This window comes from Bacidia gigantensis (genome assembly GCF_019456465.1).
Source record: "Bacidia gigantensis strain McMullin 20006 chromosome Unknown contig_253, whole genome shotgun sequence".
NCBI classification, from domain to species: Eukaryota; Fungi; Ascomycota; class Lecanoromycetes; order Lecanorales; family Ramalinaceae; genus Bacidia; species Bacidia gigantensis.
This window is the reverse complement of record NW_025408604.1, coordinates 1-63,813: the sequence shown is the minus strand read 5'-3', so window position 1 is coordinate 63,813 and position 63,813 is coordinate 1. Positions and strand designations below refer to the sequence as shown.

General features: G+C 41.3%; 8 protein-coding genes across 8 annotated transcripts; 3 read left to right on the top strand and 5 right to left on the bottom strand.

Annotated features, from left to right (window-relative positions):
• Window positions 1-566: 566 nt before the first annotated feature.
• Window positions 567-6,175, top strand: KY384_006731 (NRPS; the record flags this gene model as incomplete). Its single annotated transcript, XM_044815224.1, has 4 exons — window positions 567-1,427; window positions 1,517-1,824; window positions 1,878-4,896; window positions 4,952-6,175. The coding sequence occupies 4 exons, from the start codon at window positions 567-569 to the stop codon at window positions 6,173-6,175; spliced, it is 5,412 nt and encodes a 1,803-aa protein (XP_044667842.1).
• Window positions 6,176-6,330: 155 nt separating this feature from the next.
• Window positions 6,331-8,751, bottom strand: KY384_006730 (uncharacterized protein; the record flags this gene model as incomplete). Its single annotated transcript, XM_044815223.1, has 1 exon — window positions 6,331-8,751. One exon carries the CDS (start codon window positions 8,749-8,751, stop codon window positions 6,331-6,333), a length of 2,421 nt encoding a protein of 806 aa, XP_044667841.1.
• A 7,035-nt stretch (window positions 8,752-15,786) lies between these two features.
• Window positions 15,787-17,002, bottom strand: KY384_006729 (uncharacterized protein; the record flags this gene model as incomplete). The annotated part of the gene is made up of 3 exons (XM_044815222.1): window positions 15,787-16,035; window positions 16,108-16,256; window positions 16,483-17,002. 3 exons carry the CDS (start codon window positions 17,000-17,002, stop codon window positions 15,787-15,789), a joined length of 918 nt encoding a protein of 305 aa, XP_044667840.1.
• A 1,989-nt stretch (window positions 17,003-18,991) lies between these two features.
• On the bottom strand, window positions 18,992-21,121 carry KY384_006728 (uncharacterized protein; the record flags this gene model as incomplete). The annotated part of the gene is given in 8 exon segments (XM_044815221.1): window positions 18,992-19,006; window positions 19,035-19,562; window positions 19,577-19,636; window positions 19,773-19,966; window positions 20,078-20,287; window positions 20,356-20,529; window positions 20,583-20,690; window positions 20,764-21,121. 8 exon segments carry the CDS (start codon window positions 21,119-21,121, stop codon window positions 18,992-18,994), a joined length of 1,647 nt encoding a protein of 548 aa, XP_044667839.1.
• A 1,471-nt stretch (window positions 21,122-22,592) lies between these two features.
• On the top strand, window positions 22,593-26,338 carry KY384_006727 (uncharacterized protein; the record flags this gene model as incomplete). The annotated part of the gene is made up of 5 exons (XM_044815220.1): window positions 22,593-22,994; window positions 23,105-23,366; window positions 23,420-24,520; window positions 24,574-25,784; window positions 25,847-26,338. 5 exons carry the CDS (start codon window positions 22,593-22,595, stop codon window positions 26,336-26,338), a joined length of 3,468 nt encoding a protein of 1,155 aa, XP_044667838.1.
• A 5,586-nt stretch (window positions 26,339-31,924) lies between these two features.
• Window positions 31,925-34,315, bottom strand: KY384_006726 (uncharacterized protein; the record flags this gene model as incomplete). The annotated part of the gene is made up of 1 exon (XM_044815219.1): window positions 31,925-34,315. One exon carries the CDS (start codon window positions 34,313-34,315, stop codon window positions 31,925-31,927), a length of 2,391 nt encoding a protein of 796 aa, XP_044667837.1.
• An 8,205-nt stretch (window positions 34,316-42,520) lies between these two features.
• KY384_006725 (uncharacterized protein) lies at window positions 42,521-44,794 on the bottom strand (the record flags this gene model as incomplete). The annotated part of the gene is made up of 7 exons (XM_044815218.1): window positions 42,521-42,991; window positions 43,061-43,448; window positions 43,718-43,883; window positions 43,937-43,944; window positions 44,066-44,400; window positions 44,447-44,487; window positions 44,686-44,794. 7 exons carry the CDS (start codon window positions 44,792-44,794, stop codon window positions 42,521-42,523), a joined length of 1,518 nt encoding a protein of 505 aa, XP_044667836.1.
• Window positions 44,795-50,486: 5,692 nt separating this feature from the next.
• On the top strand, window positions 50,487-51,420 carry KY384_006724 (uncharacterized protein; the record flags this gene model as incomplete). The annotated part of the gene is made up of 2 exons (XM_044815217.1): window positions 50,487-50,608; window positions 50,664-51,420. 2 exons carry the CDS (start codon window positions 50,487-50,489, stop codon window positions 51,418-51,420), a joined length of 879 nt encoding a protein of 292 aa, XP_044667835.1.
• Window positions 51,421-63,813: the final 12,393 nt, after the last annotated feature.

Below are 63,813 nucleotides of genomic sequence, written 5' to 3'. Positions count from 1 at the left end.
TGAGGTGTTTCTAGGCATTTCCCCATGATTTGGTATTTTCATGAAAGCTCGAGTTGCTGTATCGATTACGATGAAACGCAATATCATCCAAAAACGATTGAGTTCATTTCTCTTAGCTACAAGGATGTTCTTTCGGCGGTGTTGACCCAACCATCGACTTCCATAAGCACCATAGTATTCCCACACGCTCAGAAACAATTACGGTGCCTTGACGGACCTCTCCATCCTCCAGCAAAAGCCAATTGTCCCGCAAGCCTCGTCGACGGCTTCAGGAATGTGGTCGCAAACTATGGCTCCAATCTAGCAATCGTTCAAGGCCAATTCTTAGCTAAGTTCGACGAGTTTGACAATTTGTCGTCCAACCTTGCTCGGAAAATATTGGCTGAAGCCGGCTCGGGGTTCGTACCCGGGGGCTGATCGCTTTTTGCATTCCCCCTTCAGCCCTGGCAATTGTCACAATCCTCGCGATAGTAAAGACTGGGTGCGCTTACATCCCTATCGACGTGAGACACCCTCTTGATCGCGTGCACGATATCATGAAGCTTTCGGACTGTCACTGCCTCGTAATGTCGGCTGACTCACCCCATTTCCTCCGGTACGACATTCCTACGGTAAAAAAGGTTGATATAACAAGCTTCTTGAACAACTCGACGGCTAGGATTACTCCTGTACCAGTAGATGAAATGAAAATCTCTGCCCATAACAAGGTGGCGTGTCTTTTGTATACCTCTGGAACTACAGGTCATCCTAAGGGCGTTAGAGTGACACAAGAAAGCATCTCTGCTTTCGTGTGTCATGGAGACGCTGTGACCTTTGGACCTGGTGATCGAGTATCTCAAATTACCAATTTGGCGTGGGATGCCCACATTCTAGAGACTTGGGGTCCATTACTGCGAGGTGCAACGATTTGCAGCTTTGATCGTTTCGATGTACTCGACCCACTGGTCCTTACTACGCTCTTCAATGCAATCGAGGTATCGCATAGCTTTATGACATGTGCTATGCTCCGACACGTACTAGGGAAGAGTCCTGGAATGCTCCAATCGCTGAAATTACTGGTCACAGGAGGGGACTCAATCCGATACGACGACTACCTTGCAGTCAGGGATGTCAATCCCGAGCTGATTATTCAGCACGTTTATGGGCCGAGTGAATGCTGCGTCTTCACGGTTTTCAATACCACTCAACTATCATCTCAATTCCCTACTACAGGTACAGTACCGATAGGGAAGCCGTTAGTCACGACTCAAGTTGTACTACTTGATCCAAATGGCCGCTTAGTCCCACCTCTTATCTGTGGAGAAATACACATTCGAGGCTCCTGCATCGCAGATGGTTACGAAGGCCAGGAACAAGAAACAAAAGCTGCTTTCATACCTAAGCAAATCACGAGTATCAATGATAACCCATCCCTGTTCTATCGCACCGTGAGCATTCCAACCCTACCCTCTTCAACCTTTTTTGCAATATTTACAATGATATCGGGTCAATGTTTACTTTACTGACATCGATGTAGAATGATAAAGCGACATGGACATCCAGTGGCCAGCTTGAGTTCTTGGGCCGCCTCGTCTACAACCAAGTCAAAGTACGTGGTCAACGACTCGAAGTCGACGAAGTTGAAGCCAATATAGTCAAAGCTACACAAATAGGCAATGTAGCTGTCGCGTACTACAGAGGCGAGTATCAGCGCAACGGAGCTTTACTAGGCTATTTGGTCCCCGGGTCAAATTCTCCGTATTGGCAGCATTTGGAACGGGATGAGTCAGTTGTGGTTGAGACGTGGGAGGAATATTATGATGTCGCATACACAACTGACGACATGTAAGTAATTCAAATGTGCCAAACATGAACAAGGAGCTCATACTTGCCAACAGAGTCAGTTACCGCAAAGCGTTCATCGGCTGGGATAGCATGATCACAGGTCAGCCAATTCCTCAGGATGAGATGGAATGTGAGTTGTCTATACTTGTCCCTGTCATCTCGCGTGACGATGCTGACACTGCCCGACCGCAAGCCTGGCTCATGGATACGCTACGTCCTTTCTTTGCACACAAGCCGCAACAAACCTTCGAGGTGGGTTGCGGTATCGGAATCATTATTAACGAGACAGTCCAACTGGCAAAACATTCCTTTGGGATCGAACCATCCACGGCAGGTCTGCAGAAGCTACAAGCGCAGCTTTCGCGCGATGGATTGGCGGAGAAAGCATCGTTGTGGCATGCAAGTGTTGACCAGATACAGACCCTGCCTGACTTCGAGACTGACTTCATCTTGATCAACTCAGTGGCCCAATACTTCCCGTCACTGCAGTATCTGGAAAATGCAATCCGTATATGCATCGACAGATGTGGGCCTGGAGGCCACATCATGCTCGGGGATCTTCGAAGTGCGCCACTCAACGACCTCTTAGTCATAGATATCTTGCTTCATCAGTGGAAAGATTGCCTTGATAGGAAGAACATTCGAGATCTTCGACAGGAGGTCCACAGAAAGCAACAGTATGCGACAGAGCTCTTGGTGGACCCAATGTTCTTCTTCCAGCTACAACAACGTGACTCGCGGATTACGCACGTGGAGGTCCTCCCAAAGATCATGGGTCAGAACAACGAATTGAGCCGCTATCGGTACCAAGTTGTCCTGCACATTCAAGCCCAGGTGTCTTTTGTCTACCCCAACGTGTGGGAGTCTCCTAAAGATAATGATCCCACCTTGATGTCTCTAACCCAATTAGTCCGGCAATTTGTATTCAGTGACCACGCCATCCTCGCTATTGAGCGCATACCAAATCGATTTCTCACCGGGCACGTGCAAAGGCTTCAGGTACTTCGCGCACCATCCACACACCAGCTCACCAGCCTCACTGAAATTATAAGTTCTCCTCCGCAAGCTGTGGGATGGTCTGCTTCAGATCTAAGCGACTTGGCAACGCTCCATGGGCTTTCTCTGCAACTGAGCTATGCCCGTCAGCAAGAAGGCGGTATTCTAGACGCGGTTTTCACAAAAGTTTCAACAACTGAGCAAAGATTTATATTCCCGCAGTCTCCCACGGCCGATTCGTCAGTTTCTCTGAATCCAGAAGAGGAAGCATCATTCAGACGCAAGAAGCTAGACGATAGTGCTTTCGAGACTATCACCAAGATGTTGAAGGCTATGATTCCAGACTTTATGATTCCAGAACTCTTGTACATCATCGATCATATTCCTCTCACCAAAAACGGTAAAATCGACCGGAAGGTGCTAGCGAACATTGCAGCTTCCGATTATGGAATTGCTCTGCGGAAGGAAGCAGAAGTATACGGCTATAGTAACGAGACTGAACGTGAAGTATGTGATGTGTTCACTAATCTCTTGGGTTCTGCGACGGCAGTCTCGCCGGCAACAGACTTTTTCAGAGCAGGGGGACATAGTCTTCTTGCTACGCAACTACGTTCCAAACTACAAGAAATATTTCAGGTCAGCCTCTCGATCCGGCAGATATTCGATGCACCTACGGCAGCAGAATTGTCTGCTGTAATCACGAAGTCTGAGAAGATCCTTCGTCAAGAGCCACTGTATATCAACAATGATATTCAACATGGAGCGCTTACTGAACTCTCGAACGCTCAATTTCGCGTCTGGTTCCAGACCTTGTTGAACCCAAAGGATCCTTGGTACAACTCTGGGTTTACCCTCCGATTCGCAAGGTGTCTCCATGAAGAGGTTTTGGAGAGAACTTTGAATGAGATTGTGATGCGTCATGAAATCCTTCGGACTCTTATCGTGGAACAAAATGGTGTACCGATGCAGTTGCTCACAGATCAGATACCTCATCTGGAAAAAATCGATCTGCTTAGCTTGGACGACATAGAACACGCCAAAGCAAGTGTACGTGAACATCTGCTGCGACCTTTCGATCTCGATCGCGAAATACCTATCCGCCCTGTGCTATTTCGCAGAGGCGAACAGCATATTTTGTTGATATCAATACATCATATTGCTACCGACGGCTTCTCCCACGACATTTGGAGAAGGGAATTGACAACTATCTATCCAGCTATGCTAGCTGGTGAATCATCGCCTCTGCGAGCTCTACACTTGCAATATAATGATTTTGCAATGTGGCAGCGTTCTGAGGAAAACCGTCGACTCGTGGATTCCGAGCTCGATTACTGGATTCCATATCTGAAAGGCAGCCGACCGGCAAGACTGCCTGTTGACTTCACCCGTAGCTCGGCTCATAGTGAGGCTGGCACCTCGACCTTTGAATGTGATCAAGAGTTGAAAGATCGTCTTCAAATAATTTGCAAAAACGAGCGCGTAACGTGGTTCATGCTGCTCATCGCTGCATTCCGCGCTCTACAGTTCCAATGGACAGGCCAGTCTGACGCCTCACTGGGAAATCCAATTGCCAATCGCCATCACTCGGAGTTCGAATCTCTACTGGGTTTCTTCGTCAACACACAAGTCGTTCGACTGAAATGTCAGAATCATATGCCATTTTTGGATCTTCTTCGCCAAACACGCGACTTGACTCTGAAAGCCTTCGATCATCAACATGCGCCCTTTGAAAAGATCGTCGAGACATTGAACCCTTCTCGTTATGCTCTGCAAAATCCTTTGGTCGAAATCATGTTTGCTTTCCAGACGACGAGCACAGCGCCATTCAATCTAGCTGGTATACCGGTCTCATACTTTGGCATCAACAACTTGACTACTCGTTTTGACCTAGAAGTTCATTGGGAGGACAGACCAGACCATTTACGATGTGTCATGTTCTATCGGCTCGATGTTTTCAAGGCCTCAACAATTGAAAAATTTGGACATGAGCTCGTCGTATTACTCGAAACCATAGCGGACAACGCGGATACACTGCTCATGACTGACCACTTGGAGTCAGAAACCATCGAACTAGAGGTAAATAAGTCTTCGTGTCGCAAGTTATTGAGTCCGTCGGCTGACTTCACAATAGTCTTATGCTCCGTTGCCTGAGTTTCTAGCCTCCGTTCAGGGCCCAGATGGACCCCCACAGAACGCGACCGAGCGAACAATCATCTCTGTTTTTGAGATCGTTTTGGGACAAGAAGAACTCACGCGCCAATCTCATTTCTTTGAGCTCGGAGGCCACTCACTCCTTGTGACACTAGCTTGCTCCAAGCTGAAGAAGGCATTGCTCAAGGAGGTCAAGATTGTCGATATTTTCTCATACCCAACGCCTGCAGCACTCGCTATCAGAGCTCATGAGTTGTCAGATACTCGAGTCGTTCAGATGCCCACCCCAATCAATTCCGAGGACAAAGCGGATCGCGATGTTACCTCCCCGACACTACAAGAAATGCCTCCTTACTATAGATTCCGAACATTGCCCGGTAAACCCTTGCTCTTCTGCCTTCCCATGGCGACGGGAATAGGCTCGGTCTTCGCAAGGCTTGCACTCAAGACCGACGAGTTCTGCACCGTGGCAATGAACGACCCATTCCTCAACAAAGCAGAAGCCGGCACCAAAAGTAACGGATCCAGCTCGAGCATGGAAGACCTCGCCGCATCATACTATAAAGAGATCCTCAATATCGAGGAAAATCTCAATCGCAGCCATCCGAGCGAAGACCACACCAACAAGCCTCCACCACTGAGTCTCCTTGGCTACTCCTTCGGAGGCAATGTCGCCATCGAGGTCGCCCGCCTCGCACAACGCGACCACCGCGCCGTAAACCTCTTCCTCATCGACTCCGCCGTCGCGAAAATCCCCTCTACTCAACAAGTCATCCAGCAGAGCGCTGATCTAGGCTTCAAGGACATTGGCTCCGCATCCGACATCGAAGCGAAGATCCAATCGACCATTGCGCAGACCGTTGCTGCTGCTACTGAACGAGCGCTCTCTTCCCTGATACCCCGCGACACGTCTGTAGGAGGGGAGACAGAGAAGGGAGAGGGTGGCTTGGAGAAGTTCCGCGAGTGTGCAGAGATCAATGTTAGACGTCTGCTTGGTCATGAGATGGGATTTTATGAGGGGAATGTCACGTTGTTCCGCTCGGAGTCAAATGTGTTTCATGGGCTAGGGGAGAAGGTGAGACGTTTAGAAGAGGTTGCGTTGCAGGGGGGACATTATGAGTTGCTAGACTATTCGAAGGAGCAGAGAGAGGCTATTGCTGACAGGATTTCTTCGGTTCTAAATGGGCGGCGCGTAGTGGGGTGACACTGTCGAGATTCATAGGCACATTTAAGAACGTGGGTACGTAGCTGAGGATTATATCGGCTTGAATCGTGGGACTAACTTGTATATTAGTATGATTTCCTTTACATCCTTGTTAGTTGTGAAGAAATAACGAGAAGAAGCCTATTTCAATCGCTCTAAACTTCAGGTCTATTCATCTCCCTAGACACTGACGACGTATTATCTTTGACGAGACGGGCGAAGCCCAGCTCCATGCTCTCCACTTTGACTTTCCAATCTTTGGCATCTGACTCTAACTCCGCAATGCTAGAATGGCTTCCACCGCCCTCGGGAAGTGTGGCATCGGGATCCTGCCTGATTCGCAACAAGAATGGTAGCGGTGACGATTTCCAGAGAGGTACGTGCTGTACTGCACTGGATCTCGTACGAACAATGGTACAAATGAAGAAGATCAGCGCCATTGCTGCGACGAGCGCGGGGAAGATCAGCCAGTTCCATCGCACAGCTAAACATGTTTGATCATGCATTACTATTCCTACAGCCGGCTTGTTGTACGGAGGCTTTGCGCTACTTTGTCGTATGTAAGCGGTGATTGAGTCGGAGATGTTTTTGAAGATGCTGTCGATGCGTTCGAAACTCGTGTTGCCATAGTTGTAGATGTGTTGTAACAACGGCGGGCCGCTCAGGGCCTCGATGTTAGCAAAATAATTATCAAGTGAAACTGTGCCGATCACTGAGCCGGTAAAGAATTGTCCCAAAAATTCTAGCCAAAACTGACTGTCAAACAAAGCAAGCATGACGTACACACAACCGTGGACCATCATTGACTCAGGAAAAGGAGAACTAGATGAAAAGTTGGTATAAGAAGGGTTAAATGTTGCGTTGTATGCTAGCCACCGCTGGTTCATATCGTGAGCATGACCACTTTCTGAAAGGTTTTGGCGCTCTTCATCAGAGAGGCAATGTAGGTCGAGTATTGCTTGGAATTGGATGTATGCCTTATCTGAAGGGTGATTAGGATCGAGAGGTGGCCCACTCGAGTCAACGGGAAATTCCTGCGTCCAACCCCATTGTCTTCGGGAAGGATCATCCATCCCAACAAGTTGCTCTTGCAATACGCCTCCTTCAACTTTGGTCTCATAGGTTCGTATACATGGCTCGATCGTACAAGTAGTTGAGCCAAATCCTCTGCAGTAAAAATCACTGTTTTTATGATTCTCGCAGTCGACTGGGCCATTTCCTGTCTTTGGGTCAAACAACTTGAATTGTTGTGCCACAATCATCTCAACGCCGCGAGGGGTATCCCAACGGTCCTGTGAGAACACTCCGTAAGTTCTCATGGCTGTTATATTAAAATCAGTGCCTGGTCCAGAGCTTATGGTGAACGTCGAATTGGAAGTTGTTGTAGTCCTCGTCATGCGATTGAGAAGTGATGAGGACGACGATATATTTTGGGTGAAATTGACCATTGCCCCATTTAATACGACCGAGTCAAGCCCTCTGATCCCTGAATCGTTGGCAGGTACTACTGATTGATATGTGGATAATAGATCACTTGTGTCGGTACAGCTACTGCAGTATGCAACTGTGCTATATTGCTCCGGGAATGTACAATTTGTTGATGGACACAAGGCGTTCATGTTGATACCAGAACCGAGCGCACCATCAGGGACGGCGGCTTGCAGAGCTGGCTCGACTGTGAACCCTGACGCTCCACCAGGGCCATTGAAGACTTCTGGGAGGAAAACATTGGTTCGAGGGACCTCAGCCTGCAAATGATCTATGGCGACTGAGCAAGTATAGTAATGGATAATTTGCTGCCCAAAAGGGTCCACAATTAGGATGAGGAGCGCAATCACGGCACCAGTCGAAGATAGCAAGTTACGTGTTCGTAAATGCCACAATAGCGTAAGGGCCCCAAGAGGACCTCGCGTCGCTGCATCATATCGTGTGATATCCATTATTGGTCTTTCTTCTTTTAGCCAGCTCCACTTCAGCTGGCCGAGCCCTTCGGTGGCAATCGTGACCACCACACCCCTGAGCACGGTCATATAGATAGACAAAAGTGTGTTTACCGTAAGATGATACGGCCACTGGGGTAAAGGCTTCCCTTGATGAGGCCGAAGAGTAGCGACTACGCCAGAAATTGCTAGGATTGCAATAACGCACGCGGCAAGCTCTAACCACCAAGTGCGCAAAGATTGATTAAAAGGATTCACGTGTGAGAGCCTCCTGCCTTCGGGGTGTAGGGACTCTGTTGGCCTGTTATGCGTTCCATTTTCGGACCCCTCTCCTAGAGACATAGTAGATTGAGCAACTTCAGCACTGGTCTCTCGACTGAGGGAGCTAGACGAGTTGACTGATATATTTGTTGTTGCCTGTTGTTCGGTCTCAATATGTAGGGGTTGTGTTGGCTCGACAAGGGGTCCGATATTAGATCGCTCTCCTAAAGACATGGCAGACTGCGGAGGTGGAATAACAGCAGCTTCCTCGTTCGTCCTGACAACAGGTAAAGTGTGCGTGTCAGTTGAGGTCTTAGGCAAGATTTGGCGCTCGCCCTCAATGTTGTCTCTCGACGATACTCGATCTCTGTTCATCTTTGCTAGAAAATAATTGATGTTGACTTGTTCGCGTTTCGAGAAGTTTAAAGAGGGGGACAGCTAATTCATAGTAAATAGATACATAGGTACCCTCGGTGGAGTACTTCGCCTCGTCCAGAATGCGCCCCTCCTAAGGTGCCTTCGACTTGCATATGCACGTTATAGCCGCCCCGTCCAGGAGTCGTCGACTGTCATGAACGCCGCATTCGAGCTTCAAGGATTTCTGCCTACAGCTGCCTTTCATAATCCTGCAGACAATCTTCAATCGAGCTAAGCCGTAGCCTGCCTTGTTCGGAATCGAAAAGCGCGTAAACGTTGCTATTAAGGCTGAGTTGACCGTTGACTTTTGTCCTTCGCCCGATGCAAACTCATAAGCATATCTTTTGACTCTCTGCTATAGTCTCTGGAAAGCTGCGATTGGGCTCAGCAGATCACAACACTAGGTCTGACAATGTAATAACACCGCTAAATCCGTGTGAATGGGAGAGACGTGATCCAGATCGTGACACGTTGCAAGAGGCGTGAACACTTGTTGATATCTTCAACGTGGCAAATCTCGTCTTACTGTTCACACTTATCATTATGCAGGGAACTTGTGCCGTCTTCAGGCTTCATGATCATTTTTCTCGCTCTTCATTCCACATCCCTGAAGAGTTCTTTTTCAATCGTGTAGCTGGAGGGCTGCATAAGCTCACATCTTCCTCAAGACAGAAAGCGTCCCTTTGATGACGACGCACCAAAGTCAGAAAGATTACGGGAAAGTCCAAGATCCGACACGAACGCAGCTCTCTTGTCTTTTCCTTGGTTTTACAATCGGTATCTTAGTCGCCGTCCTCATCATCTCAGCAGCACTGGTGCGTATCCAGATCTACGCATTCGGTATGCATTTACCACACCAAGTTGCAGTTTGGGGCCAGCCCGCATTGTTCGTATGTTGAACCTTTCACCCCTCTCTTGACTTATTATTAGCTGATGTCGAAAGTATCTCCAAAGGGCAGTAAAATGGATTCTTGCCCTGATGGCAGCATATCTGAAAAGTATCGCATGGAAAGAACTCGATCGAAGGTTTGGCTTTGGGCAGCGCGTCGCGGATACCTTGATGCACGCACAGAGCTGGGGCGAAAGCAAGCTCTCCATTACTGTCAGCATGCTTAATGTTTGGTGTAAGATTTGCGCTGACCTGATATAAGGATTACGCTGATTTACCTAGATTTGATAGGAGTTTTGCTCCTCGTTGTCTTGTTGACGATTTCTCCGTTCTTGCCACATCACACGACATGGAGACGGGCCAAAACGATGATCTGTTTCTGGGTAAGGAACATCGCGCGATCGATTAGATCATTGTACATGAAGCTGACCAGGGAACCGCGTAAAACCATCATCTGTTGCTTGCTCTTGACGCTGATTCTTGGCGGGGTCAGATTTCTTTTCGGGTTTAATAGATCACCAAGTAAAGATTTGAACCCATTTTTAAGACCAGAGCACGATGGACACGGGTCTTACAGCATGGACGAAAGCCGTCGTAATCCGGGATGGGGTCCAGTCTCGCTTGAGTGAACTATAATCACAAGATCAAGTTCTTATACCAAGGGTCAAGCTATCGAGCGAAACATAGATGGACTTGTGAATGGACCGCAAGGGATATGTGGGCCGAGACAGTCAAAGGTGGTGCTATGAGTAAATTAGACGTGGAATATATAGCTGTTCAATCCGCGGTTTTACGTCGCTTTGCAGTCAGAAAGGGCAGTAGAGACAGATCTGCTGAGACGAGGACGGGGGCAAAAGTGCACTGAAGTTGCTTGACGTATCATTAATGTTTGGCACCAAGAGCGCACTGAAAGGTCAAAAGGTTAAAAATAGGGATCGTGAGCCATCTGTACCTCGACAGGGAACGGAGATCTAGCCCAAATGACAGGCTTTGAATCTCAAAAAATGCTGCCTCCTTGGGAAAGGTTAATTATCATATCTCGGAGCAGACAACTAGGACAAAGATACTGGAAAGAGATGAGAGCAGGATAATGAGTAGTAAATAATCTCTAGTCTGTGTGAAATTGAAATTTGATATGCGGTTCCTTCCTCAACACAAGCTACTCTTAATGGCCACTACTTACCTACTCACTCACTCACTCAAGGCCATATCCGCCCCGCCCAACTCTCCTTCCTCAAGCACAATCGCATCGCAGTATTCCTCATGATCATACAATCTCAACTTCTCTCTCATCTCCTCTCCCATTCTTCTAGCACAAACACCATGGCAAATCGTGCACTCTCACCCTCTGAGCAGAATCTGGCCCCAAACCTCATCTTTATGCTGGGTCACAAAAGCTAGATTCCATTGCACTTCAACCGCGGGCTCAACATCATTCGCCGACTCTAAAGCGACAGGCAATCTATCAGCCATAAAGAACGTCTCAGTCAATTCTCTCAGCCCGTATCCGAAGACGGCGTAATTGACGAGACAGTTTTGCGCTAATTTCGTATAAGAAGTCTCGTCCATGTCGCAATCTCGGTGGAGCATGTAAACGCTGTCAAATCCGTATCGTAGCCCCAAGGGCTCGAGAACACGGTAGGCTTGTCGTGGTTTTGGTGGAAGGAGTGATGAAAGTGGATTGTGTTTAGGCTAGAAGGAGGAAGTCGACGAAGGAGATACAGTCCTCGAAGGTTGTGAAGGGTGGGGATGGGTCATTGGGGAGTGACGCATAGTAGATTGATTTCGACTCGGTATAGGTGGAGGATGAGGGGCGGAGTAGCATGGATAGGTACATGTTGCGGATGAGCTCGAGAACCATGTTTGAGGCGCTGGAGGAGTTAGACATCTTGCATCCGGTGTGACTTCGACGCTCTTTTGGAATCAATCGGTAAGTGGAACTTGCTCTTGTGATTGCTAGTATACATAGAGTATGAGTTGGATTGAGGATTGATAGGCTAAGGTCTTCGGAAGTAGACAATGCTAGGTCTCCACGTTCTCGAACAAGCCTATTAGTAGGAACGCGCTTCTGCGGAAGAAAATAAATGAACAACGCAATTGTATGGCTCGAACGGCCAAATAACGGAACCAGTAAGTGAGGTGAACAGTCGCATTGTGCTCACCTTTTAGCCTAATCATTGAGACAGGACAAACAAGTGGAAGTCTAAGGAACAATAAAAAAACTGTACTGTAGTAACGGAGCTTATCTGAATGTAGACTCAGCTCGGTTCGATAAAGGCTTTCTATGTATAGTTCCTACCTTGTTTTATATCCTATAAGCCTCAATTCTATAGCTCTCACGCAAATCCATAGTACTTTCTCGCCCATTCCATTAATCCACCAACTGTCCTGCCACGGCGCCAGCAGTTAAGCCTAAGAGCGCAGCGTTATAGGAATGGCAGGGCTTAATCTTCCTCTTGTCTTTCAACACAGCCGATTAGGCCTTCTCCTGGCAGATCTTGCATTCTTTGAAAGGCTCTGATGGTGGCGACATCGTGGAGGATTCCAACGAACCTCAGAAGTAGCCTAGTTGCTTCGATATGAGAATGAGAGAGCGACGGCTGAGATTAGGCCGTGTGGATGATAACTCGATGATGATGACACTACTTGCCGGAGGAGAAGAAAAGCAGGCTATAAAATGAGGATGTATGGAGCTTTAAACCATTGACGGACAAGATGCTTTCATTTTTGTCCCCTCACAAGGCTGATTCTGCTTTACTCCTATGACTATGTTGCTGTGCCGGAGCCTAACAGCCTGCCTACAGCTGGCTTACACTAATGCAGTTTGCCATAATTAGCTTAAGGACCGAGGCTATTCAGCAGCAATTAGAGCCAGTCATCGGGTCATGACCTTGGCGTACGTTGATCACGTTATGACATCGAGGCAAGGCTGAAATGCTGTTGTCTAATAATATTAATAATGTTAATTGAGAAGTAGTCTACAAGATCCCATGCAGAGGCTAAAGTATGTAGAGTGCGAAAGCCTAGCAATGTTGAATAACATATGCTCCGCTTGTTCATAGCTATCCATCGATATATGTACCTGAATATGGCAAAATGCCCTTAGTCAGTGGAGAAACTTCTTATGTATGCTATGATTCGTAGAGCACAAGGTGTCTTCCCTTTATACTCCTTCTCGACGAATACTAAAGAACCCCTAGGCATTTAGAATAAGCTTATAGTTTCATTTACCTGGGTGCAAAAAGCCTAAAATCATTCGCCTTCGGATTCTCAGCCGTCCCTCTAGCTCCCTAATCCGGCGATGGAGGTCTCTCAACTGCAGCGTTAGTCGACTGGGGCCCCCGGGTTCAGCGCTTAGATTGTGACACTAGCCCTCGCGCCACCATTTCTTGATTGTGGTTTTGATCCTCAGCAACAAAAGGATAGAAAGAACCGATAAACCCACCAGGAGGAAGAATGTCTCTACAATTAAGTCTCGACCTCGACCGGTATATAATGTTAAAATCGATGCAGAGTACTAAGCCAAGACGGTTAACATGGCCACATTAGCGCTATCCCCTCGGCTGCTAGGTGCCTTATTTCAGGGGTAAATTTAATTTCATAGTATTTTCGTTTTAACTAAGTCTATATAGTCCTTCCAATACTCCTTATAATTACAAATGCTTACTCTATATATACTATAGCCTTTAATAGTTTTTAGTATTCGTCCTCGTTATTACTAATTTATAGGAGTAATTAAAATATTTAACTATAGTTTATTTAAAACTTTCTAGTTTAGTTGTTTTTAACGAGTATTACGTCTTTTTATAAATCTATATATAAAACACGTTTTTAAAAAGTTTAGCTTAATTATTTAATATTTTTATAGCGAAGTAGAATAAAGTTAAAATACTAAAAAAGCTAAAGTAATAACTTATAGTTCTAACTATTTAATAAGATCGTTTAAAGTAGAAATTATTTATATAAGTTTTAAGTCTTTATACTATAATATAGGTTCTAAAAGGAAATAATATTAATAATATAGCTATTAGTTGCTATTAAGTTAATTAAAAAATAAAAAAAAACTATTTAAGTTTTTTAATAAATTTTTTATATAGTATAATAAGCTCGTAGTTAATTAATATAATTAATATTATTTATATAATAATTATATATATTAATAAATATAAAAATAAACAGTTTTTTAATAGCGCTTTTTTTAAAAAGTACTCTTAATATCTTTATATTAATAGCTATTTTTATAAATTGTTGTTGCTATTGTTTTACTATTTATTTACTACTTTTAATAGTAGTTATAAAAAATATAGTTTTTTAATCTTTCTATACTAGTTATAAGATTTATTTGTTATCGCTAAAAGCCTTATATAATCTCTTCTATAGAAGCTAGGTCTTATACTTTATTCTTATTTTAACGATTTTTAGCTTAAGCCTATTGTTCTTTTCCTTTAAGAGGCGTTTCCTTTACAAAGCAGTTCCCGATTTTGCTTCTTATACTTTACGATTAGTTTTTTAAGTTTTTATAATATTAGCTATACTAAAGCTATTGTATCTAAGCTGTCTAAAAAGCTACACTAATATAAAAAAATTATTTATCTAGATAATATACTTATTAAAAGTATAATAAAAGTATTACTTTATAAGAAACTCTAAAATAATAGTTTAAGTATTAAAATAACCCTATTCCTTTATTTATTTAGAGTTTATATCTTTTAGTCTATTTATTTTTAAATACTATATTTAATTTAGAATAAAATCTTTATTTATTAGATATTATATTTTATATTTTATTAATATTAATTTATTTAGAATATTAATAATATACTTAAACTTCCTAGTAAATTTTATTATTATTTTATTAATAGTAAGGTATATACTAATATAAAAAAAACGTCTAAAAACTATTTTTAAATACTTACTAAAGGGTTTTAATTTATTAAAAACTAAGTTTAACTTCTAAGTCTTACCCTCTAAAATATATAAGAATTGGGTAAGCTATTTAAACTAATTTAAGCTTATTTGCATTATAATATAAATATAAATAAAACCTAGATGTTATTTTTAGTTTTAAAAATTCTTAGCCTTAGTTTTTTAATAGATACTAAGTTAAATTACGATTTTTATATATATTTGAAGCTTATATAGCAATATTAGTTTTTAAGCTTTTATATACAAGGTAGTTTCTAAAGCTTAAATTAAAAATAACTTTTTAGCAGTATATATATTTATAGTATTAACTATAAAGCTAAGTATTTTATTGTTAAAAAATAGGTTAAAAATATTATAAAATTTATTAGCTTTTATATCTCTTAGAATATATCCTTTTCCTTAGGTATATAGTTTTTAAATTTTTATTAGCTAAAAGCGCAGTATCGGCTGGGGAGGAGGGGTTTACGCCTTCAAATTAGTTACTAATAAAAGTAATAGGTCTACTGGTATATAATCTATGTCGTCGGATATTCTATTATAAGGTATAGTTGTTGTAATAGTGATAATAAGGTAAAAAAGCGTGGCTGGAAAATGCGTATAATTAGGGCCGGATTTAAGGCACCTAGCAGCCGAGGGGATAGAGTATCCAATTCAGCAGACGGATAATCTGGTGCGAGATGCTAATGTTATCGCTTGCGCTTAGATCGCTCTAATGTGGGTTCTTTTTCTTTGAGAAGGACCACCACTGAATCATCTAAAGAGTGAAGACTACCGTGCGCCCAAAAGCCTCGAGTAAGAGGCAAAAGCAGAAGATTGTTCCTGCTGAAAGTAATGGATTCTTGGCATAAGTCGCTGCTAGAGATATCTGTAGAGGGATGACCAAGACTAAGACATTGGCAATGGGAAGCCATATTGGAAGTGCTTCAAAGCGTTTAAAATAAATGTAGAGCTGTCAGCGTAGTCACAAAGACGGCCGCGCTTAAAGCGAAAGCTTTGATTGCAAATACTAGGATCCTAGCCACTTGGATCGATTTGTTGAAAATCGCCCATATGACAAGGGACCTAATCTTAAAACCCGATTTTCTCAAGAAAAGAGCGTCGGAACGCGAGACAAGACAAAGACTGTCCACGTCAATTCGAGATTCTAGGGTCACTAAGACCCGCATATGGACCAAACCCTAAACTGGAACATTAATGTCCTCAGTCCTGATCTTGGTCAGCTCTTTACCAGCTTCAATGAGCTCCTTGTCGACGCTGTCTACAATACCTTCGTAGATCTTACTAACGAATCTAGCCTGATACTGCCCAAAGGAGAGGTCGAATTTCACCGACTCGTAGCTCGACTTACCCACGACGTATTTTGCGGTCTCGGCGGTCGTACGGAAGGAAATGACGCGCACTACCGGAGAAATGCGTCTGCTGAGGGCCTAGTATTCGTAATGCGTCATCATGATCCAGAATTGTTGGCCGTCAGCCGCATTCTCTTGGCTTGCCCTAACAATGCCATCGACGATGCCGTAGAGGACTACCTCTAGAGACTGGAAGACCGAGGTTGGGATCATGAAGCCTTTCAAAACAGCTGTGAGAATCTTGGTATGGAGCTCGACTTTCTTGCACTCAATGTGTTTGCCAGACGCGAGTTCAGTCTCTCTGGTTTTGAGGCAGAGTCAGCTCACGCTGTCACGTAGCAGCAAATCATACGAGGGAATAGCTCCCGCTGTCTGGGGGTGGAAGGGCATATGGAGCATATATTTACTCACTTAGAGAACCTTTCAATCCGTTAGCGAAGCCAAATGGGAGTATGGGAGAACAAGCTTTGATTTACTATGTTGCTCCTCTAAACAAGTAATCGAAAACCTTGGACCGATATGTACCTCTTTCCGACATGGCTGCAAACGTATCCTTATCGGATAAATGGCCTCCGTTGATTATCTCCTGGACCTTCCCCTCACAAAGCGAGCTTGTCCATGCTTGCCAGCTTTCTACCAGCTCTTGGGTATGCACAAGCGTTGCGCGGGCCTCCGGGTTTTGCGAAAAGTCATCAGGGAAGTTGATGAAGTGAATGGTTTCGATGTCTTCTTTGGCGCGGGGATTGTGGGTAGCCTCGACAATCTCCTCATTTGTCAAGGACTCTCCCGGAGCCGTTACTTTGTATGGGATAGGAAAGTCTAAAAGTTTTCCGGAGAAAGTCTTCCCGACAGTGTGCTTGTCTTTGCTGAGACTTGCATCATGCTTGCGGAAGCGCCAAAAAGGCTGGCATAGCTGTAGTCTGCCGTGCTTTGATCTATCTCGTGTTAGGCTCTGATCCTGGAATTCTCGATGTGAGTTTGGATTCATGAGTCGGACCTCTTTGTACATCTTCGTCTTCATCTTCGCGATCAAGCCCGTTGGCATAGTGACTCTTGCCAGCATCCAGGACTTCGAAGTTGCCGTTGAAACGGAGGATCATGCTTCTTTCCGCCTTAGTATTTTTTTAAGCGTATTGTTGTCCCAAAGGCTTGCTAGGTCTCTGTACACAAACGTTAGTGGCGTTGAATAAGAACTTGACAATGAAGAGTATGCCTATCATTGCCTTTGGATTTGTTGAACGAACGCTGCGCGGATCTTGAAGCCATTTCAATTTGTTTCAAATGCCAGAGAATACCAAAGCTTCGAGATGGTTTTCAGGTGTAAAGATGTTGTTTAAGTAAGTTTCAGTTTGCGACTTAGAGATATCGATGATCCTGAGATTGAAAGAGAGATATGCAAACTATTTATGGTGTAATTTCACCGCCAGGATTACACCGTGATTTTGCGAATCCTGTCAATTCAACTAGCAGCTGCATGGCTTCGACGGTAGCAAGAACTCTTCAACCAGTCAGAGTAGTTCAGTGAATCATAGACATCTCAAGAGCCACATAGTTCAGCTGGCTTGGAGCTGTGACATTTCTTTGCGAGCCAGTTGATGTGTAGGCTTAGGTTGCGTGAGAATTCAGGCAAGCTAACAGTATGTATTCAGGCAAGCTACCCATAAGTATTTAGGCAAACTATAGTCAGGAGTATCTTGATGGCGCCAGATAATGAAGAAGGCATTGATGCATTGCATACGTGTGTTCCGAAGACGGACTAGTAAGAAATCTCCCTCTTAGGGTGTCTACCGACACTACATTACTGCCCGTCTAGTCCATATATCGCCGAGTATGTTGAACAAAATAAGTCCGCCATACACGAGGATCACTTCCGTAAAGGTTTGCCTATATTGTCCACGTAATAGCTGCAATGTTCCGCGGTCACTCCCGTTGTCTTGCATGAATAGCGACTGTCCGTCAGCGACGATGGCGGAGCCCGCCGATCGCTTATGCAAGTAAGACATTGTGGGGGAAGGGCCGAAAGGAAAGGCCTCCGTCCATGTCCGGACCATTTGTAGCTTGGTAAGAATCAGGCAGGAGAAGAGAATGCTGCACATTCGAGACGACTCTAGATCCTGTCGAGAAAGTTGTAGGTCGCCTATATATCCTGCATTCCAAAGGCACCGAATACTTGGGGCCTGCAATTTCCCGACAAAAGGTCGGTGAAGAATAACAAGCCCACCGCTCCCTTGAGCACTTGAGCATTGTCTTCAAGACATGTTCACAATGTAAAGCACAAGGCGCGCGGCAAGTCCAAACATCGTCCGAAACATCGTCCGATAGATGTCATTCTACATTAAATCAATGTGCTAGAAGCCTCGCTACCAAACACGGAGTTCATGGAAAGCATTCACATCCGCTAAATGCATATATGCTCCGGAGACTAGGGAACGACATCCATTTATATGTTGTGCCGCCTAAAAGTAATAACTTACTGAATCGGGTAATTTCTTACCAAAATCAGGTGTGGCATACATGGCTTGAACAACTCCCCACCAAAGTTCGATTACATCTGACTTTCCAGCCTTACAGGAGCAGGAATGCTAACTATTCCCTTGATTAGAATCCCTACATACCGTGAAATTGATCAGGTAAAACATTTCATTTAGGCGGCATGATGTACCCCACACTGTCAAAAGAAGATGATGGTACAAATAGGCGCTGCGGCCTCACTAGCGAAAAAAGTTCTAGCATAGATCTGCTTTCAATCAAGCCCGACACACCCTTAATATCTCCCTTTTATGACTTCGGCTCATAGCACGCGAGGGGCTAATCAAACAGTCGCCAGATTAACAAATCTCCTCCGCTGTTATTGATAACAAGACTCATCCTTCAAGTTCGTGTAACGAGTGTAGGAAAAGTCTCTCTAGACGCTCATCTAGGTACACTTCAACCATTGCCATCCATTCGCAATCTCAATAGAGCCTTAAATAGGCCTTTTCTTTCGCCCTATATCGCAGGTTTCACATACCCCTGCCCTTGCCTCCTTTTTTAATCAATGGACCCGTAACTTCTCGAGGTCTACTAGCAGGAAGTACCTGATTCAGAGCTTTGCGTGGAGGCAATTTTCGTATATGCTCTGGGAAGCGAACGTCTTCGCCAGGCGCAGGTGCACTACACAGGCTCTCGTCAGCACGTCCTCTGTCACTCGATTCGCTCGACACGAACCCATTATAAGTCATTCCAGCAAGCAGATCTCCACGGTCATTAAAGCATGCATTCATCATCAAGAAAGTGCCGCTAGCTGGCAAGAACAACTGATGCTGGTGGGCCAGAGCATCGATCAGATTGTTTTCCACACTCCCGAGATCGCTGGAGAACCATGAATCAATGTATGAAGATATCATGGTCGTGTAGGTGCCCCAATCGATGTCCCAGTCCATGCCGGAATTGGAGTTCTCGGTCGTGATCGTACATGGGCTCTGTCCAGAGGTTGGCGAGATTACGGAGATCTGTAGTCCCCCATCGTTGACGGCCGCAAGGGCAAGCTTCAGCGTCCAATTGACGTTGATGGTAAAGCTGACGGGTTGGTCAGGCGCGAGTGAGAGGAAGGCCCCACGTGGGATCTGTTTGCACTCACCTCGACTCCGTCTTGAAAGGTCCGGACATCATTCCCGTTTGGTGAACGGAGAAGACGAAGCTGTTGGACCCAGTCATGGTCATCCCCTGTCCACCGGCGTCAAACACTAATTTGGAAGACGCTTGGCCTGTGATTCAGGATCAGTATGAGTTGCCAGCATGTCAAGTCCGGGCAGTGCCTTACTGGTTTGTCCAACCGTCAGGTCACTCAGCGCTCCATTGACACCGGCTTTGTCCTCACCATTGCATGTTAGCTGGTCGCCTGACCAAGTCCATACAGGCGGATCAGAACCCGATGGCTTGAAATTGAAATATGCGTCACCTGAGTTTGGGTGCGAATTGTTGAGCCCGACGGTAAGGCGAGGAGCAACCTTACAATCCCCAGATTTGTCTGTCGAACATACTGGCGCTGTTGGTTGGATCTCTGTGATCCGATTCAGATCTGTAAGTAGAGGCAAAAGCCAGCCTGCCCAGAATTGAGAGGTTTCCATGCACAGCATACCGTCTTGACCTGGCGTGTCGTTCACCCAGGTCCCTGTAGTAGGTAGCAAAGCAGGGTTGGGGGGTGCAGCGTTACCCGTCATCATGAGATAGCATAGAGCGTTCTGATCGAGACCATCTGCGGCTTGCGGCGACGTGACTGAGGGGTCGAACCATGGATAATTGGCAAGATCCAGTGAGGTTGGCGGGAATGTGGGTGCAATCTCATTCACTGCATGTATAAAGTCCCGGTCAGTATGAAGTATACCAGAGACTTTGGGCTTTGGCCTGTGTTCGTACCGGTAGTTGGCTGGGTCGTCTGCAGCGTAATTCCCATCACAGTCTTCCCCTCGGCACTCATCAGGTTTACCCAGTTATTGACGAAGTCCTCAAAGCCTGCTTGTATTGCTGGCGTTTCATTCGCCCACACCGTAGTGCCAAACTTGCTCAACTGTTTATCCCAAGCTGCCGCAGCTTCGTTCCTTGATAAGCATGCTGCAACGCAATGATGATCTAAGTCAACTCACAAGAGACATCGATAAGAAGTTGTGCGAGTGTGAACTCGCCAGCTGGATCACCCATCCTATCCTTGTAGGATTGATATTTTGGATCCGAATCCGCGACCGGAACGTTACCTGAATTCAAAATTGTCGGTTTCAGTGAATGGCGGAAGTTGATATTAGGCAAATACTTCCCGGGAAGACTCACCTAGACTCACCGGGAACACAAACACCCAGCCGGTCATGTCAAAATCCTTCATTGTTTTATCATTGGGATCAGTGCTCTCGTACAATGACATCGTGCCCGAAGAGAAGTTCAGGGAAAAGTACAGCTGCGGAAATAAGGTCGTAACATGGAGCTGTATGGAGGGGGCGTTGAGTTGCCCGATCATAGACTGTCCATCGCGCGTTGTTTGGCTGAAAGAGCGGATGCTTGAAGTAGGAGGCGCGAGTAGCCACATGTTCTTGAAACTGTTGTCGATACATGACTGACTCAGTACCAGGAGTTGATGGTAGGGCTCCGGACTGGTCTTTTGGATCAAGCTCTTTGTAAAGGCGTCTCCCATAGTGACAGCTGCAATTATAGTATGTGAGATCAGAGTAGTGCTTGGAAACTTGGATCTAGAAGGCTGATTAGAATGAGCAAGAGGGTCGTGAGCATGAAGTTACAACAAGGAGATACCTTTTATATCTCTTTGGAGGCACCAAGCACCATCACGAACGGTCCAATATCGCCGATCATCGTACACTCTCATGATAAGTAAAGTGCGAGGACATGTCTACTTCTCAAGCCTTTGAGTCACGGATTGTCCAAACCAGGATATCCATTTGGATTAGGGCATACTATCAGCTCTGTTCTGAACCGCCACTTGGTGTGGTTGATCCTCACCATGGCTGGCTGGGTCTAGGACATGAACGCCAACTTTACTTCGTATCTGTGTAAGGTACATAGGTCGGCAGAGCCGATGTCTCTAAGTCCCGCGGAGCTCTTTCTTGATCGGGCTCTTACTAGGTGGCACGTTAGTACTACTTTGTGATTCAGCCGATAAAGCGACAGCATGGCTTGACGTGGGAGTAGGTCTCGACACTGATTTGTAGCATCGATAGTGGAACCAGCATGCCACCAGAAAGTAGACCATTTGGTGCCTGCTGGACGAACGAGAACTTGACCCCCTTTTCTTCGGGCTTCGAACATGTCGGCTAGGTATCAAGTGGCGTTTGAGACAGAGCTGATGATAGACTAGGCGTCTCTCAAATAAGTTGTTGGGTTGGAGACATGCGTAAGCCAGACGTCGCAACTGGTGTTAGTGCGCTCGCTTCGTCGGCACCGGTCCTCGTTGGGTACTGCACGTCCTGCTCATCGAGGCGGTAGGGTTGTCTTTTTTGTGCAAGGAGACATTCTCGGCTAGCGCTAGCAAAGGGCTTTTGGTAATCTAGTCAAGTTCATGAATGTGAAATCGAAGTGGCGCTGTCATGTCGAGCTGGCAGATTGTGACAAGATGCATGTAGGCGTACAATGAGTGGCTTGCTGCAGTTAGCACGTGATAGTGATACACGTGCATGATCCTGAAGGAGAACACGAGGGCAGAATCCGTCAGCTGCCGGAAAACAATCTGACGTGGCACCGGAGAATGGTGGGAGTGGCGTTGTCGGCTTGAGCTGAGGCGACGGACTTATACCCGTCTCGGAAGATCTTCTAACCGTCTTGAGGAAGGTACAGATAAATTTACCCGTGGGCTACACCGCATTTGTATTAGTACATTCAAAAGAGGACTCTGAGTCGGTCATAGTGCATATCCTCAGCTGAGCCATTGTCATTTGCTGGAAGCTCCAATGCAGTTCAGCCATGTCCTCGGTGGAAGGCTGCTGATCGAACGCAAGGAAAGATAGGCCGATAGCTACCGTACCCACTGCTGAAATGAGTATTTCATCGGCAGTGCTGCCCCGTCTTGTGGATAGACAATCGGTCAGTTGAAATCAAGAATCAAGATATCTACTCACAAGTATTGAGGTCCTCACCTACCACAGGTCACCACAATGATCACTATCCAGCAAGATGCGGAGATGATGACCAACCTCATCTCTGCCAACCCTGTCCCCGCCGGTAGCAGATTTGTCGCCATCAAGGACGAGAACAGCATGCCAGCAGTCTTTGCGCTCGGCCAAGATAAGAAGCTGAACCTCATTGTAAACATCGCAGGCGTACCGACCCTTGTGGACTTCGGCAGTGCATGCAATATAGCCGGCACTATCTCTGCTTTCGATGTTCGCCAGGATACCAACCTACGAATTCATGTTGCCGTAGCTTCTGTACTTGATAACGGAAACAATCAGCTCACGGTAGCCTTTGATCTTGACCCTAGTCAGCTCGGCAGTACTGCGGACGTCCCGTTGGTCAAATCTACGGTCACGATTCCAACCGTTCATGCCATATTCATGGTGAGCATCTCGTGCCAAGTATACAGCATTGGATGCTGATCTGATCCGAGAGCGATTTCAGTACGACCATAGGAACACATCAGATTCCGCTCATCTTCCTGGCTTTTCAGCCTACCGATAGAATTGCTCAAGAGGACCAGCTCGGTTTCGTTGACGTCAGCGCCAATGACGATGGCTCGCTCGCGATAGCTCTCGATACGCAATGGCGATTGTCAACTAATCCTCTTCGGATCCTGGATGTTGCCTTCATCTCTGCGCCAATCGGCGCTGGTGCTGCAATACTATACCAGAGCGATGCCGAAGGCGACCTCAAGTTGCAATTCAAAACTTTCAGGGACAATGTCTTTACTGTCCAGACCAACGCCCCACCTGGTAAGCGTTCGCGGATTGACGAGGTCCTTCTTGTTACTGACACAGTCCTGTAGACTCAACCTGTCTGGCGTCTTACTTTGATGTTAATGCGGGGAGCTCCGTGCTGGTGGTGGGAGGACAAGGCGTCACGACTTTCGCATATGCCGACTATACGTCTTCAACTTCGCATGGCAGCCCACTTCCCGGTTCTTTTCCACCAGGATTGCTTCTCAAGGATGTACATGTTGCACAGACCCCTACCGACTTCACAATGTGGTTCACATCTTCGGCTGATGGCGTATACTACTTCTCGGCTTCCCTTGGAAACATCGCGTCAGGTACGTTGACGAGACTACTTCCGGATGGTGCTGGCGGCCAAATCTCCGGTATCCTCAGCGCCACTGAAACGCTTGGAGGGGCACTACTCAACACGCTTGTGTCCGTCAACGAAACAGGTGATCTGTCGCTTCTGCAGCAAGGTTCTGACACTGGAATGTGGGAAGTGCAGCCCTTCTACGCGCCCTCGAATACGAACAATATCTCCGTGCAGTCTTTCACGGTCCGTCTTCAAGCTAAAACGGACGCTACGACAAAAGATGAATCCGTAATGAAATGCCAGCTCTTCTTGCAGAGCTCAGGTGCCGTTCAAATCACAGCTAACGGGGTGGTCACGCTCCTCAGCCAGGCTGGCGGGTGGTACACGACGGATGCGAACGGCACACTGACAATTGTCATCTCGACGGCTGACATGTCGTGCCATACCGTACAAGTGCAGCAGTTTCAATCAGTTAGCGGCGCAACCCAATCCATCAATTCACCGATTCTCAATCCTGCAAGCAAAGTGCTCCAGAATCTCAAGTCCGTGACAAGCGGTGATGACTTGCTCAATGCTCATATGCAGGATGGGAAGCAGCTTATACCACCTGGAACAGTACAGAAGGGTGATGCAGACAACGTTGCAACGTATATGCAACAATTGGTCCGCACTCAGACCCAAGCGCAGTTGTCTGTTGGCCCGTCGGCGGCTCGAAACAAGAAGACGACGACGGCGGGTAAAGTTGGTGCGCTCTCGGGTACACAAGCCGCCGTAGGCCAGGACGGCGATGAATGGGGCTGTTTCCACTTCCTTTACGTGATGGCTGAGGACGTGAAAGACTGGGTTGTATCAACAGTCGGTATGTAAAAACTATAACGCAACAGTGCTGCAGCTACTAATGATCTCGCCCAGACGGCGTTTGGCAAATGGTTCTGACCTTCGCCGGTGAAGTCAAGACTTTTGTTCTCGATACAGTCGAAAAAGTCGGCAAAGCAGTGAGTTGGCTTATGCAAAAGATCAAAGTCGGTATTGAGGATTTTATCACCTGGATCGGCATGTTTTTCGATTGGGGCGACATTTTGCAGACCTCGAAGAGTATCGCAACCTTTATGGATGTCGGGCTCCAATATGGCGCGTCTCAGGTGGCTTCAGTCCAACAGCAGGCCGATGCGTGGATGAGTAACCTTCGCACTGCGGTGCAGAATAAATTACAGCCAAGTAACATGGCCACCAGCTCGAACAACGTTGACACTCAGAGCACGACGACCTCGCAGCAGCTGCAGCACGGAGTTGGCTTTAATTGGAGCATGTATCAAATGCATCATGGTGGCTTTGCCACGCAAGGCACGGTCGGTGCAGTCTCTGATAAGGCAGATGCCACCCCGAAAAAATCCAGCAGCCCCATCACCCTAGAGGACATCTGGGCCTCGTTGCAGGTTGAGATCAGCAAGATTGAGTCGGATGTCCAGAACATTGCTAATGACATTCAAAACCTGCTGACCACCAAGACTGATACTGATCAGATCTACACCAAGTTGGGGAGTGATTTGATCACGACAGCTTTGGACACAATGCAGGCCGTTGTTGATACCATCCTAGAGGCTCTCGAGCTCATTCTTCAGAAATTGGGCGATGTCAGCAGCAGTGGGATACAGGTACCTGTGTTCTCCGCTCTGTGGAGTCTCATTACTGATGGGGAGCAATTTTCCGTCATAAATTGTCTCTCTCTCATCTTAGCGGTTCCCACGACCCTTCTATTCAAGACAGTCACAGGTTCACCACCGCCCAATCTGGCGAACCGACTGACCGTGGAAACGTTCGACGACTACATCAACGGCAAACCGCTGACAGATGCCACACTTGCTCGAGATATCGCTGATTTTGCGGGAGCCACAGTCGTCGGTTTGACGTACGTGTCGATGGAGCTCACGGTCATCACGTTCGTAATAGACTCTGTCGATCCTGTGTCCGACTTCAAGACACAAGCTCTGGTAGATGCCAAGCTGGGTGTTGGTCCTGTTGCGGGAAACGTTATTGACTCGGCAACACTAATTTTGGAATCTCTGGGGCTTTTCTTTTCCTGGCCTTTGAAGTTTGGTGACGACCAAAATCTTCGCTGGGGTGTGAGTAGCTTTTCACTCTAATGCCCTCCTGTGTAAAAAGCACATTGCTGATATTTCACCAGTCATGGGGGTTGGACTGCAGCAACGCCGCCGTCTTGGCCGTCAGCAGACTCGTAGGCCAAATTACGGGTATCCCACGGATTGAAACGAAGCGGATCGTGGGCTCCTACGAGGCTATCAGCTCGATCCCTACCTACATCCTTGAGATCATTGTCGACGTCCACGAGCTTGACTTACCGGACGGGAACCCGGAAAAGGATGATGGTCTTGTCGACCGTCACATCGTGGAAGAGACATTCACCATGATATCTGCCTGGTCCTTTGGCGCTGCGGCGCTTAGTGACGGCAATCAGGACGAAGTGACTGCCGTTGCGCTGGTGGTCATGGGGTTGAGCATGACTATCACCTACGCGATGAAATTCACGGATTTCTGGATATCCCAAACTGACAAGACGACTGCGGTCAAGAGGGTGGTGGAGGGTACTAAGAAGGTCGTTCAGCAGAAGGAGACTAAGCATTCAATGAATGGAGCGGTGGAGAAGTCTCCCAAGTAGAAGGCATCTGATCTAGTAATAGGGAAAAAATACCTTCAGGTGGGGAAAAGAGGCGTTTGTAAACGAAGTCTCCGAGCTTAACTCGGAAATTGTTCTCAGCAAAACTTGCGTGATGATTGAAAGCTCGGCCACTGGGCTGCTCTTTTATGACCTAATCGGGCGTAGCGCAGCTGCCCTGCTTCTATATTATAGATTAATCCATTCGAAACGCAATACAATCAAGCGCATATGAGCAGGCAGAGTATGTTATCATTATATCTGAGCAAGTGAAAGCCGACTACAACAAAGCCTCAGCTGGCTACAACGACTACAGCACCCTCCCTGGCGGAACGCGCAGCTACGAGAAGCTTGAGGGTCTGCATAGTGATATCGTCTCCGCAGATCTTGCCCTGCCAAGATAGGATAGTGCATGAAGTAAAGCAACTGACACGCAGACTTGCGAGGAGATATAACACGTACAAGATCTAAGCAGCGAAGGAGACCTTGATGCTGCCGACGACATATACTTACGTCAGTATATCTGAGTTTGGAACCGGCACAGCGTCTTGGTGTTTCACCCCTGGCTTGACGTAGTCGTATGACGGAGCGCACATTATCCGATGATTTAAACTGGCTGCTCAAGCTTGATGATTGTCACAAATGAGCATTGTTGTAGAAGCCAGCGTGGACGAGAAGGGCTCACAGCCTCCTAGGGCGTAGGATGGGAAGAAGCCATACTTGTTCAGGCATCCTCTCACGATTTGGATCCTGCTGGCATTGAATCTCATCTTCGCACATTTAGTTCACAGTCGCGACAAGAATCTTCAGCATTTCCGAGCACATGGACGAGTGAAGCCAGACTCTGGAGCAGGAAGCACCTTGCCGAATTAGTCGTGGAACGAGGTTCATTATAAGCTGAGGAGTTGGCTTTGCGAATTGCTAACAAGAATCCTCTTGAAATAGGCTAACATGTTTTCTATAGATCACTCTAGAAGAGCGGCTGCTTTATTATAAATGCTTTGATCTTTGCAATGTACATGCCTTAAAGTTCCCACGGACTAGTAGAGCACTAACGCGGACGCACCTGTTGGGAGCTTGGCAGTCGCAAGACATCCGAGCAAGATAACTGTCACCTATCCTAATTATAGTGGAGCGTTTTAGCTCCAAGTCAGCGGGCTAGGGGCAAGCGGTATCGAGTTCATTCGGAAACATAGGAAGGCGGTCTAAGACTTTTTCGACTCTAATGTATCTCCATCTAATGCCCTCAACTTTACTGGCCTAAAGTATTTTGATATCCTTACTATTAATGCCTGCGGCATTAGTAATACAACCCCCAATGCTGACAAACTTTCCAACACCCTTAGATAGGGAGGCTTGGCTACTTGAAGAGACGGCTGAACGCAATTTAGAAGCTTCTTCCGCGTCTTTGTCGAAGCTATGGGCTAGGGCATATGCGCTTGGCCAAGGTTGTTCAGATAGGCTTAAGAATAGTACTGAGGATGTGGACGGATTGGCTTTCTACATGAACACGATGCCATTGGTCACCGATATTGTCGCTGTCATTGAGAGGCATAGGCAATCGCGAGACGAAGAGGCTCGGCGACTAATTAAAAAGCAAAAGCTAAGTCTGACTGAAAAACAGAGCTCGGCGATACTTCGAAGAACAGTATGGAAAAGGAACAAAGAGCAGCTTCATATGTGGGGTTTCTTATACGGGACAATCGTTAGAGCAGGAAAAGGTCAAGAGCGTATATTAGTCCCTCGTCGAGAGTAATACTCGGTAGCATATATAAAGTCGACTTCAAGAGTGAAAGAGCCGATTATCGCGTGGGTAAAGACCTCCTTCGCTGTCAGCAACACGCACTGCTTCAACTGGTATTGCGGAATCGATAAGAAGGCCACTATATATTTTCAACGTGAACGAAACTTTCAAAGAATGCCATACACTCGGACCCCTTTTTTGAGGGATAAGGTCACGTATGCTATCAAGAAATTGAGACTCTAAAGCGATGAGGCACATGGCTGTTAAGATCTAACGATAGGACAATAGGCTGGGAGAACGAAGGGGACATATATTACAGTACGTTGGGTGAGCGCAGTGCGGTGATATGCGAGCAATATGTAGATTCCATAGCGCAGTCATTCAGCGAAGTGCTAGACGTCTAAACCTACTTAACCTAAGGTTTAGAAGAACCTAATTGCTAATACTTATAGATATAGTGTTACTTGACTATAGATTTATCTTTTACCTATATCCTTTTAATTCCACCTAGAATTAGTACTACCTTATACTTTATATAGATAATACAACGCGCTAAGGTTAAACATTGCTTACTATACTAAGTATAAACATTATATCTATAATACTAGATAATATTATAACTTAGATTAATAAATATAAGGTCTTAGAGACCTAATTATACTAGGCAAAAGGGCGACAACCCGCAAGCCAAGTGTATTAATTAATGCGCAGCAGGTTATACTCTTAATACTATATTATAAATCTATGTTTCTAAGTACCTAAAGTGTATAATACTATAATAGCTAGCTATAATAATTATGTTTTTATATCCTTTTATAGTACCTTTTCTTCCTTTTTCTAAATATTTATTGTTATTTCTAACTTCTAGAATACCTATCCTATATATTATTAAAGCCCTTAAATCTAACCCTAATTTTATACGTTTTCTAGCTATACTTTTTTTCCTTTTTTTTACTATTATAACTATTATACTATATAATAAAGTATCTAATAACATAGACTATATATTATTAAACTTAAAGCCCTTATTACTACCTTAATTAAAGTAATAACCCCCTCCTCTATAGCCTTTACCCCGCTATAATATAATAAAAATTAAAAAACTATATATCTCTAGAAAAAGCTAGCTATAAAGGTTTATAGACGCCTAAGACTCTTATAAAATCTTTAGCTTATTCTTTACTAATAAAATATTTTAAATTATTATTAATAGTATAAATATCTATATTATAAATAAAATATTTTTAATATATAAGTTAGAATTTACCCTATATACTTAGGCGTAAAACCTTATTAATACTAATAAACTATATATATTCCTAGGAATTATTATATAAATAAGTATTTATATAAAGACTTAAATAATAAACTTTTAAAACTAAGATTAAAAGTATAAACTAATTTATTAGAAAATAATATATTATATAAGTTAAAATTATTTCTAGTAACTTAATTAATTTCTATATATATTAAAATTATTTAATAAAGACTTAGAATTTATCCTTAAAAAGCTAGATTTTTTAAATAATTATTTTAAGTAAGTTTTTAGGCATTACTAATATAAAAAAATATATTTAAGCGTTAATAAGTCTATTACTAGATTTAAAAGTAGATTTATAGATATTATTAATATTTTAAATAAATTAATACTAAAAGAATATAAAATATAAATTCTAGCTAATAATAACTATATCCTAGATTAGCTATAATATTCTAAGAAAGATAAACTATTAGAATTATACCCTACTTAGACTAAAGAATAAAGTTATTCTAATACTTAAGCTATTATTTTATAACTTATTTTATAACTTCACTTTTAAAAAACATTAAATAAATATATTATCTAGCTAAATAACTTATTTATATCTTTATAATTATTATTTTAGCTAAAATAAGATGGTTTTAAAAGGGTAGGGACTATAAGAATATAAAAAACTAAATAAAAGGTAATAAAAGAAATAGCTAGTATAGCCTAGTAAAAAAAGTAATCTTAAAAGGAAAAGAATTATAGCCTATAATAGGGGATTATAAATATAAAACTAAAGTATAGCTAGTAGTTTAAGTAGGGCTAGCTCTATAAAGTAATTAGCGAAGAAAATAATATCTTTTAATTTATATAAATAGATAAAGCTATTATCTTATTTATAACTATTATTTATAATAAGAAAAAAACTATATTATATAAGTAGCAATAACTTATAAAAAGTATTATTAATATTAAAATCTCTTACTTTATCTTTAGTAATAAGTTTATTAAATAGCTTCTAATCTTTATACTAATTAATAAATATAACTATTATATAAATAGTATAAATAAAGCTAATTAACTTTAATTTTATTTCTTTATATAGTAAGTATAATATAAGATATAAATTCTTTTATTTTATTTCCTCTTAAATATTATAGTAATAAATACTTATAAGATTAATATATTTATAACTAGAATATTATAGAAAAAAGTTAATTTATTATCTTTTTATAAGTATTTTTAAATTAAGTTAATAAATAAATTAATAAGCTTTATAAATAAATACCTAATTAATAGGCTATTATTTAAAAGCTAACTTTATCTTATATTACTATAAAAATATTAAATAATTAAGCTTAAACGCTTATTATTATATTTTATATATAGGATTAATAAGAAAAAGTAAATGGATTTAAAATAAATAAATAGAAAACCTTTAAAGAAGCTTATTCTAAATTTAGTATTTGAGCAATAGTAAGGTCAACTCCTAAGAACTACTAAAGGCTATAGTATATATAGAATCTATATATATAATTATAAGAAGTATTAAGAGGATTATATAAAGTAATTAAAAGCAAAACACTATAATAAATAAGCTTACCCCTAAAATAAGGGTCCTAGCTATTTATAAGATACTTAAATTTTCTCTATTATATATAATCTCTAGCCAACTTTAGGATCATATTAACCCTGCTCTCCCTTCTAACCTTTGCGCTCCCTTCAAGCCTACCTCTATTACCTAGCCCCTAAACTAACACGCCGCTACTACCGCCACAACTATAATAGTACTTTCTCCTCTTCGCTTTAGCTGGCTCCAACTCTTCCTACTCCCTTTGCACTAGGCGACTAGGACACTATTATCAAGCTAAAGACGACTGTTGCGTCTCTGCCTGACTCCATTTGTGCGGCGTATTTAACGCTATTTCTAAGCAGCACGCCACCTGCTGCGGCACATAGATTTTGGCAAGGCTTTATGTTACTGCTTTTCAAACGCTCGCGCCTGATCCTGAAATTAATATCTACTTGTTTGATGACGGACTGTGCAGATGGGAGAGTATTGAGGAAGCTATGTACTTGAACTTTAGGAAGGATCGGTAGAGAATACTAATGTTTTTCCTACTGAAGTGTAATTATTTGGAGTCTAGAGACGCAATAGAAGATATGTAGAAGGACAGGCATAGTTAGTTCATAGGGCGGCTTTCGAAGGGATGCTAATAGTACCTAGACATACATAATATGTTAGTGGTGGCTCGGATGTAAAGGAAGGGTGATTACACGAACAACCCAAGTCTCTGTTAAAGGAATGAGGGGAGTCATTGCACTAGGCTCTCCAAGACTTCTAGGTAAGCGTGTTATCCCGTAGGAATGATGTTAAAGGCTCTCCAGAGAGCGCGAGGGACTGTGCAAAGAGAGTGGAAACCATAGTGTAATGTAGTCGTCAATGTAGTCCTCGATGCTAGTGGGGTATCAATATGCACGCTCGTGGGGTATCGCAGAACCAAAACCTCTAAAACCTCGTCCATCTCATAATCCCACCCTATGCACGCTATGCAGACTTTGCAAATCAAAGGACAATCCCTTACCATGTCTCTACCACCTACGCAATCTCCTCAGCTCTCCCCATATCCCTCTCCCCACCCTCCTTCTTCTCACTTCCCCCTATCATCTTCATCTTCTTGTTAGCATCCCCCTCCCTCAACACTCCCTTTCTCTTCCTCTTCTTCCCACCCCTCTCCCTCTCCTTCTCCCCCTCATCCCTCCCTTCCTTCCCCTCCAAAACCCTCGCATGACCAAAATCCACCAACGTCAACCTCTCCTCCCTCGGCTCCCACAAGAAATTCCTCGGTTCTATGTCCCCTTGCCAGACGCCCTCCTTATAAGCCTTCTTCACCAACCTCAAATGATCGTTGTTTTCAAACGTGTCGATCGCTTCGCCCGCATACGATAGCAACAACATGAAACAGATCCTATCGACACCGCTCCAGACCGAGTAAGGGAATCTAAGGCCAAGGGTGCCGAGGCAGACGGGGATGGCATCGCCTTGGAGAGAGGAGAGGCGGTCGTAGAATTGGCATTCGGCGACCAGGGCGTAGACGAGTTCGGGGATTGTGCCTTTTGCGACGAGCACGTAGCCGTGCGAGAAGAGGCAGAGCTTGAACAGGTAGCCGGTGGCGCCGTGGGGGATTGGGAGGAGGTGGCACCCCCTGTCGAGATCGCGGTCCAGTTCTTTGTGTAAGCGGTTGATGAGTTGGGACGCTGTGATGCTGTGGTAGAGAGAGCGCGTCGGTCTGTCATGGGGAGACTTCGTTGGGCGATGAGAGGCGTAGTTTGGGCAGTTGGGGTCGAGAGGGGTGGAGCGAGCGAGACTGAGAAGGCAGAGGCGCGAGCAGTATGGGCGCTGGGAGGTGGGAACATGGGCTTCCTTGCCCTGGCGCTTGGATTGCGGAGGCTGTTTCGTCGTGGCCGGTGCTTTGGACGTAGGGAATAGGAGGCGTTTGGTCGGCTGACGAGTTGGAGTCATGTCGTCATCACTATCATTGTCGGTCTCGCTGTCGCTTGAATCGGCTGCTGCGAGGGCGGGATTCTTGCACCCTTGCTGCATTGACCGAGTCTTTCTTTGCTCGACCGGCGTCTCCCCGCCGCTATCATCGTCGTCATCATCGTTGTCATCATCGTTGTCATCATCGTTAGCATAATCTGACGGCGATGTGGTTGCATGGGTCTTGACGGTGGATGGCATCTCTTTCAGACGCTCATCGTCTATGAACTCCCACTTGAAAGTCTGGGCTCTCTTCTGCCACGAGTGAGAGTGTTCTTGAGCTCCGGCCGCCAGAAGGCACATAGCTAGCAGTTGCGCGATGGCTGTACCATGATAATGGAAGCCTGACTGAGTACTGGCGGGCATTAGGATTGGTGTCGTCAAATGATAGCGAATAATTGTAGGCTGATCTTCAGGGATTTGCAACCATATGTAGGCTTCTCCAGTAGTGATATACCCGAAGCGAAGTTTGGCTGACACCATTGCGTCGAATGCTTGTGTGATAATCTTTGCCACGATGGTCTCTGCATATTCCGCAAATTTCTCCTCTTTGTCAGTAGGGTATTTGATTCGCCGAAGAATTACAGTTGTATCTATCAGATGCAATCCGACTTTGAGCAATTCGATTGAGACCTTGTGTGGTGGCTTGAATTCTGCACACAGTATGAGTTGCTTGTGCCCATCAATCTCTCCACGGACGACCTTTTGATCAATGTCACGGAACGTTGGTTTGGTCGGAGTTGACGTCGTTGCATTTGAAGGCAACGTTAGTTGGGAGGTGTGGCCGAAGGGTGCAGATGCACGACTTCTGGGTTGGGGTGGAGTCTGCGGCATATTTGCTGTTCCTTGACCTCGACTATAAGCTGAGAGTGTATTGGTATGGTTCTCAAACGTAATGGCTGACAACCCCTTCAGGCCTTTCCGTACGCCTATGGGCAATGTACAAAGAACTGCAAGGAAATCCGTAACGTGGGACTGCACTGCGAATTGCTCCCAGAAGTCCATGTCTTGCTCACTCCCGAGAGCCTTTCTGATATATTGACGGGAAGTCTGAATCGCATGGATCGACTTGAAATGGCGCTTAGGGGGCCCTTTGCTGGGTCGGAAAATTTGAAGAACTTTGTCTATCTGCTTGTTGAGGAGTAAGGGTAGTTCTTTGCAAGGCTGTATAAGCTGCGGTCGATACTTTGACGTGACATCGGACACGCCGCCTCTAGTGCTATGTTCTTGGTCCCTGACCGTAAGGGATAGCTGCAAATGATCATGGCATAACTTCAGACATTCCTCAATGGTCGTGGGCTGCACCTCGACGGTAGCATGTCGCAGCTCGAGCGTAGCATGTTGCAGTTCCTCTCGCGCCCGCTGCGCATCTGCACGATCGGTGCGACTGCTCTGCTCAAGTTCTTCTATCTTCTTGCGAAGAAGCGTCGTCTCATCCAGCTCGCTCATGATGCGCAGCTGATGGAGATACTCAAGCTGAGGATGCTGGCGTTGATAATAGATTAAAAGTTGTACAACGCGGGTCGCGTCACGCGTAGGGCTGCCAAGGCTGCGCGTCATCTGTGGCGGCCCATCCCGCGCGCTTGACTTCTTTGAGTGCTAGCGTCTCCCCCAGAAGCTTGGCAGTAATACGTCATGCATCGGGTCTTGGCAGTTTCCCCTTACTGAACTGATCTCCCCCTTTTCTTCTTTTTCTTCCGCAGTAACAACAACTTATCATTAGAAGAGGGTTCTGGGTGCTTCGTATAGTACAAGTCTGGAGATCTTCGTAGTGCCCCAACGCAATGAAGCAGTCGCACATTTCACGTCCGGCAGTCTATGCTTGAAATGGACAAATCGACATATATGATAATCGGAGAATTACAAAGCCTTTACGATTGAATGGGGAAGGACATTTTGGCGCGACGAATGGTTCTTTCTGGTGAAGCTTACAATCAACGTCTATTTACGATGTCGAGCATTGCAACAAGCAATCAGAATCACTTCATTTCATCAACCAAACTCCGCCTGCAGATCTACCATATTGCAGAGTCATCTCGAAGGGCAGACACTTCCCTCTACTCATCACATTCACCGCCCCACCTCAATTGCCTCTCAAGGTCCAGATTGGGCACATCTGTAGTCGCGTACTGTGGTAGATCTGTCTTACCTGAGCATTTGTTGCTTCGCGATCTCGCCTGGATCCAACCGCTCTTATCCCTCTTCGATGGTGGCCCAAGGCCAATCAATCTTCGCCAAATCAACAAAATTGTTCGGCCTTAGAATCACTTGTACTACTGATGCGACTTCTGTTGCCCACGAGTGAACCGCGTCTAGTACGTCCTGCAAATCGCCAGCGATTAGAAAGGTACTTGTCTGGATGGCAAAACCGAACACGTCGCTAGCTGAGATCAGCTCAGTCAATCAGAAAGGGACCATCTTCACTTGGATTACGTGATCTCTCAGAGCAGCTCTAATTGCATGCAAGATGGAAAGGGGATACTCATGCAGCTTCGACCCCATATACGCCGCCTCTAGTGGCTACCTACACTAACGCCCAAGCCCGAAAAGAGGTGTTCAAGCGGGCTTGAAGCCAGGCTTTGAAGTTCTCCAGGATAGCTTCACCCATACCTGCTTGGCCAAGACCACTGAAATACCCGTCAAGGATAGTCTGAGGAAGGCGCTGATCGATGTAATCAGCGTAAATATCTTAGCAATGTTGAATGCGTTGGTGGAGCTAAGAGAAAGCCAAAGTCATGGAGTCAGAGGGAGGACCTACAGCGCTCAATAGGAAGAGTATACGTCCTTGTGGGGACCACTGTATGGTCATCTTGCCGGGGGCTGGATTCTCTCTCTGGACAAGCCTAGAAGTCGCTTCAGACACGACGAGTTCAGGCTGATTGCGGACAGCAAGAGCAGTAGCTCTTTTGGGATTTATGAGGGCGGTTGGTAAGGCATTAATGTTTAAGGTTTGTTTTATAGTCAAGAGTATGGATGCTAGCTTATTCATAAGATCATTGGCACATGAATTGAGGAGACAATTATGGAGAGCAATCAAAGGCGATAGAGGAAGGCAGATGGCCGAAGAATACGTTCGCGTACTCTGCCTAGCCGCCTAATCTTTGCCCCCTTTCTTACAGATATAAGGTCTTTATTAGAATTTGCATTAACACCTACTTATATCCTTTACTTTTTCTTTAACATTACTCTCCGCTCATATCACCCGTTCCAAGATCTTTCAACCACCAATTTACATCACACCCATATCACTTCAAACTGATTGCAGCGAGACATCTCACAACATGTACATCTCCCAGCCCTCCCTCATCTTAAATATCCCAACTAATAACAACCAATAGGTGCTGGAAACAACTCCACGTAACTAAATGCGAATTGTGCCGCTTCGTCATTCGTTGCCAAGAAACCACGGTGGGATGCGACAGAGCGCGCGAAACTGGCTCTTGTTGCCCTTCAATCACTGGGCGGTTGCCGGACATAGATCATTGGAGCAGGCATGCCCCTGGTGAGTGTCCAAATCGTTGAGGCTGGCGAAGGGGTGGGGAGGTATGGGTCGCCGGATAAGTGAGGTTGGAATTGGAACGGAGAGGGAGTGCAATGATCTCAGGTACTTGTTGTTATTCCTTGTATGTTCGATGATCGATGGTGAGGTTGTGGTGGTAGTTGGCTTGTGTGTGGTCGGCCCGGCTAGGTTCACTTAATTCTTCATCTATGCAAAAATCGTCTCGAAGTCCTTCTGAATATGTCTGCTGCCCTATTGGTTATGATCACTTTATTACTGTGATGATTGTCCGTCTGGTTGCGACGGCTCTAGATGAGGGTTGGCATGGTTGGGTATGAGTACTAGATCATTGGTTTGGACGTCAGCGACGATAAGATGGTTATTCTGTAGCTTCTCGTCCGCATAATCGGTATTGAGAAAGAAGGCATCTAAGATTGCTGGAACGTTTCTCGAAATGTAGCGCTTAGCTCGAATAATACGTACCGTTTCCTCGGAGTTGGTGGCATACTTGCGACATTTGCGGAGATCCGCCGGATTAAAAACCAGCATAATGATACTGACCTCCCAATGCTATTGATGAGTTACGGAATAATGTTTGTTTGTCAATGCGCTTATAGACCCCCAGTTCGACGGATGGTTCAATGGCAATTGTATCGACAAGAGCGCTCACGTGGACCAGCAGATTTCTTTTCTTTGCTTCCAGTGCCACTTCATACTTCAACGGCTTTACCCTGCGCGCCGTGAATTGCCGGTGCCATTCAGCGCATGGCATTTATCATTTCAGGGACGCTTCCAAGAAGTATGAGCCAATTAATTTTACGCTCTATGGGTAAAATTCTGTCACTCACTTCGGTCTGAAGATGTTACCACTGTCGAAATCGGCTATCGATAGCCAATGTTGTTTGCGGGCGGTACATGTGGTCGCCATCTCGTAACGAGTCGTGGCTGTGTACCAAGCCGAGTCGTTTCGCAGAACTTGGGAATACGATATGTGTTTGTCGTCTGCCGCGTTCGAAAACTTGCTGACGTCCCCGAGTCTATGATGCTGATCCGTGAGAAGCTCTCAAATACCGTCCGAGTGAAACAACGTGCCATTTCAGCTCAAATTGTTGGTGACTGTGGTCTTATATAAGCTTCCCAAGTACCCTTAATTCTACGGCCCACATTCTGTACGGTACGTGCACATCTGATGCTTGTGACTACTGACTTACATGCTTTTCGGGTTTACAGGTTACTTGGCTAATCATTAGTGAAGACAGTGGGCAAAGGGCCCAATCCAGCTTATGCAACAATTGCAGACAACGAAAAAGCGAGGAGAAATGCTGATAGAAAAGAAAGGTTGTACCGGAAGATAAGCACATTCCTAAAGTACGGGTGTTAGTCGTCTCAGGCTTCTTAATACTCGTTTCAGGACTGTCGCAGTGTGACCACCATCATGAACAGACTCCCGCATGGGAAGTCCATATCAGCCCAATCTCGAGCCCTCTGCCGCTCTCGATGAGTCTGGTGGTGTTCAACATTGCTGTGCAGCCTTCAGGAATGCCTTTTGGGAATGCCTCCCTCAAGTTTGCCTCGAGCATTGCTTGAAAAGGCATATGCAGGAAGGTCTGAAATCATTCGAAGCGGTATTGAAGGCAAGACAGGTAGGCGAATCAGGTAGAAAAACAATATGCAACGGCTTTCACCCTGCTTTCAATACTTCTTTGGCAATGCATTGAAATTCTCTCTCATACGACCCGATTTGCACAACCATCCCTAGGCCGAACAACCATCATTCCAGCCGTGCAATCAGGCAACAGCTATGATCATGGAAATCCACTTCGGCCAGAGGATGGTGTAGAGCGAGTCTCCGTGACGGACTATGTGCACTCACCCTCCCCTCATTCGGCGGCCATTCTGCCCGGTGACGGTCTCTAGGGTGATCCGCCTTGCAAAATCACCTGTCATGATTCTAAAGGCAGTCTCATGCAAAGGAATGGCACAACCAGAAACAGGCCCATTCCATCTGAAGCATGTGCGGGCCCTTTAGTCGGCCTTTCCTGTTGATTAATGCCGCATAGAAAGCGATATAAAGATCTGATGTACGTGAACCGCTCTTGAGTCTTTCACACGAATTATTCAAGCTCTACTTTGCCTGAAAAAGACATCCTTTACCATGCTTAAACGGATCATTCTCACAGCACTGCTCGCATGTACTCTGGGCTCGTTCGTCTCTGGCCGTCTTGTCGTACGACAGGGCGCGACCGAGCAAACGACCAATGGCAACGCAAAGGTTCCTAGCGGCCAGGTTCCCACTGCTAGTGGCTCCGCCAAACCTGACGCTTACACCGTAGGATACTCCTCTGTATATCGCGCTTCCCTTTCCTCCATAACCCTGGTTCTTTTCCACATTCTGCCTACTGACTCTGTGTCATCGAATAGCAAGATAATAAGCCTCTTAATCAAGGCAGCATCTGCACTACCACTTGCTCTTCCAAATTTCAGCTTGATACCACATCCATGGTGTTGATCACAGGTTAATACTCTGCTGCCATCAACATCGCCCTCGGCGGTAGCTCTACAGATTGCAGACCATGTGGAAGCTAGTATAGCATCATCAACTCAGGGGTGCCGTATTGCTAGCCTGATCCGTATCCGTCGGCGTGCGATCATCTAAGTGGGAGTAAGACTTAAAGTCGCGTCATAGAGATTACAACGATTATCACGAATCATTGTACGGATTGCAAAGATGTAAGTTTGTCTTTCTTCCTATGTCCAAGTGGGTTTCTTGGGGTATTAGAATCAAATCGATATCAATTATCCTCCTAACGGATGGGATAACCCAAAGGTCTATTTCAAGAAGCTGCCCGACTCAGCGTGTGGGACAGGACCTTAATATATCTGTTGAATGGTTAGACCATTTAATTGATTAGTCACCTGCCCGATGGTGACGCTACGGTTCACGCAGCTGAAATGACCCCTATTGATTCATATCTCAACAACAACTGACCAGCCTTTCACAGCTACTCAAGCTTTTTATAAGCACGTGATCAGGGCTTCAAAAAGCATTCTTCAGATTCTCGAAAGCTTGAATATCAGGCTCGTAAATCGATGTGCTATCTCTTAGCTACCCAACAACACCCATTGGATACGACTTTGCTCCAATGGACAATCCCATACGTCGAATTGCGCGATGTATGTGGTGCCTCGCAGCAGGTCGTTGGTGTTTTCTAGCTACTTATTCCCAACCTAGAGAATGTGCGCTCATATAAGGCGGTCGTCGCTCGCGGCATTGTTATATGCTGTCTATTAGGATCATTAGCGACGCGTTCAGCTGAGAAGAGGGGCTCGAGTGCTGCTTACGATGATTATGTTGACTCGACCTTTCGACATCGTCATCGTGCGCTTAGATCCTGGTGCTCCTGTTAACACTAGTGAGTTCTCATCGATTAGCATTAAGAACGTGTGCAGCGAGTACAGATCATTTCGGATGTAAGGGTCGTCTTCCGTGTTGATCTGTCTAACCCTCACGATGGGTGTGCCTGGTAGTGGGGTTGTGATTGTTCGCGAGAAATCCTGTAGTAAGACTCTCGTTTGAAGGGTTTTCGTTTGTTCATGCAGTGGGGATGTTGTGAAACACTGGACAAGGGCGAGTAAGGAGATGAATGTTACGCCTAGAGTAGAAGATAGCATGATCATCTCTTCAGGAAATGGACCGGCCAGCAATCCTTTTTAGACTATCGGAGCGTGAGCAGAAGCAAAGCATATAGTTGCTTTGAAGACTTGTGGTGACAAGATATGCATATATCTTTCAATCACGCAGTAGTCTCTATGCTAAGAGCGCAGTAATGTCGCTACGATATGGATGTTGCTAAGTAATAACACGACCCGAGGTCAATCGCTAAGCGCCCGACCAAAGTTGGCCGATTGTGAACGACGCAATTCTGCGTTTCAATTCTGCAATTAGGTGCAATTGCTCAAAGACGTTGGCGTTGGTCTATGCGATGTTTCAACATGTCTTGGACCTAACAGAGCATGTGCCAACCGTTTCAGTCTTACAATACGCAATTGAGTGTCGTCCTCCCCTTGTGATACTCATTCAGTATGCGTACAGACCAAATGTCATGCTCCGCAGTGGTCGTGCGCTTTCAATTGTTCAGTCGTGACTCGCAACGATTGTAATAGTCGTTAGGGGCCTGCAATCCATAGAGTCATTGTGGTGTCGGGCATGGCATGTTTGAATTGGGTGCTTTTTGGAGCAAAGCTTGAAAATTCCCTTAGTAGGAATTGGTGCAAAAGACTCTAATTATATGGACATCCCCACTCTTCTACTGTATAGTAATGGAAAGCCAAGACACCGAGTTATGATTCCGCACCCAAAACCAGGACTATACTCTGCTACCATCTCTTAAAACCTACCTCATAGCTCACTGCTTTGTACACAGCACCCTAAATGGTCTCCATAATCTCGATTACACGATTCTTCGTGTAATCTAGTGAGTAAGATGATCAATAACCGCCAACCCCATCCTCATAATCCTCGACCCGTCCCGCGAGACTCTCCACCCCCCACTGACGCCCCTACTCATCACATTCGTATTCAATTTAACCAACTCGCTCACCTATCCCTAACACTCCGTATGTAGCGTCGCCGCGATCGGACTCCCGATCGACTCCACCGAGACCAGCAATTCGCCCTGGCCCTTTCCCCCCAAAAAGCGTCCGATCAATCTGTACAGCCACCGTCGCTTTTCCTGTAGCGCCCTTCTTCGGCTCTAACGCATCTATCGCGTTGGCGAAAATCGTACACATGGGCGCAATCAGGGAATCGTCGCCTTTCAACCCCAACGGATGCTTGCGGCCGTGTGCATGTTGCAGAGGACACGCGTTACGGCGTGTTCGGGATATCGCCGTCCATGAGCTCGTTGACTTTCGCGATCCCGTCTATACGGCTGTCGGGGATGTAGCAATAAACTTAGTCTCCGTGAAGGTGCAAGCAAGATATCTTTTCTTTACGTATTGCTCCTGGTACATGTATCTGGCGTAGGCATCAAGGTTATTGGCGGAGAGACAACAAATCTTGGGTTCGCTTGCGATGCCTTTGGGATATCCGTCATCGCTGCGTCGGATGGTAGAGAGGATGGTGCGAATGCTCTTAATTGCGGACGCAGACTTGAAGAAGGCCTTCAGACCATGAGGAGAAGAAAGACTATGTACACCAACGTCTGCAAGGACGTTTCCGAGTCAGCTATACGTTTTGCGGACGAGTAGGTTGGCTTGTGAAGCGCGAATGCCACAGTTTACAATCGCATAGTTGCCGCTATAGACGACATTTGAGGTAGTCTGCCCTGACGGTGTCTAGGCGAAGATTGTGATGAGGTGAAGGAACAAAGCCGGCGCGAAAACGAATACCTGCATCTTTGCGGGTCAGCTAATGTCTTAAGTGACTTTGAATGACTAATGCTGCTGTAGTAGGTGGCTGCAATTGTACCTCGATATCCAATGGTTCTGTTGTCAGATATTTGTCAAATCTAAGAGCAACGTAGCGGAGGTGAAGGGCAATGACACGGAGTTTGCCGGAGGATCGTCAATAGTTTGAGCTATTTCTTGCATCCCTACAACGAGGCGGGCGACCGGTATGTCTCATGATTGTGTGCAGGCGACAAAAGCTCAAATTAGTAGCAAATGTGGAGCAAAGCAGTGTAGATCTCACTTATTGTCAAACCTACGTTGCTTAATCTAGGAAACGATGGATGCTCAAGCGCTAATTATGCATTATATGTGAGTGTTTAATGCTTGGCTCGGAGCGGTCTATGAGGTCTTATCCATCACTTAACACATGCCTCTTTGCTTCAAAGCAACAGAAAAACGACCATTTACAGGTTGATCCGCGAGAGGCGAATCTTAGGGAGGGCTGGACATTTGGGAGGCCCCTTTAAATGATAGAGCTAGGGATTTAGGGCCCACTATCGACATGTTTGACAAGCCGCAGACACTCGCGAGCACCGTGATAGAAGTCTATTGGTCTATTTTATTAAGAGGTTACGATGGTACGCAAACAAGAACCTAGCCTAATGCTACGATATCCGCACAACGCCCCCAACTCCAAGACCATAATTACTCTGCCCATAAACCCCCCTTCCCACCCAACTTCCGCAAACCACCCTTCAACCCCGTCAATCACCGGTGATAGCGCTCACAGCATCCCTACAAAGCGTCTGGAACTCCAATTCTAATCCCACATCTGCAGGAGCTAACTCCGGCGCGACCAACATCGCCAATTCACTCAATCCATCAATGATCGCCTCGCAGATGAACTCATCGAAGGCGGAGATCCCCTCTTCGAGCTGCTCCACGACCGCTATGCTTAGGTGATTAGCGTACGGGTCCGAGCCACTGGCTTTCATGGGTGTTATGTGGTTCGGGGCGGAGCAGACCGTGCCTTTGTAGTGGCATTCTTGGGGCTTGTCTTCGTTGGTTTGCCAGAAATGGCGTTTTTCGAGCTCCGTGGCGTTGAACAACAGGTCGCGTCGTTCAACAAGCTGAAGAGCGCCAAGACCACGCTTTACCGGCCCGGTGGGAGAACAGCCATTCTGGGAAGATTCAACGTAGTCGAGCTCCTTGCAGGACTTCTTCGCGGCTTGTTGCTACGACGAGACAGCGGCGACGAGCAAGCTATCCCGGATCTTTGGGCTGCTGTACTTACTGTCCTCCACCGTGAAGGTGAGCTTTTCCTTGCCATTCTCCTCGTTCTCGCCCTTGATGGTGGGCACGTGTTCGATAACAGCGTGCTGCTTGGAATCGCAGTGATCGGATTTGTCCGGGCAGAGCGCTTGGATCTTGTCGAAAGCGTTTTTTCGCAGGTCGCTACCGTCGTTAGCGTTTTCGGCGTCGCCGATCGAGACGGTATCGTTGGAGAGGAAGACCGTGAAGGTTGCGGATGGGGCGGTGCTTGTGGTTGTGCAGCCGGAGATTGAGGTGCATTTTGGGGTGTCAGCGATGCCACCGACGAGGGTGCAGGCGGAACAGCCGGCGGTGTAGGTCTGTGTTTCTATTGTGATGGGATTCGCTACAGTATTTGTGGACAAGACCGTGTACCCGCAGCTTTGTCCCCTGCGGGTTGCGCCGGCGATGGTAAGCAAGGGGAGAGTAGTTGTGCCACATATACAGCCTTGCGCGACGATACCTTGACCCGGATCCTGCTCTTGCAAGAAGCATAATAGCGTTGATGTTGGTGTGATCGTTGACGGTGTGATTGTTGATGTCGGTATGAGGTTGATGTTGGTGAGCAGTTGGGATTATTGCGTCGCTTGAGGCGCGAATTCCCTATCGTGATCATACTTCGCTTCATCTTGGCGGGGGAATTAGCGAACCTGGTGTGATAATCTGCTATGGTAGCATCCACGCTTTGGTTAAATACTTCCATGTCTACTGGACCTTTACTTGCAAGCGCTCGAAATTCCAAAAGAGGAACTGCTCTTGGAGTATTGACAACATATTCTAACGCATCCTTGAGGCCGCCGATCTGACCGTCTATGACTTTGTCGACTTCAGATGATCGGTCGGGGATTTTATTGTCTTGGATACTTTACCTCCAATCCTTAATGAGAACTTTTCGCTCTTGCATGTTGTAAATCGTTGTAAAGTCGGTTCGCGGCATCACATTTGTTATCATTTTTGGGCTTTATCCATCCCATTGCTTATTGGTCCCTTTTGCGTACGATAGGACTCGTGAAAAGAGGCTTAGAACATCATCCTTGACACTTTTTGGACCAATGCCGTTTGGCTTGCTTTGGAGGAAATCCTTGGTGACCATGACCATGCCCTTGGCCGGATTTCTGGCGCCTATCAGGACAGAACTTTTGCCAGTGATTGCGAGGTTGAAGATATCCTGAATAGCCTTAAGAGACAACGGAGCCAGTACTTGGGGCTGAAATAAGATTGCATTTGCATCAAAAGCGTCAAGTTGCGTGACTACCCAATCATCAACCGGGCTGGTATTGATTTTAACTTTCTTGTCTTCATCAGACAGTTTGTTCGATGGCTTCCAGTCCGTCTACCAAGGTCAACATGGGTCATATATACTGGGAGGGAACTCCTACGATATCTTTGGCAACCGCAGCGGCCGCCTTAGCAAGGTCGCCTGTCCCAACTTTGATTGACGTTCCATCCAAAATGTATTCGCAGGTAAGCGCCCCTGCGGCTTCCAATGACGTGTCTCCATTTAATTTCTAGTTGGTGGCACTGCGCGGCCCAAGAAGCCTCCCCTTCAGTTGGTATGTCTCCTCTTCGCTGCATGACTTGGAGCCAAACTGATTCGTCCAGTCTCATCCGCCTGTACTACCATCTTTGGGGCTTGCTGAAGCTCTCCGAGCAGGCGCAGCGATCTCGCCTGGAATCGTACACTCTCGTACGTCTATATCAGTTACACGAGATGTCAAGAATCCCATGCGATGTTGGAGGGAAGGAGGAGCGTGCACTAGCCTTGTTGCCAGATGCCTGTTTGAGCGCATCATGCGATAAATTATAATAGCTCCACAGAGAGGCGAGAGTATCGCGAGAGGATTTGGGCACGTATAGATGTTGTGTGGGGGCAGGTGCATGGTGTGGCGGGAGAGGTGGTGGAGCATCATGCCCTTGAGGAGGGGTGGCCGCCATTTGTGGTGTTGTGGGATCATTTCCAGGGGAGTCTGAGGGGTATAGTGTGTCATGGGAAGGATAAGCAGAGTATGGAGAGAAGTCTGGTGAGGCTGTCAGGTGTGGGGGAGGAGCAAGATTGAGGATGGGTAGGTTTTCTGATTGGCAGAATCGGGGGTATCGTCAGTAGACGAGACAAATAGACGTGCTCAATTGAGTAGGGGTGATTGGGAGCTCGGGTTGATATGAAAGGGCTTGTGCTATTGGTATTGTACGGGGTTGAGGTTGGGTTGGCTTTGTAGTGGTACCTGAGAGAATTTGAGATGCTAATGTCTGCCCAAATGTGAGTTTCATAAGGATTTGATACGTGGCAAATGACAGCATTGCCAATTGTGCGAAGGGGAGCCTTAAGCATGCGCAGATCGGACTAAGAGCCTTATATTCTTTCTCTATGTGCATGATTTTGGCATGAACTGTACAATACCTCCGATTCTGATGACAAAAGATTCAGCCCACTCTTTGACAACACCATCGCTAATTTTATCTATTCTGGCTGATGCTATGGTCGAGACTCCAGACATACAAGAGTTCTGCAACCGCTTATGAGAGCGTATGACGCTTCTCGGCGTTCAGAGCCTTTCAGGCAATCTTGAACTCGGTCTCTACACTGGTCGGCGTCCAACCGAGACTCGTATCGCTCCTGACGTGAATAGCATTTTGTGCATGATAGGATGCTGTTCTCCAAAGACAAGATCAATCGCTCATGCACCGTTGGACTCTAGTTGTAACGCAATCAAATCCTTACGGCTCGAATGCTTAGTTGGGTGGAATGCTCGCTCTCCGCAGAACCGCGAGGCTCGAAGGGGTGGTAACACTTTATCATGACGAGGTTCACGGACAGAACCTGTTATGAGCGTCGATCAGATGGGACGTAGGGAGGGTATACAAGCTACTAGTATATCAATTGTGTATATCCCGGACTTTGAGTAAAAACTCGTTTACCGCAAGTAATGGCGACGTTGGTTTCAGTAATCGTCCAAACCCCAAACCATGCGAGATTCCAAGTAGTATCCGGCGACTTAAAGTCAGTCGTTACGAGGATCCAGAGGCGCACAATAAAGATGACCAAGACACTGGCGACGTCTTATTATAGTTCCCACATAAATAATAAGACGTAGTACACTTACAACCCACCAAGCACAAAGACGCCAGCAAGAGCTATTCGTTGGGACGTCAGGAGATATAATCGAATTGTAACTGTGTGTAAAGTCGCGTAGACACATTAAGTCACATGAAAACCGGAGAGAAAGCCGGGAGATAATTATTACTCACATGGTAACGGCAAAATTAGCATAGCTGCGTCCGTGGCAATATTAGGTAGGTACCGCAATACTGATGAAGAAGGCGTACGGATCAACAACGCACTTGGTAGGACTAATCCTGTTCTAAAAGCCAGAAACGGACCTGCGTTGAAAGATAGTGGTGAAGAGCTTTATGGGCGACTATCAGCTCGACGTTGTAAGCCATTAGTGTGAAGCTTACAGTTGCCAGGCCCTATGCTATCCAAACCGCGCTAAGAGCACAGACGTAGACTTTTATCGCGACGGCGAAGACGCGGTAATAGAATGCTAGGATCGAGTATCTTGCGAAACAGATAGTGATCGTGTACAGTATCTCCCCGAAGAATAGGTGTTTGAAGAACTTGGCCACTTCATTGGGCCCTAGGATCTAGATATACCGTGCGTAGCCCTAGTGAAGTCCTATTGTCGACAGATATGAGGAATTCGATTCTGATTCGATTCGTTTCCCGAAAGGGCAGCGACATACTAATGATTATACTAATCATAAATTCTAGCGAGAAAAGCTGGCGACAATATGGGATCGCGTTAGGCGCTTCGCTGTGCCACATTGAAACAAAAGACGTGTAAGGTCCTTATTCGACAAGGAATTCTGAGGGAAAGTCAAAAAGCACGACTTCCCTCGAATTCCGTTACGCCTGCGATTTACAGATTAGAGACCAAGTTGACTTAGTAGGTTTGATCTGGTGAGCCAGGCAATGCAACTTGCTCATGTAATCCGACCAACGCGAAGAGGCCTCCCTGTTTATATTTGAATCGAATACTCAACCCTAGAAGAGCTTGTAGCTCACTTGTCACGCGCTGCGCAACTGAACAATGAATATTATGTTCAAACACTTGAAGTCCAACATTGGGAGCGCATCTCGAAACCTGCAGCACATCACTCGGCGCTACGATCTAAACCCCACAGAAACCCACAGCGTACTCGTCTACGACAACGCCTATATCGGCGCTTCGGTCAACCAGAAGGCGAGCTACCACCACTTTAAACACGACGTGGTAAAGCTCCTCCCGCTCCTTACCCCAGCTTTCGCTACCCTCGCCATCGACCCCCTAACCCTCTCAAACTGGCTCGGCCCAGCCGTACCCCGCACAGACAATCTTTCCCTCATCTCCGTCCAAATAGGATCCCACAGACCTCGCCTCCGTCGCAAAGAAATTCTAGATCACCACCTCGTCCGCGAGACCATAGATTTCTTTTGATCCCACCCCTGGACCTTCCTCCTCTACAACGAAGGCTCCTCCGTCCCTCCCCGCCTCGCCGCTCACTAACCTCCAAATTCGGAGCAGCTCTTAGGAATCTGGTATGAAGACATCCGCAGCGCATTCCGCGAAAATCCCAGTGACGTCTGGTTCAAACACCTGACTACCTTCACCTTCGTCGCCATTTTTCCCCTAGCGTGCCAAGTCACGCTGTCCAGCTTTGTCTACCTGACAAATATCCGGGTCCTGCGGATTCAAATGGGCCCGGTGTCGCCGTTACATCCTGCGATGGGACAGCTTGAGCGTTTGTACGGCCGAGAACGCCTGGTAGAGGTGAGGGAGGGGGAGGTGCGCATTCTGAGCAGGTACTGGGACTCGCTGTATTCGAATCTCGTCAATGGGCAGTATCATGAGCATTTGCCTAAAAGGTTTGAGGTGCTTGATGTGCAGAATGAGAAGCTGAGGGAGCTTTGGGAGTATTATTATAATGAAGAAGGTTTACCTGGGTGGAGACAAGTTGATAGCGGGGTGTGGGCAAGGGATAATGTCAAAAGTGAGGCCTCCAAAGAGTAATGCGTCTGAGGTAATGCGCTGTTCTATTGAAATTGAATGAAAAGCGTCAAACTTGATATGGAAAAGGCGAGAAGTATATTATCCTTCCACAACGCGCCGAGCCGGAACAACACGATTTTCATAGACATGCGTGCGATCTGTCAGCAACGTGTTGTGGAGCTTACTATGTGCCGAGGATGTATAATGTTCCTGCATCTGCATCCCTTCAAGGCTTACGCTGCATTTATACTGGGTTGGACGCTCGATCCTAGGCTAGGCCAAGTACCAATGGTAATGTCATGGATTAGTATCTGTACCGTACTTGCAACAGGCAATCCAAAATCTCATTTCGACTTACTTAGGCCTACTATGCCTATTAATTATTAACTCCTGCCTCAGTAAGAGCATAAAGGCAATCTCTTTGATCTTCACCTATGGCTTGCCGGATGACGTGCATCTTGATCTTACTCGGAGCTTTGAACTTTGAGTCTCACTTCTAAGAGCACGAGACAAAGTAAGGCGGCTCTTAGTAGGACCCTCCTTAGCTGTTCCCTCTTGCTTCCACAAAATGCACGGATAGGGACGACAAGAACTTCTATGCATGTCCCACTTGATGTTGAACGTCTATGAATCCAATCTAAAAGAAGTTCTAGAATAAATGTTTCGCTAATTCTATTTTAGGCACACTCATATACGATTCTAAGTTGGTGCAGGTTAATGTTTCATGTATAATAGTGACTCTTGCGGGTCGCTTGTACGGTCCCAAGAATCTTTAGAAGGACGCGTGATCTCGAGACGAGATAGTCTGTCCTAGAATATTAAGCCTCTAATCATATGATTAACGTGAAAAACTTGATTCCCAATACCGAAGAAGAGATTAAAGGTTCAATTTCGCAGAATCTCCTACAGCCCATTCTCAGAATTCATCCTCCCACCTACCTACCGCCTTACCACCAAACACTGCAAAGTTTCTGCCTCGATCCCTCTCCCTAGTCTCTCCCCAAGACTACACACAATGGTCTTCTTCACAACAGCCACCACCATCCTCTCCCTCCTCCTTACTCTCCTGCCCTTTCGCTCCCTCGCACAACAACCCCAAGCTTCGCCTGGCACAACAAACACCTACAACATCTACGACACACACTCCCTTACCGTACACTGGGCCCGCAAACCTATCGATGGATATTCTCTCTACGCCAACACAGCCTACGACTTCCAGCTGTGGGTCAACCGCTTAGCCGACATCCCCTACTCCCCCACTTCCACCCCGTGGACGGACTGGTGCACCGTTCCCGAAGGTCAGCAACCCCCCAAATGTATACACATGCATATCGTACCTTTTGCAGACGGCTCGGGGCTAGGACCGGGGGAAGGAAAGGGGGATATGGATCGTGAATTGCTAGGTAAGGTGGTGGGGGCGATTAGAGGGTTGGGGTTTGCCAAGATTTGGACGCTTGAGGCGACGTTTGCGTTTGGACCTAGGGGTGGGAAGCCGGTGGGCATGGGATATGTAACTCAGAGGGAGAGTGATGGCAGTGAGACTGTTTTTTCGAGTGGGGGAGCGAGGATGTGGGGCCGGTGATTCCGGCGATCGCTATGGGGAGGAAGAGGGCTTTCGTTCTGTAGGAAGATGGGGTTGGGGGTTTAGGTTGTAATGGAGAAGTGTTGATACTGTTATTTGTAGGAGTGAGAGAAAGAAAGCAGCGGCGTGTGCGAATCAGCCGCAATGATTTCGATGTCGATGCTCGTATCACAGGTTTCTATAGCAGTCAGAGGGCCAAGATTTTGGAGCTCGACGTGAAATTGGTAGCCATAACCCTCCTAACCCTAAGAATAGGATTCAGAGGTACATTTGCTTACTATCACTAATCTTGTTCTATTAAAGCTTATGACCCAGTTTTAGTACATTCGAGTGGGTTTCGCCAATTAGCATTTAAAGTCTTCGTCGTTCTCTATGTCACACCTAAATAATTATTCGGCCCGACTAATTGACCAAATCAATCGATTAATTAATAAAGTGTGACACTCGACCCTGTTATACATATAGTCCTCATTTGCATATTATCCACAACATACGACTGTCCAATCCTGTAGTGCAGCGACAGAATGAACGAAGTCGTGCAAGCACTCGGAGAAGGGCGTCAACTCATCGAAGACATCATTTTCCGAAGAACTAGACAACAATTAATCCGAGACACAGCCATGCGACGCCCCCCTCTCATTCTTCAAAGCCACTAGCGCAAAGATTCAGTCGCAAAATGCTTCTCAGACATGCTATTTATGTACATGTGTCGATTTCCACGTAGATGCGCATATGCGCGCGCGTTTACAAGACCTCTGATCCTGCTCAACACATAGTACCTGCACGATCTATCAAGCTTCAGCGCCGAGCATGCAGACTTGGGAGCACGCTTTTCTCTGCACCTGCGTATTTTATGCTCTTGGGGTTGAAGCAGTCTTGCCAGCTACTCCAGCCACTGACACTTTATTCGGTCTAAACATCATTAATGATACGTGAGAAGATCTTCTGCTGATGCTCCATGAACCCTTAAAGCTGAACATCTAACAGACACATCCTCCCCCTCGCATTCGACCACGATGGATTCCACTTTTCCGGCGAGGTAGACACTAGCGTTGAAACTTACAATTGGGATGAAGGAGACTACGAGACCACCGGAGAATGCATGAACATCTTCTCTGGCATCGTCACAGATCATGAAGATCTCGCCCAGGTCGTTCCTGTTGACTTCAAAAAAACAGGCTTTCAGACATACATTAAGATGACCATAGATGTTATCGAACAAGGGGTACCACCTTTAACATGGGGGGAGCTGCGACACCTGCTTGACACAAATTGGCCCCTATATTACATGCCTGTGTATGATGAGCATCCATTCTGGTTCAACGTTACTAACGACGCCGGCGTATTCCTAAGACTGACTTTCGATCGAATGCCGGTCACGAATGCGGACATTACGGCCGGTGATGTTGGTGTCCATGCAAAACTATATCATGAGAACGCCCTGAATCCCGCAGATGTGCAATCAGTTTTAGATCAGGCCATCGCGGCATGGAGCCATCAACTCGATGTGAGGGTTAGTGAGGATGTGGTTCTGACTTTCACTAGTAATGACGTTACGATGCTTATCCAGGGAGAGCACAATGGAGAGCCACGGGGATGGAATTATGGGAAGTTTTCTGACGGTCTAAGGGAGCTTAGTAAATATTACCGCGATACAGGGGAGTACTGTTCGTTTTGGTCGTGGATTGGTTATCAAGACCAGAGTCAGGCAGGGGGCGTTACGACGTTGGATATCTGGGGCTAATGGCAGGTCTCCAGTGAGATTTGTTCGACTTTACAGGTGAGCATTATCAATTTCGTTGGGAGCCAGAAGCACTACGGAATCGAATCAATGCATATGGCTAGCTGAAAAGTAAAATTATAAATGTGAGCCTTAAGCATGGGTATTCGACCTGATGTTTGACACTTTGGAATTTCATACACGCGAAGGCGTTTCATGAGCGGTCACTACACGTTAGTCGACAGTAAAGGTCGTTCATAATATCTGTCTGAAGCAGCAAAGGCTTATGCCAAAATCAAGAAAGGCCTCTACAAAGCCTTGACCCTCTGGAGTAGTTGAGTCTCAAGATGAATATTGTAAAGGGAGGCTTCTTATCTTAATATACTCTGCACTATGCTTCTTTTAGCCGAGACAAGAGTCGCCACAATGTTACTTTCACGGATCTGAAATGGCTTGTCTATCTCAAGCAGTAGTACCCTATCAACGTCGACAAAGTCGATCCTATGCTTCTCTTCTCTCGCATCCGCTTGAACTAACCCTTGTTCGGCGGTCACCGTGCTTTACAACTGACATACGCTAGAGCTGAGATCTTGGAAGGAGGATTCTCTGTCGGTTGACCAACTCGAAAAGGTAGCACTTTGTTGAAAAGATTATAATATCAAATCTTTAATATATACGACCAAGGGTTGAGATATCAAATAAAGTGAATAACATCATCATATAAGACTTTAGCGAGATGCTGGAGCAGTAGAGAGACTGGCATAGAGGATGCTTAGTAAGAGAAATGACCGCTTTAGGACAATATAAGTGCTGAGAAGTGTTGGGCATATTGCTTATTCAAAAATCCCGCCACCCCGGAATTGAAACAAACATTCGTCTGCCCGCAAAAATCTTCCTCCCTATTAGCAGCTCATCCAAAATCTTATTTCATCGCCACTTGTATTAAACGTGCATAAAAGATCAAGTAAGTGCTGGCGTATCTTGTCCTATTGCTCACAGTTGCCGGGCAACACTAGACAGGCTTGAAGCGCGCTATTAGCAGTGTCTAATGGTGTCCGTCTAATTGCTAACAGTTGCAATAGAAGGGATTCGAGCAATAATCCACCCGCCAACGGCGGCTATGATAGAGAACGTCCTGGGGTACGTCTCTAACCTTTGGACTGCCTATTCTGTCCAAATCAGCACGCCGGACTATGCAGAGCACTCTGTTCGATCTCTACTAGGGTATCACACTTGGTCAGCGCAGGATATCCGCAGCTCCGCTCTCGTCCCCAACCTTCCTCCCGGTCGCACAGAAACGACCGCTTCTCGCGCTATCGGGACAGGAGTCGATCTCTCCGCCGCGAAAGATTTCATTCTCGCCACCGTGAAGGAAGTCGCTCCCCTCACTCCCCTCACCGCCCCTCGCATCACAAACACAGGAGCAGGTACCGCTCAAGAAGCGACTCCCCCGCTCGCGCGTGCGAGATGACCGACAAGGATGGAGTCTATCTCCATACTCGCGATACAAGCAAGAAAAAGAGCGAGAGAAAGAGGACAGGGCAAGAGACCGCTTCTACAATCGCGGGCATCATTATTGCAGTTCCTACAGAGCCAGGACTCCCACCCCGCTACGAAGACGCAGCCGATCTCGCAACCCCTACCGTTCCACGAGACGTGGGCAATATGCTCGAGAAAAGGCGCGTCTTGCGCAAGAAAAGAGAGAGCAATACTTCTCTGCGTGGCCGAGAGAAGATGGCCTGCAAATGGGCTCTCGCAGGTACAAGCAAAGCGAGAAGATACAGACAGCACAAGAACGCGGTGCAGCAGCGCAGCCCCAGTGGATTCCGCCCCCATGGACAGAGGCGCTTGAAGGAGACTACTAGGCCCAATTGGCGAATATCCGGGCGTACGAGGATGTGTATGGCACGGGTGATGATCTTGCCACTCTGCCTGCCTATGATGAGGGAGAGGGAGCTGAGATGTACTAGCCTTAGCCCCAGCCCCAGCCTTAGCAGATCGTTTAGCCTGAGTATACGCTGGAATGCAGCGGGACTACGCGCGTAGAGTGGCGGCAGTCACGGCGTTCGAGGCTTGATATGACACTGGGGAGCGAGAGGGAAGTCTTCCACCTGACGATAAGTCTAATCTACATTTGCCTGATTAGGCGTGATGAGAGCTGTCCTAGTCTAGCACTAGTCGAAATATCTTATCTCTAATTTTTTTACAGCTATTGCGCTAAAGATATAATACTCTATAGATATATAGTCTAGAATATATATATATAGCGCCCTAAATTTATCTCTACTCCTATCCTCTAGTTATTTATATTTATATTTATTTTCTAAATATAAACTATATTCTTTAACTTTTCTAAGTATATAGCTTAATCTATAAAGTAAAGTTTTATTAATAATTAAGGCTCTTTATAAGCTATAAAAGGGTGTAATTAATAGTTTTAAGCTATAAAGATAAAACTAGAGTCTCTTATAGTTTTAATATTATTTATAAAGATAATAAATTTATTTTATAAAAAATTATATATTATATTTTATAAGTATTCTTATAAAAAATATAACTTAGACTTACTTATATTTAATAACTTAATATTTTATAAATAAATACTTTATCTCTAAGCTCTAGTTAAATCTTATAAAATATTTAATATATTTCTAATTTATAAATATTTATTTCTTATTATCTTAATATTATATTTAAAATACTTATTAACTTATTAAGAGCTTTTATTTCTAAAATAAAATTCTTATTTAATAATTATATAAAGAACTTATTTTCTATTTCTAGAATATATATATTATTAATAACTATTACTATTATATTATAATATTTAAGTAAACTTAATTCTTTAAATATATATTTAAGAGTTAAGATTAAAGAATTCTTTTATTTAATAATATTTAATACTTTATACTTAGTTTATATTAAGAGGTTTAAATACTTTTTTTATATACTTTTATTATTACTTTTTATATAATTTTTATAGTTTAAAGTATTAGTTTTTATTTATTTTTTTAAATATTTTTTTAATTAAATTTTAATTAAATTATTAATATAATTATTTTAATACTTATTAAAGTTCTAAGATTTTAATTATATTAATTATAAATAGTTTTTAAAAAATTCTTAATTTAATTAATATATTTTTTATTTTTATTTTTCTTTATTAAAGTTATAATCTAGGGTTTAATTATAGTATAAATATATAGTTATTTAATATATAAGTTTTAATTTTATTATAAAAATTTATATATAAAACTTATATAGTTTAGCTTATTAATTTTAAATATAATCTTTATTTCCTTCTATAATATTTATATATTAAGTTATAAAGAATATAGTATTTTAGTTTTTAGTAATTAAAGGGGTAGTAACTATTTAATATAAGCCGCTATTAACTAAAAAGCTTTTTTACTAACTATATTAAATAATATATTTTATAATTAATTCTATTAGCTAGAGTTTTACTTAGTTAAATAGTATATTTTATTCTTTTTTTAATTAGTTACTTTAGCTTTTATTATATTTTAAATTTACTTATAAACCTTTAATTAACTTTATCTCCTCCTAATCTATAGGCCTTTTAATATTAATTATAAATATAATTTATTTTATATAGCTTTCTATTTAATAAGCTTACTATAAAAAGCTTATTTTAAAAAAAAGATAATTTTATATTAATTCTTTATCTAGTTAACTATTACTAGAATACTTTATAGTCCCTAATATAATAATTATAATATATATTTATTAAACCTTTTATTTCTATATTAATAAAATTATTTTCTTTAATTCTATAGGGTTAGAGTTAAAAGATTCTATTAGTATATTTATTATTTATATCTAGCTTATATTATAAGATTTAGCTTAACTTTTATTAAAATAAGCTATTATATTTTTTTACAATCTTTTATAGCTAGTTCTATATAATTTTTATTTATAATTATTAATTCTTTTTTTTTTATAAATTTTAATTTATTAAAATTATATTTTTTTATATAATTTTAAATAGTTTTTACTAAGTATTTAATTTTTTTAATTATACTAGTTATAAATAGTTTCTAAAGCGCTTAGCTAATTAATATACTTATTTCCTTTTTTTTTTTAATTTTTTATTTACTTTTTTTTTTTTTTTTTTTTTAAAGTTTTTAGTTTAATTTTAGCTATAAGTTTTTTTTTTTTTTTTTTAAAATTTTTTATCTATTAAGGCTTTTTTTCTATTATTTTAAGTAGGTAATAAAAATTTTACTTTACTAGTATATTTATAAAAATTTATATAATTTGCCTCTTAGATATAGCATTTTTTTTTAATATTTACTAGATTTTAAATTAAAAAATTCTAGTTTACTTTTTCCCTTTTTATAGCTATTAACTTTTTATAGAATAAAAGGTTCTAGGTTTTATTTAAAATAAAATTTTCCTTTATTAGTTTTATTCCTTATAAAATAATTTTTAAGTATTTATCTTTTTTTTCTAACTATTAAAGCTTTTATTATAATTATTAAAAGTGCTTTTTCTGCTTAATAACCTTTAATTAAAGTTTACTTTTTTAAAATATTTAATAAAAATCTATTTTTTCTTAAAATATTTAATTTCTTTCTTTTTTTTTTTTTTTTATTTTTTTTTTTTTTTAATTTTTATTTTCTTTTCTAAAGTTTTTTTTTTTTTTCCTATTTTAATATTTTTTTCTAATTTTAACTAAATTGCCTATAAAAACTATATTATTTAAACTATTTTCCTTTTATTAATTAATTAATTAATAATTATTTATTTTATTATAAGCTTTATTATTATTATTTTTTTAATTATTTTCCCTTTTTTTTTTTTATTTAAGCTTATATTTTTTAAATCTATTAGTTTTTTTATTTAATCCCTATAATTCTCTTATATTTTTCTTTTCTTTTTTTATAAAAGCTTTTTTTCCCCCTTAATTTTAATATATAATTTATATCTCTAATAAAAGAATTTTTTATAAAAATATTTTTTTCTATTTTTAAATACTTTTAAATAATATTATAATAATTAATATTAATTTTTTATTTTCTTTTAAAATATTTAATTTGTTTTTTATAATTTAAAAATATTTTAGCTTATTTAAAAAATTAATTACAAAATAATTTAATTATTAATTTTAAATTAAAATTAAAGTTAATATTAATATTTTATTATTTAGCTTTTTAATCTTTCTTTTTTTTAACTTTTTATTTTTCTTTCTAGAATTCCTTTTAAATAAAATCTTTTTATAGCTTTTTTATAAAGGTATTTATTTTTATTCTTGCCTTTATTACTTGTTTTAAAATATAAATAAAGCAATAAGTTTAAAGTTAAATATAATATAATATTTTTAGCTATTTTAAATAAGTTAGTAGTTTTATTAACTTCTATAAGTTTTTTATTACTTTTTAGCAATTATTTCAACTTTTTATTATTTATTTAAAAATTTTTTTTATTAGTTTTAGGATTGCTTTTTCTAATACCTCCTAATTTATAAGTTTTTACTTAATTTAAATTATTATTAAAAACTTTTTATATTTGAAAATTAAGGTAAAAAACTAATAATAAACCTTTAGTTAATATACTAACTTTTAAAAATTAGAAAATAACCTTAAGTAATCTGCTTTTTTTGCTGCTATTAATATCTAATTTTTAATATATTTTAAAAAATTAATTTTAAATATTATTATTAAAAACTTAAAATAATTATATTTTTTAACTTATAAAATTTATCCTTTTTACTATAAAAAAGGCTTTTATTATAGATTCTAGCTAATATAGCTATATTTCGTAAGATTTATTTTTAACTTTGCTTTTCCTAGCTATCTCTTTAGAATTTCTAATATACTTTAAAGCTTTTAATTTTCTTTCCTAAAAAATATACTATTATCTATATAAAATAAATATTATAAAACCCTTTTTTCTGTTTTATTTAAATACTTTAATAGATTATTAATATATAGATTAAAGAGTATTAAAGATAGTAAGGAGCTTTAAATAATCCTTTAAGTTTTTTCTACTTATAAAGACTTTTCTTTATTTATAAAAACTATTAATTATATTTTTTCTATTATTAAATTTTAAATTAATAATTAAAATAAATATAGCTAGCCTTTTTTATATAATTAAATTAATAATTAATTATAATTAATAATATTAAATACTATTTAAAAATTAATAAAAACTATTTATTATTAAAGTTTACTTTTTAAAAAATAATATATTATTATAAAATTAACTATTATAAATAATTCCTATTAAAACCTTGCTTAAATTAAATATATTTAAGTTTATAATTAATATATAATCTAATAAAAAATAAAATATTTAAAGATTTTCTAGAATATATAAATAATTATAATTAATTAAAAATTAAATACTTCTTATAATATAGCTATATTTTTAAACTTAAAATAGATTTCTATTTTTTTTTATTATTATAATATTTGCTTTATCTTCTTATATTAATTATAAAAATATTAAAAACCTTTTATTTATTTTTCTACTTTTATTATCACTTTTAAAAGCTAAATATAAATATTATCCCTTATATATAATTTCCCTATCTCTTAATAATAAATTTCCTAATAAAGCTCTTTAATTAAAATCTTTTTTTATTAGCTTTACTTTTCTTCTTTTTAAAGCTTTCTTTACCTTTTTTCCCTTTTTTTTTTTTACTTTTAGAATTAAGTATATATTTAATTATAGTTTTTTTTAATATTAAAACTTTTTTTATTACTACTTTAGTAGTAAAAGTAATTAACTTATTCTCTATCGCTTATATTATTATTATTTTAAATAGTTTTATATTTTATTATTAACTTTAGTTTTTCCCTACTTTAAATTCTAATATATTTTAGTATTTATTTTTTTTATCCCTTTTTTACTACTTTTAAGATTTTTTAAAATATAAGCTAAAAAGTTTAATATAAAAATTAATTTAAATTATTAATTAATTTTTCCTTTTTTATTTTCTTTTTTTTAATTATATAATTTATTTTAAATTATCTTATTATTAGACTATTATTATTAATATTATTAATTATATAATTTAATATTAAAAATTTATTAAAATTATATTTTTTTTACTACTATTATTATTTTTTTTAAAAAAAATCTAGATTAACATTTTATAATTTATAATAAAATAATAAACTAAAAATAAAATTAATATAAATTCTAGCTAAAAAGCTATTTAATAAGGGGTAAAAATATAATTAATAATTACTTTTAAATAAAAATTTAATTATTAAACCCCTTTTTTAGTTATAAAGTTAGCTATAAATATAAAGTCTACTTTAATTATTTATTAAAGATTTCTAATTAATTTAAAAGCTTATATTATTTTAATTAGAAAAGATAATATTAAAAGTAAATATTAATATCCCTTAGTACTATTAATTTTATAAAATATATTTATAAAACCCCTTTAATTTCTTTTATTATTATACTAAAGGGGAGATATAGCTTTATAATTATAATACTTTAGATTTAAAATTAAATTTTATAAATCTTTATTTTTATTAAATTTTCTAACTAGGTTTACACTTTTATAGTTATTATTAATAATATTTTTCTATAAAGATAGCCTTTTTTCCTTTCTTTTTTTAAGTTAAATCTAAGGCTAATAAAATTAAGCTTATTACTATTTAATAATTATAGATTTTTTATTTCTACTTTATAAACTATATTTCTATTACTAGTAAAAGATTTACTTTCCCCTTTAATAATATCTTTATTATATTCTAGTACTATATTAAAAGTTTTTATATATTAATATACCCTATTTTAATTATCTTTTTTTTTATTTTAAAATAAAAAAAATATTTTCTTTATTACTTCCCTTTTTAATTTTTTTTTTTTACTTTTTTATTTTTTTAAAAGTTCTTAAAACTAGATATTAACCTTGTGTTCTTTAACTAGCTTCTAGATCCTAGTTTGTTTTTTAAAGCTATTAGCTTTATAAAAATTCTAAACTAAAACTTTAGTAGTTAAAATCTATATTATTAAAGTAGAGGTAGTTTTAGCTTTAAGGTTAGAGTTATTTTTTTTAAGTTTATTTATTAAATATATAGCTTTTTAATCTTTTACTAAAGCCTTTATATAATAAATATAGATTAGGGAAGTTAGTTATATATTTAGGAGGCTTAAAAGCTAGATTATCTTAATTATATTACTTTTACTAGAATTAAAGTAAATCTAGAAAAAGTTTAAAATTAAAAAGGAAGCTAAGACTATCTTTTCTTAATTTAGCTTCTATTTAATAAAAAGTTTTTAAAGCTTTTCTACTAGCGTTTCTAATAGCTTTACTATAACTGCTATAAAACTTTTATATTATATTTAAGTTTAAGCTTTTTAAGAAAAAAAATAAAGTTTTTTAATAGTTTTAAATAGCTAAAAATTACTTTAACTTTCTTTACTTAAGTATATATCGAATCTATCTCTATGTTTATAGGTAGCTAAGAGCTAGCTAAGGAATATAATATCTTTTAAAAGATTATATTTAAGTTACTTAAGTTTAGTACTTTAATAATTAATTAAATTAGTTTTATTAAAAGTTTTTTATTAATTTTATTATTATTTTATATTTTTTTTTATTTCCTTAATACCCCCTTATTAAAGACTAAGTATATATTAATTTATACTAGGGTAGGGAATAAGCCTAGTATTAAAGCTAGTTTAAAGCTAGTAAAAATAGCTTTTAATAGTACTAGAAAAGTTAGTATTATTACTAGGCTAGCTATTAATATAAAGCTTTATTATTTTTAAATAAATATAATCTCTTTTAGCGTTAGATCTAATATTTTAGTTACTTAGGTTATTAGATTATTAAATTACTTTAATAATAACTAAGCTTATATTTAAAAAATATAGATTTAGTATAAAGTATATTTATAGTCTTTTAGTACTACTTATATATTATTAATATATTAATATTTAAATAATTAATAGGTTTAGCTATTATAAATACTTTTACTACTTTAATCTTTAATATACTTTAATATTTTTAATATTTTTAATATTTTTAAATAATTAAAGTATTAAATCTAAAATTTTATATTTTTAAATAAGAATTTTATAAATATTTATTAACTTTTTTTAGAAGTAAATTTAGGGATTATTATTATTACTAAAAATATTAGCTTAGAAAAAGAATAAGATTTTTTTAATATAATTAAAAATTTAGTTAAAGCTTAGTCTAATTTTAGAAATATTAATCTTTAATATTATTTAATTAATTCTAAGAATTAAAAGTTTTTTATTATTTTAATTAAACTCTTTATTCTTAATACTTTAATTAATTTTTAAAGAAAAAGATAAAGCTTTTAGATTTTTTATTAGATTAGAAGGGGATTAAAGGGCTTTTATCTTTATATTGCTTTTTATTTTCTATTTTTTTTATTCCCTTTCCCCTCTCTATTTTAATCTTTTTTCTTTAATTTTTTTCCTTTTTTTTCTTTTTTTTTTCTAATTTTTTATTTTCCTTTTCCTATCTTAATTTCTTTTTATTTATAAATATCTTTTTTAACTATATTTTTTCTTTTTATTTCTAACCCTTAGAAGGACTAAAGACTTAATTAACCCTAACTTTACTTTCTATTTTAAAGATTAGAATTAGGATTAGGATTAGGTTTAGGGTTAGAAGATTTTATTAGTATATTTATTACTTATACCTAGCTTATATTATAAGATTTAGCTTAACTTCTATTAAAGTAAGCTATTATATTTTTTTATAATCTTTTATAGCTAGTTTTATATAATTCTTATTTATAGTTATTAATTCTTCTTTTCTTATAAATTCTAACTTATTAGAATTATACTTTTTTATATAACTTTAAATAATTTTTACTAAGTATTTAGTTTTTTTAATTATATTAGTTATAGATAGTTTTTAGAGTATTTAGCTAATTAATATATTTATTTTCTTTTTCCTTTTTTAGTTTTTTATTTACCTTTTTTTCTATTTTTTCTATTAAAGTTTTTAGTTTAATTTTAGCTATAAATTTTCCCCTTTTTTATTAAAAAGTTTTCTTATTTATTAGAGCTTTTTCTCTACTATTTTAAATAAATAATAAGAATTTTACTTTACTAGTATATTTATAAAAGTTTATATAATTTATTTCCTAAATATAATATTTTTTTTAAGTATTTATTAGATTTTAAGTTAAAAGGTTTTAATTTAATTCTTTTTTTCTCTATAGCTAGTAATATACTTCCTCTTATTATACTAGGATATAGTGCTAAGGCCCGCAACTATTAGCTAGCTATGCTTAAGTAATCGCTATATTCTAGGGTTATCTGCGTATTTATATATTATAACTTATACTTAATATATACCCACTACAACACTATATAATTTTATACTTATAATAGGAACACATATTATATATTCTATGCAAGGTTAGGGTTAGGAGATTCTATTAGTATATTTATTGCTTATACCTAGCTTATATTATGAAATTTAATTCGACTTCTATTAAGGTAGGCTATTGTATTCCTTTATAATCTTTTATAGCTAGTTCTATACGATTCTTATTTATAGTTATTAATTCTCCTCCTTTTATAAATTTTAACTTATTAAAATTATACCCCTCTATATAATTTTAAATAGTCTTTACTAAGTATTTAATTCCTTTAATTATATTAGTTATAGATAGTCTTTAAAGCGTTTAGCTAATTAATATACCTATTTTTTTTTCCTCTCTTAGTTCCCTATTTACCTCCTTTTTTATTCTTTTTATTAAAATTTTTAATTTAATTTTAGCTATAAGTTTTCCCCTTTTTTATCTAAGGGCTTTCCTATCTATTAAAGCTCCTTCTCCGCTATTTTAAATAAGTAATAAAAATTTTACCTTACTAATATATTTATAAGAGTTTATATAACCTACCTCTTAAATATAATATCCTTTTTTAATATCTGCTAGATTTTAAATTAAAAGGTTCTAGTCTACCTTTTCCCCCTTCTATAGCTATTAGCTTTCTATAGGATAGGAGGTTCTAGGTTTTATCTAGAATTAAATCCTTCTTTATTAATCCTATTCTTTATAAAATATCTTTGCCCTATTTAATTTTTATTATACTATTAAAGTATAGGATATCTAATATAGTTATAAGGCTAGCGTAGGGAAAGTAAGAGGGTATATATTATAATTTATCTTAATAATAATAATATAAGTCTAATAATAGAACTATAATACGCGCGAATATATATTTTTAAAAAAATTAATTTTTCTAAAAAATAATTAATAATTAATCCTCTATTATTTATTTATATTAAGCTTATTTATATTTTATAAATAAACTAGATTATATATTTAAAAAGCTATATTATAATAATATCTAAGCTTTATAATTATCCCTCTTTTAAATTAAATCCCTAAAGCTATTTAAAGCTTTTACCCCTCCTTTTAAAAACTTTTTTATTTTTTTATAAACTTATTTTCTTTATTAAAGTTGAATAACTCTTTTTAAAAAAAACCTCTAAAACCTCTAAAGTCCTATTAATAGCTTTTCCTTATAGCTAATATACTCCTAATATTAATGTTAATGCCTCTAATAAAAGGTTTTTAGCTAGGGATATTAATCCTCCTAATATTGATATTAATGCTTTTAATAAAAAGTTTTTAGCTAAAAATATTAATCCCCCTAAAAGATCCTCCCTTTTTTTAAAGGTTTTTATTATTCTTATTAGGATATAAAAACTTTCTAGCTTTAGATTTATTCCTAATCTACCTAAGAAACTTAGCCCCCTTATATTTAATAAAGCCTAGAAACTCTCCCTATTAGCTTAAAAGTCCCACTTATTCCTTTATTAATATCCTTTTAATTTCCTTAATTACTTTTATCTTTAAAATAAAATAAAGCATTTATAAAGGCTACCTAACCCTTTTCGCCTTTTTAATTTAAAATAAAAAAGCTTTCCCTACCTTAATCCCTATATAGTACTTAAAGAATTCCTATATTATCTCTACCTAAATCTTTAATTCCTTAAAGGTTAAATAGCTAAAAATGCTTTTATTTTTTTTTAATTAAATATAATCCTCTATAAATTGTATCCTAGCCTTTTTTATTGCTAGTAAAAATGCTAATACTCCTACTTTTAACTAATTTATAAAAATCTTCTATTGCTTTTTATAGCTTAGATACCTTACTATCTACCTTTAGAAAGTCCTTTATATCTTATTTTTTACTAAGTCCTTAATATTTATTAAGTATCCTAATAGCTACTAAAATATTTAATAATAATAGTTTAACTTTTTAGTTCTGCCTTACTTTTATATCCTTTTAGTATTCCTTTAAATATATTTAATCCTATTTGTTTACTTTTCTATAAACTTTATTATTATTAATTTTATAAAGAGGACTATATTTATATATTGTTCTTATATTGCCTTAAGGTTAATCTATACTAGCTTTATTAGCTTA